Source organism: Lactuca virosa, chromosome 2 (assembly GCF_052849685.1).
Source record: "Lactuca virosa cultivar CGN04683 chromosome 2, Lactuca_virosa_CGN04683_v6, whole genome shotgun sequence".
NCBI classification, from domain to species: Eukaryota; Viridiplantae; Streptophyta; class Magnoliopsida; order Asterales; family Asteraceae; genus Lactuca; species Lactuca virosa.
Window position 1 is genome coordinate 249,980,803 of NC_136427.1, and position 72,089 is coordinate 250,052,891.

A 72,089-nucleotide genomic window follows, 5' to 3' on the forward strand; every position below is an offset into this window, starting at 1 on the left:
TTGAGATCTTGTGTGTGTTCCAAGAAGTTTGCATCAAGTTCTCATCCATAATTGGTAATCTACTCTTACTCAAACAAGTTTAACTTCATGATTATGTTAAAACTTGATGCTCATTTGTTTCAAAACCGTGAATCATACCTCTTTAGGACCATTTGAGTTCAAAAATCATCTCAATAAGCTTACTAGGGCCGAGAATCACATCATTTTCTTCCATTTCTTCTTCAAACCGAGAGCGACAAAGCAAGGTGAGTTCATACCCCCTTGTTTTCGGTTTATCTTGTTTTGGGGGAGGATACAAGTCCTTATGTGTTAGATCTATGTATTTGTGCATGTTATGTGTGTTTTTCTTGGTTTAAGTTGTGATTATTTGATGAAACACTATAGATCTCGAAAATTCTAGCAAAAAGTTGTGATATGTGTAACTAAAACACTTCAAACAACATACTATGAAGTTAGATGGGTTTAACACGTGAAGATCCATAAGAAATTAAACAAAATCTTGAAAAAGGGCCATTTTTGAACAAATAAACAAAAATATGAGATTTTATGACACTTTCGGTTTTACAAGGACTAAAAGAGTCACTTTTACACAAAAATAAGTTCTATGATATTTTTTAGGGTAAAAGGGACCAAAAATGCAAATTTTTAAACATTGGGCCATAAGAATGGGCTTTTCGGTTTTATTGGGCCAAAAATGTAAAAACTCGATTTTAAGGAGTAAATCATCATTTGACTCAAGTTTGAGTCCAAAAATTTAAACCTACGGTTTCTTGGATTAAAAATAAAATTTTTCCAAAGTTTGGGCCAAAAGCGTAAGTTTTATGAAAAGTGAGATAAAAATGTAAATTTTTATAATCATGGGCCAAAAATGTCATATTTATAAAACTTTAGTCAAATATGTCCTTTTATTTAAAAATGGACTAAAAATGCAAATCCTTACAACAATGGGCCGAAAATAACATTTATTATATATTTTGGGTCAAAAGTGTCAATCTTTATAAAAATGGGCAGAAAATAACATTTTATATACATTTGGGCCATACATGTAAATTTCGAAATAATGGGCCTAATATATCCATTACATGTTCATTTGGGCCTTAGTGGCCCATATACATGTTTGTTGGGCCTAATATGTTCATTTCATGTCTATGGGGTCTTAGTGACCCATATACATGCTTTTTGGGCTAAAATTAAGCATTTCATGGTTAATTGGGCCTTAGTGGCCCATATACATGCTAATTAGGCCTGAATTATTCATTATACGTTATTGGGCCTTGGTGGCCCATATACCTGTTACTGGGTCTCGTACATTTGAATACATACTTTGGATTTGAAAACTTAAAACATACACGTAAAACATTATACAGTGTAAGACAATATACTTGTAATACATTGGTCGTGAACAAGTTGAGGATCTAGTGAGACTTGTCGGTTGACACCTCCGATTGTATGATCGTAGCATGTAGTTATAACCAGAGTCTCCTGGAGGGAGAGCGGGAGTTTGTGTATAGATCTATACGGGGTGACACCCCACACCTGAGCTGTTCGCTACAGCTAGACTAGGCCAGTCTAGGGCGACAAACCTTACATTCGACAAACCGGCGTCTGACACGCTATGACAGGCGAACTAGTCATTATTAAGCATGGTTGTAACGGCTCACATAGAGATCAATACCATCAGAATATTACGGAATACAAATACAAATCGCGGCGACACAAAACGTACACACACACTAATACTTGGTCTTAGGGTTTTAAGACTACATTACTTTTATAATCAGAAAATATCGGATTTTCTGGGGGGAAAATATACATTGCGCACTGCCTTCAATTTACAACAAACATGAGTTTTGGGAACTTATTCCTACATAGTTTCTATAATGGAAACCACACATGCATTAATACTTGATTTGATACATCATTTTCAAACTCTTTTGCAGAAAATATCGGATTTTCTGGTGTTGTACTATCTATACAAAACTTTTCATTTAAAATACTCTTATGAACTCACCAACATTGTTATGTTGACCGTTTTCAAAATAACTTGTATTCTCAGGAACTCGGTAAGCGGAGGAACCAACAAGAATATTGATTTTGTTTTGTGTACTGTTAAACATCTTAATTTGAATGTTATGGGCATGTAATTTAAAATGTGTACTTGAGGTGAACAATGACAGTTGTATCATATTATGCATGGTAATGATTATGTTACGTTTCATTTATATTCATTGTAATGATATTTCAAGATGAAGTCACACACAAGTCCCCGGACGTTTCCCCCGTCTGGTTCGGGGGGTGTGACAGATTGGTATTAGAGCATTGTTTATAGTGAACTGACATGTCTAATCATACTTGATATGCAACTATAAATACAATGGGGCTAAAACACTCTGAATAAAGAGCATACATTAAAACAATAACATTAAAAGTCTCTGGGGGAGATGGAACACTGTGATTAAACCCGGGCAGTTATGTAGTCATATTGGGGGTAAATATAGCCTGATCAACTATATTTATTCGAAATATGACCAACATGTGTTAGGGGGTAGTCATAGCGGGAAATTTCCCTAGAAACTTACCTCGTACCCAAAAACTTCTCAGGAATTCAAACACAAATAATTAAAATACTATAGGAGTATTTTGAAAATACTATATGGATACATTTTCTTACAATGTCTTACACCCCTCGTGCAGACTCTATGGCCGACTTTCATTATCCGGGAGATCCCTATTTCCCCAATCAGGGAAATGGTGGATGGTTAGAACCCGAGGAAGAACCCGAAGAAGAACCGGAAGAGGAGCCCGTGGAAGGACCGGCAGAACTGGTAGCCGACTCAAACGAGGATGAGGCAGAGGGCAGCGACACAGATGACTCGGATACGGGGTCCGAAGTCATCGATCCTCCGTACATGGACCGGATGGGCCCCAATGGACCTACGCCCCCATGGGCGCACGACATCTGGAGATGGAGCCGCCAGCAGGGGGTGCGGCCCCCATTTGGTATGAACCGGGACTACTACGATCTGAGTCACGGTGGACCCGCCGATCGAGCCTTGCCAGTGATAGTGAGGAGGACTCGCGACATCGGCGAGCAGACACAGGTGACCGCTGACCAAATGGTGGCCATGAGAGCCGCGATGGAGCGCATGGAGAGGATGACACACGAGGTAGTCAGGGACTACCAGATGCGTCAGGCGGCTTTGGAAGCCCGGCTTCGGGACGCCGAGCGCCACCTGGCTAGACTTCAGGGCGCATGCACCTCATCGTCAGCACCACCAGATCCACCCCGTCGTGATTAGCACCTGTTCATGTACTCCCGTTATGATTTTCCTTTTTATGATTTACTCTATGTACTATCGACCATATGTTTAAGTGATTACACTACTCATAGGGTCGTCATGCTGCCAAATTATATGTTTCCCCATGTACTACATGCCTTTTGGAAAAATTTTATGTATTAAAAACAATTATTATTAATGGAAATGTTCTATGTTTTATCGTGATGTTGTTATCTGCTACGTGTTTTATTTCCTTGTTTATGTTAATACATGGAATCACTTAGATGCACAAATCGATTCGCCGAGTCTGTGGAATTCTAAACTCGGAATACGATATGTACTCAACATCCTTCTGTTCTTTGACAGAAAGATGCCTCAAAGACCCAACCGTGGAAACAACACAACACCGACCCCACCAGAAATAAACTCAGTTGCATTCCAAGCAGCAGTGTCCGCTGCGGACACTACAACACTTGCGCAGATTCGCAACGGAAACAACAGAGAAGGCAACGGACAGGGAACCGGGAGCACAAATCAAGGAACAAACCACGGAACCACACGAACCTGCACCTACAAGGACTTCACCAACGCCAAACCTCAAACTTTCAATGGAACAAGAGGTGTAATAGCCCTGGAGCGATGGATTGAGAAGGTGGAATCAGTTTTTGAAATCTGCGAGTGTCCGGATGGGTGTAAGGTCAAGTTTGCGGCCTGCACATTCATTGATCAAGCTCTCTCCTGGTGGAATGGCCACGTAGAGGCCATGACACTCCCGGTGGCGAACATGATGCCATGGGAAGAGCTTAAGGAAATGATGTTGGCTGAATACTGTCCAAGAGGTGAAATTCAGAAGATGGAACAAGAGTTGTGGAACCTCACGGTTCAAAACTCCGATATCGACGCATACATATCCAGGTTTAGTGAGCTGTCTCTCTTGTGTCCCAGAATGATCACCTCTGAAGGGAAAAAGATTGAGAGGTTTATCTGGGGATTGACCGCGCCTATCCAAGGTAATGTCATTGCGGAAAACCCTGAGACGTATGATAGCGCAAAAAGGCTGGCCAAGAAATTGTATGATCATGGCAACAAAAAGGGTGCCAAAACAGGAGAAGCTGAAGTTAAGAAAGAAGGTGAGAACAAGAAAGGGAAAAACAACAAGCGGAAGGGAAAGCAAAACTCTTAATCATCAAAGAAACAACAAACTGTGATTGTCCATGCTACAACTCAAGCTACCACCACACCACATGCTCCAGTCTCATCCACACCAAATAATCCAAAGCAGTACTCAGGGACCCTTCCTAAGTGCAGCAAATGCAATTATCACCATCAGGGGGAATGTAGAGAGATGCACTGCACAAGCTGTAACCGAAGGCGTCACACTGCAAGGTACTGCAGGCCATATCCGCAACAAAACCAACAGTCAAACAACAACAACAACAACAACCGCAACAACAACAACAACAACAACAGCAATGTTGGGGCCAACTACACTTGCTATGGGTGTGGAGAAACCGGCCATTTCCGGCACAACTGCCCCAAAGCAAACAATCAGGGGGAAGGAACATCAGGAAGAGTAATGACAATGGGTCAAGGTGAAGCAGTGCAGGACCCAGCAGTTGTTACTGGTACGTGTCTACTTAACAACTCGTACGCATGCATCTTATTTGATAGTGGGGCGGAGCGAAGTTTCGTTAGTAATAAATTCAAACATTTACTAAATCAACAACCCCAGAAGCTCAACGAAGACTTCACGGTGGAAATGGCTAATGGGAAAACTGAAACAACCAAAGATATCTATGTAGGGTGCACATTAACACTAAACAATCACTCCTTTCAAATAGGCTTGATGCCAGTAAATATTAGGAGTTTTGATGTGATAATCGGCATGGATTGGTTGAGCCCCCACCATGCTGATATTATGTGTTGCGAGAAGGTCGTTTGCCTTCATCTCCCCGATCACGAAACCTTAATAATCTATGGCGATAAACCTGGCGCCCACCTTCGCCTTATCTCGTGTATCAAGGCACAAAAGTGTCTACACAAGAAGAACTACGCATTCCTTGCTCACGTGGTGGATAAGACCAAAGAAGAAGTGAACATTCAAGACATTCCAGTGGCATGCGATTTCCCGGATGTATTTCCAGAAGACCTTCCGGGAATACCCCCAGAAAGACAAGTCGAATTTCGGATCGACCTTGTACCAGGAGCCACTCCAATTTCCAAATCGCCATATAGGTTGGATCCCGCTGAAATGCAGGAATTATTAAGCCAGCTAAGCGAGTTGTTGGACAAAGGATTCATCCGACCAAGCTTCTCACCCTGGGGAGCTCCGGTCTTGTTTGTCAAGAAAAAGGGCGGATCCTTTAGGATGTGCATCGATTATAGGGAACTAAATAAACTTACCATCAAAAATCGATACCCACTTCCACGAATCGACGATCTATTTGACCAGCTTCAAGGAGCTAGTTATTTCTCAAAAATAGACCTGATATCCGGTTATCATCAACTTCGAGTTCGGGAAGAGGATATTCCCAAAACTGCTTTTCGAACACGATACGGTCATTACGAATTTGTCGTGATGCCCTTCGGTCTGACGAATGCCCCCGCTGCATTTATGGACCTCATGAACCGAGTATGCCGCCCATTTCTTGATAATTTCGTGATTGTCTTCATCGACAATAATCTTATCTGCTCCCGAATCAAGGAAGAGCATGGTCAATACCTCTGACAAATCTTGGAAACTCTAAGAGCTGAAAGATTGTATGCGAAGCTCTCCAAGTGCGAGTTTTGGATCCACAGTGTAAACTTTTTGGGTCATGTAGTCAGCAAGGAAGGGATTCATGTAGATCCTTCCAAGATAAAGGCCATTGAAGGTTGGGCTAACCCGAGAACCCCAATAGAAATCCGTCAATTCTTGGGTCTCGCAGGCTACTACCGGAGGTTTATCCAAAAAATTTCCAAGATCACCAAACTCCTTACATCCTTGACACAAAAGGGTGTGTCTTTTGACTGGACAGAAAAGCAAGAAGCTGCCTTCCAAACCCTGAAGCGAGCCCTTCGTAGTGCACCAGTACTATCCTTACCAGAGGGAACCGAAGATTTCGTGGTCTACTGCGATGCTTCGAACCAAGGGTTAGGCTGTGTCCTCATGCAACGCGGAAAGGTGATAGCTTATGCATCCAGGCAACTAAAGACGCACAAAGTAAATTACACCACTCATGATCTCGAACTGGGAGCGGTGGTATTCGCCCTAAAAATTTGGAGGCACTACCTCTATGGTACAAAGTGCGCCATATTCACAGATCACAAAAGCCTCCGTCACATTCTGAACCAGAAGGAGTTAAACATGAGGCAGCGAAGATGGGTTGAACTGCTAAATGGTTACGAGTGCGAGATCAACTACCACCCGGGTAAGGCTAACGTGGTAGCCAATGCCTTGAGCAGAAAAGAATATTCTGGTCGCCGGGTGAAAACCTTAACAATAACAATCCAATCCCACCTAATCTCTCAAATCAAGGAGGCCCAAACGGATGCATTGAAGCTGGAGAACGTCGCAAATGAAATGCTGCGTGGGATGGACAAGAACTTCGAAGTCAATGAGGACAGAGCTTACTATTTCATGAATAGAATCTGGGTCCCTAAATTTGGGGGATTTAGGGAAATGATCATGAATGAATCTCACAAGACGCGATATTCCATCCATCCGGGTTCAGACAAGATGTACCTGGACATAAGGCAGCGTTATTGGTGGCCAAATATGAAGGCAGAGATAGCCACTTACGTGGGCAAGTGTCTCAATTTCACCAAGGTAAAAGTGAAATATCAAAAGCCCTCGGGACTATTGCAATAACCAGCGATACCCGAGTGGAGATGGGAAAGGATTACTATGGACTTCGTGACCAAATTACCAAAGACAACATACGGATTGGATGCTATCTGGGTAATCGTCGATAGGTTAACAAAATCCGCTCATTTCCTACCAATAAAAGAATCTTACAAGATGGAGAAGTTGACGCGAATCTACATCAAGGAGATCGTAAGACTGCATGGAGTACCAGTGTCTATTATCTCGGATCGAGATAGTAGGTTTACCTCAAGGTTTTGGCAGTCACTTCAGAAGGCAATGGGAACGCAATTAGACATGAGTACTGCCTATCACCCTCAAACAGATGGTCAAAGTGAACGAACCATACAAACACTTGAGGACATGCTGCGAGCCTGTGTGATTGATTTCGGCAAGTCATGGGATGCCCACTTTCCCTTGGTCGAATTCTCATACAACAATAGTTATCACACGAGCATCAAGGTTGCTCCTTTCGAGGCTCTTTATGGTCGTAAATGCAGATCGCCTCTACGTTGGGCTGAGGTAGGTGACACCCAACTAGCAAAAGGACAATCACCAGACATCACTCTCACAGGACCAAAGATCATTCGGGAAACGACCGAAAAGATAGTCCAAATCAAAGCTCGACTTCAAGCGTCGCGAGATCGACAGAAGAGCTACGCTGACGAACGACGGAAGCCTTTGCAATTCCAAGTCGGAGACCGGGTACTATTGAAAGTCTCTCCTCGGAAAGGAATGATTCGCTTTGGGCAACGGGGAAAACTGAACCCGCGATACATCGGACCGTTTGAGATTCTCACCCGAATTGGTCGGTAGCCTATAAGCTGCAGCTACCTTTGGAGCTCAGCAATGTACACCCCGTGTTCCACGTCTCGAATTTGAAAAAGTGCTTATCAGACGAAAACCTTGTCATTCCTTTGGAATAGATCGAAATAAACAAGAATCTCCTGTTCGTCGAAGAACCAGTCGAGATATTGGATAGGGAAGTGAAGCGTACGAAGCAGAGTCGCATTCCGATTGTGAAGGTTCGATGGAATGCTAAGCGTGGACCGAAATTCACATGGGAACGCGAAGACCAGATGAAGCAGAAGTACCCTCACCTATTCTCTCATTCTTAAGTCCATCTTTCAAAAGAATTTTGGGACGAAATTCCCTCTAACGGGGGGATGATGTCACAACTAGCATTTTAGCTAGGAAATTCTATTCTCATGTAAACATTCATCTAGTGTAATGACTTGTACTCTAAATGAATATCATACTCAATGCTCACTCAATATATCTCTTATAGTTAATTATGTGTTGAAAACCCTAGAAATTTCGGTTCAAGTTTATTATGAACTAGGATTCTCTTATTGGACCTAATGGACCAATAAACCTTCAACTTGACTATCTTGGGCCTAGGAACCCTAATTGGGCTCTATTTGGACCCACATTCATAAAACATAACATTTTGGGCCGTATGGGCCTAAAATGGATTGGTTTATCTCTACTGGGCCAAGTTGGGCCACAACAAATTCCAATAGCCCTAATGGGCCATGAACTCCATTTCTTTTATTCAAATGGGCCGTGAACTCTCCTCAGGGCCCAATGGGCCGAAAAATAATTATTTGGGCCTCATGATTTCGAGTTAAGTCAAGTAATGGCCCAAACTATTCCACTCCTTTTCTTCTAGCCCAATTCTCGGCCCATGAGAAAAAAAACAAAGGGAATGATATTATGGTGCCACCTCATAATTGCATGGTGGTTCTCCATGCAAATTACCCTCTAAGCAAACAACAAATCTTATACATCAAGGCATCCATCACATCTTCACCTCTCTCCTCTCATTCTCTCTTCTTCTTCTCTTGGCCGAGACCCTCCCCTAACCTCTCTCATTTTTCACTTGCAAACTCTTTCAAAAACCTCTCAAGAACTTCTTCATCTTCCTCAAAAATTTCGAGATCTTGTGTGTGTTCCAAGAAGTTTGCATCAAGTTCTCATCCATAATTGGTAATCTACTCTTACTCAAACAAGTTTAACTTCATGATTATGTTAAAACTTGATGCTCATTTGTTTCAAAACCATGAATCATACCTCTTTAGGACCATTTAAGTTCAAAAATCATCTCAAGAAGCTTACTAGGGCCGAGAATCACATCATTTTCTTCCATTTCTTCTTCAAACCGTGAACAACAAAGCAATGTGAGTTCATACCCCCTTGTTTTCGGTTTTATCTTGTTTTGGGGTAGGATACAAGTCCTTATGTGTTAGATCTATGTATTTGTGCATGTTATGTGTGTTTTTCTTGGTTTAAGTTGTGATTATTTAATGAAACACTATAGATCTCGAAAATTCTAACCAAAAGTTGTGATATGTGTAACTAAAACACTTCAAACAACATACTATGAAGTTAGATGGGTTTAACATGTGAAGATCCATAAGAAGTTAAACAAAATCTTGAAAAAGGGCCATTTTTGAACAAATAAACAAAAATATGAGATTTTATGACACTTTCGGTTTTACAAGGACTAAAAGAGTCACTTTTATACAAAAATAAGTTCTATGATAGTTTTTAGGGTAAAAGGGACCAAAAATGCAAATTTTTAAACATTGGGCCATAAGAATGGGCTTTTCGGTTTTATTGGGCCAAAAATGTAAAAAACTCGATTTTAAGGAGTAAATCATCATTTGACTCAAGTTTGAGTCCAAAAATTTAAACCTACGGTTTCTTGGATTAAAAATAAAATTTTTCCAAAGTTTGGGCCAAAAGCGTAAGTTTTATGAAAAGTGAGATAAAAATGTAAATTTTTATAATCATGGGCCAAAAATGTCATATTTATAAAACTTTAGTCAAATATGTCCTTTTATTTAAAAATGGACTAAAAATGCCAATCCTTACAACAATGGGCTGAAAATAACATTTATTATATATTTTGGGTCAAAAGTGTCAATCTCTATAAAAATGGGTCGAAAATAACATTTTATATACATTTTGGGCCATAAATGTAAATTTCGAAATAATGGGCCTAATATATCCATTACATGTTCATTTGGGCCTTAGTGGCCCATATACATGTTTGTTGGGCCTAATATGTTCATTTCATGTCTATGGGGTCTTAGTGACCCATATACATGCTTTTTGGGCTAAAATTAAGCATTTCATGGTTAATTGGGCCTTAGTGGCCCATATACATGCTAATTAGGCCTGAATTATTCATTATACGTTATTGGGCCTTGGTGGCCCATATACCTGTTACTGGGTCTCGTACATTTGAATACATACTTTGGATTTGAAAACTTAAAACATACACGTAAAACATTATACAGTGTAAGACAATATACTTGTAATACATTGGTCGTGAACAAGTTGAGGATCTAGTGAGACTTGTCGGTTGACACCTCCGATTGTATGATCGTAGCATGTAGTTATAACCAGAGTCTCCTGGAGGGAGAGCGGGAGTTTGTGTATAGATCTATACGGGGTGACACCCCACACCTGAGCTGTTCGCTACAGCTAGACTAGGCCAGTCTAGGGCGACAAACCTTACATTCGACAAACCGGCGTCTGACACGCTATGACAGGCGAACTAGTCATTATTAAGCATGGTTGTAACGGCTCACATAGAGATCAATACCATCAGAATATTACGGAATACAAATACAAATCGCGGCGACACAAAACGTACACACACACTAATACTTGGTCTTAGGGTTTTAAGACTACATTACTTTTATAATCAGAAAATATCGGATTTTCTGGGGGAAAAATATACATTGCGCACTGCCTTCAATTTACAACAAACATGAGTTTTGGGAACTTATTCCTACATATTTTCTATAATGGAAACCACACATGCATTAATACTTGATTTGATACATCATTTTCAAACTCTTTTGCAGAAAATATCGGATTTTCTGGTGTTGTACTATCTATACAAAACTTTTCATTTAAAATACTCTTATGAACTCACCAACATTGTTATGTTGGCCGTTTTCAAAATAACTTGTATTCTCAGGAACTCGGTAAGCGGAGGAACCAACAAGAATATGGATTTTGTTTTGTGTACCGTTAAACATCTTAATTTGAATGTTATGGGCATGTAATTTAAAATGTGTACTTGAGGTGAACAATGACAGCTGTATCATATTAAGCGTGGTGATGATGATGTTACGTTTCATTTATATTCATTGTAATGATATTTCAAGATGAAGTCACACACAAGCCCCAGACGTTTCCGCCGTCTGGTTCGGGGTGTGACATGGCGCAACCATGCCGGCTCACGTTTTTCGTCGAGCATGTCCAGGTCCTGACGTCGCCCTTCTTCGTTGGCTGCTTCCTCGAAACTCTCTGTTCGTAGGGAGTCGGCCAGTATTTCCAATGGGAGGACCGCCTCCATCCCGTATGTTAGGCTAAATGGCGTTTCTCCTGTGCTTGACCTTGTTGTGGTACGATAGGACCACAACACTGTCGGGAGTTCATCCACCAATACGGACTTTGACCTGAGTAGCCTTTTCTTCAAACCATTAACTATGGTTTTGTTTGATATTTCGGTTTTGCCATTGGCCTGAGGGTGCGCCACTGACGTGAACCGACGATGAATTTTTTTGTCTTCGCACCACTCTTTGAAAGGACTTCCTTCGAATTGTGTGTCGTTATCGCTTATGAGGATTCTAGGTGTGCCAAAAGGGGCCAATATGTTCTTGGTCATGAATTTTATCATTTGTTTGCCAGTGACGGTGGCTAGTGGTTCTGCTTCTATCCACTTTGTGAAATAATCCACAACCACTAGCAAAAATTTCACACCCCCTGGCGCTGGTGGGAAAGGTCCCACTATGTCAATCCCCCATTGGTGGAAGGGCCAGGGGCTGGTGATGCTGGTCAACGACATGGCCAGTTGATTTTGGAATGGGGCGAATGCCTGGCATTCCTTGCATTTCTTGGTTAGGTCTGCATCGTCGTTGTACACGTGTAGCCAATATACCCCTAGGCGGAGTATTTTGCCTGTGAGTTCTCGAGCGCCTTCATGTGTCGTCGCATCCCCCGAATGACTTTCTTCTAGGAATGTCTGCCCCTCTTCCTTGGAGATGCACTTTAGCCATGGACTGAGATACCCTCTTCGGTATAGTTGGTTATCCCTGATTGCAAAATGTGACACCCTGATCTTGACTTTTCTTGCCTCCTCAGGGTCATCTGCTAGCACGCCATGGCGCAAGTAATCAACATACGGTTTGGTCCATTCTGGTGCAGTCGATACTGTATCGACCTTTTGTTTATCGATACTTCTCTCCGGGAGCACTTCGACTAACACTTTCTTTGTTAAGTGATCATAGAAAGTTGAAGCTAACTTGCTGAGAGCGTCCGACCTTGCATTATTTTCCCTGGGAGATTTGTTTTATGGAAAAGCTTTTGAACGTGCTGGTTAGACTTCGGACTGCGTCTAGGTATTTCTGTATCCTTGAGTCTTTAGTCTCGTACGTTCCATTTATCTGGTTTGTGATAAGCAGTGAATTGCTGAGGGCTGCTAGTTGCTTTGCGCCAACCTCCTTAGCGAGCCTCATACTTGCTAGGAGTGCTTCGTACTCTGCCTCGTTGTTGGATACTTGAAAGTCGAATCGCAATGCGTAAGTGATCTCTTCGCCTTTGGGGCTTTGAAGGATCGGGCCTGCGCCTGAGCCTTCCTTACATGACGCGCCATCGGTGTACAAATTCCAGAGTTCCTTACCGACTTCGGGCTCGAGTGGATCGGTGGAGATTATCGTTGGTACTCCCTTGATGGTATCTGGGATTTCGACCAGGAAATCTGCAAGAGCCTGGGCTTTGATGCTGGTTCTGGGGTGGTATTGAATGTCGTGTTCACCCAACTCTATGGCCCATTTGGCCAGGCGCCCAAACTTTTCTGGCCTTAGTAGCACTTGCTTTATCGGGTAACTAGTCAGAACTTCCACCTTGTGGGCTTGGAAGTATCTCCGTAGTCGCCTGACTGCGTAAACCAGGGCTAGGACCAACTTTTCCAAGGCCGGGTAATTGACTTCTGGCCCTTGCAGGGCCCTACTAACGAAATGAATGGGGATCTACTTGCCTTCTCTCTCCACTGCTAGCACAGAGGAGATGGCCTCTTCAGATGCTGCTAAGTACATCTGTAGTGTCTCCCATGGGAGTGGGCAGGCGAGAGTCGGGAGTTGTTGTAGGGCGTCTTTCAGTTTTTGCAATGTCGCATCTGCTTCTTCTGTCCATTTAAACTGCTTTTTGTCTAAACATCCTTTGAGTGTCTGGTACAGAGGAAGTGTTTTCTCTGTAGATTTGGCAATGAACCTTCCCAACGCTGTCACCCTACCGCTGATCTCCTGTACCCCTTTGAGTTTGTGGGGGGCTTTTGATTCGAGGAACTCCTGTATTTTAGTGGGATTAGGGAGAACCCTTATTTGGATACCTGATACCCAAGGAATTTCCCTTCCTCGACTCCAAAGGTTCACTTAGCTGGGTTTAACTTCATCTGCGCTTTAACTAGTGTTCTGAAGGTTTCTTCCACATCTTGGAGTAATGTTTCCTCATCGCGGCACTTGATTACCATATCGTCGACGTAGCCTTCGATATTCCTACCAATTTGATCGGCGAATACCTTGTCCATTAGCCTTTGATAAGTAGCGCCCGCATTTTTGAGCCCAAATGGCATTTTCTGGTAGCAGAAGGTGTCCTTTTTTCTATGGAAGGCTGTTTTCGCCTCATCTTCTCGTTTCATCTGTACCTGGTGTAACCCTTGTACGCGTCAAAAAAACATTTGAGCCGAAAACCTTCAAGCGACTGGACTTTCTGATCGATCTCCGGGAGAGGGTAACAATCCTTTGGGCATGCGTTATTAAGATCTGAATAATCAATGCACATTCGCCACGATCCATTGGCTTTCTTCACCATGACATGATTTTTTATCCACGTCAGAAACATGACCTCCCAGAGTATGCCAACATTCACCAGGTCAACCACTTCTGCGTTTATAGCCCTGTTCCGGTCTGCTACCTGGCCCCTTTTCTTTTGTTTAACAAGGTTGCTCCCTGGTGTGATATGAAGGCTATGTTCTATAATTTGTCGATCGATGCCCGTCAGCGGTTTGAAAAACACCGGACCGTTCAAAAGACCAATCCCCAAAAAGACCGGACTGTTCAGAGATCGACACAAGATCGGTCTCAATACCGGTAGCCAAATTTTATAAACATATCATTTTTGTATTAATTACATAATTTTTAATAAAACATTATGTAACTTTTTTTTTCTTTTATTAAAATTTAAGTGTTCCTTTTTTTTAACAAACCTTAATCATATATTTGTTAACGAAAAGCTCAAAACCACCAAAAAACTAAAAATTACTAGAATCGAACCGAAAAAACCCTAAAACCGACTGAAAAAGACGTATGGAAAGAGCACGAGTCCGAACTGAAAAAGGCTGAGACCGGTCTGGAAAAAGACTGGCCCGCAAACGGTCTGAAAAAGAACCGAACCGTTCGAGACCAACCCTAAAAAACCCGATGTGACCTGCGACCAATCCGGGACCAACCAATGTAGGCAAAGCTGTATAGGTAAATGGGCCTAAGTAATTACCAAAATCTTAAAGCCCATGAAGTGTGAAATGAACTTTTCAGGCCAGTCTGCAAAACCCTAAATCTTATGTCCTTCCTGTAATCCTAATTTTCATGCCGAAGTCGCCTCGCTCGCTCTTGCCATAACCCTAGTCTTACTCCGCGAAGATGCCGCCAAAGTTTGATCCGTCACAAGTCGTCGATGTTTACGTCCGCGTCACCGGTGGTGAGGTTGGAGCAGCGAGTTCTCTCGCTCCGAAGATCGGGCCACTCGGTCTCTCTCCGAAGAAGATCGGAGAAGACATAGCCAAGGAAACGGCGAAGGACTGGAAGGGTCTTAGAGTCACAGTCAAGCTCACCGTACAGAACCGTCAGGCTAAGGTCTCCGTGGTTCCTTCCGCCGCCGCTCTGGTAATCAAGGCGCTGAAGGAGCCTGAACGTGACCGTAAAAAGGTGAAAAACATTAAGCACAGCGGGAATATTTCACTCGATGACGTGATCGAGATCGCGAAGGTTATGCGCCCTAGGTCCATGGCTAAGGAATTGCAAGGAACTGTGAAGGAGATCCTCGGAACTTGTGTTTCTGTTGGCTGTACTGTCGATGGAAAAGATCCCAAGGATTTACAGCAGGAAATTGCTGACGGAGATGTTGAGATTCCTCAGGATTGATTTATATATTCAGGTGAGGATTTTTGTTAGTTTTTTGATATAGTTTAAACTTCAGTTGCTTTCTGCTCTTTAATGCTATGAGAATTTTGATTTCATCTTTGCTTCTACTATATCATCAATTTCATCCGCTTGATGCTAAAAGTCAGTATTCTGCAACGCTATGGCTTTTTATATCCTTTTGCATTGCAACTCTAGTAAACTCAACTAGATTCCAAACTTCTTGAGAGTTTGAACTTTTCATACCTCACAAACGATGAATTGATCATCTCTTTTAAACACTCTTGTTCTTTGTGATACAAAATATAACAATCTGAAATTGCATTTCCTATCTCTCTAATGGATCTTCTTAGTTATACTTTTTAACTATTTGTGAATAACCTTCAATCATCAAAGTCGGATATAAATCTCTTCCACGATTACCATTGTATCATCTTCACTTTCATTGGTTCGGTTCAATTATATTATTCGGTCCATATGTTTAGCCCTACGGTAGAGTTTTCAGAAGGTATTGGTACGAATGAGTAAAAAAAACCCATTATATATCATCACTTTGTTCGGAATACCTTGTTTTTTTTTTCTTAGTGGCCATATAGGTAAAATATCAAAAATCTAGTCAAATACATATATTACACAATAAATTACTCATAAACCCGAAGATGAACCCAAATGTTCAAGAACTCAAGAACTCAGATTTCCATATGCATGATTTATTTATTTATTATTATTTTTTTTTGGGTTTTGATTTTCCTTTTTGGGATTTTGAAATTGGTTTATGGACACACACACAATGTGTTCTTCAACCAGGAACCATCGTATCTTTTAAGTTTAAAACACCAAGCCACAAACTTTGTTTCTCGACTATTTCTATCAAAATCGTTGATTTTATATATTATGTTGGCCCTTTTACATTAATATTATTATGAAATGCTTTTAAATGTTCTCATACGTGCTACGTATTACCTAACACACTAACCTATTTTGCTTAATATTTGGAACTTTTTATTTATTTATTTATAAAAGCTCAATGTTCTTTCAGAACTTATTCGGTAAATAATTTCGTCAATCAAGAGTATCTTATTCTTTTTCTTACAAATGCAACCATATAATATTATTAAAAGGTAAAATATATAATTACACATATTCGAAGTTCTATATCAATCTAAAAGAAACACTTTCAACGATGCACATTCAGTGTTTTATATCATTTTTATTTTAAAACAAAGATCAACTAGCCTAAATAGACATAATGAGAAGAATGTTTTTATTCTCATTGACTGTATATCATTCAAAATACTCATAGTGATGTTGCCTTATTAAAAACTTAGCGAGTAATACCTAATGGGACAAAATCAGGTCGTAGGAAAAAAAAAGTGTAACAGATTTTCTCCCCATGACGACTTGGTTAATTTAGATCATTGAGTCGACGCAATCCAATATTGTGACCATATTTCTTAAACGTTGCAGTTGGAAGTTCCTTTGTAAATAAGTACGCCAAATTTTCACTCAAACTAATTTGTTGAACAATTATGTCTATATTTTTCTAAGGGCATGAGTATAAAAAACTTGGTCAATATATGCTTGGTTTGTGATCGACTGTCGTCAATATGATTAAAAGTAACCAATCACACACCTAGGCAGCGAAGGTAAGTTGGGTCGAATATATAGTGAGTTTGTGACGAAAATCTGTGTTGAAATAACAACTAAGAAACTACTAATTACAATTGTGATGAAATAGATCCAAACTAACAATTGAATAAAGAGCTAAGAACTTTATGTTGCATGAATTACTAAAAACAAAAGATTATCAACGAGACAAACAATATTACTTCTAGTTCAGTTGTTGTTTGGATTTTCATGTTTTATCTTCCCTTAAATTCCAACTTAACTACATAGACATAGATAAACTTAATTAACACGCAATATATAATTTTGGGCACATAGTGTGTTGAGCTAACTAATTCTCTTGCTCCATGTCTACTTGGATTAGAAAAAACGAGTGGCGTGACAATATTGCGTCTTAAGAGTTACGATTACCTATTCCAATGTTAAATACTAAGACTACCGGTTTATAATAGTGTATGTTGATTCAACCGGTCGTCTTAATTCCTACACTACTTGAACTCGGAATGACTAGTAAAATGACAATACATTATCTTAGTTTTAGTAGCGAACACATAAGTGAAACACAACTCCGTTTGTTGTTTGCAAATGATTACTGGATGAACAAAACAATAATTGAAATTAGTTGGAATAAAAGTAATAATCAAGATATGTCCATCCTGGCATCCTACAACATCCCAAAAGTAATTTAAATGAGTTTAGCCTTCAATCTCATTAATAAAACACACAAAATTCACAAATCTTATCATATCCAATGTAAAATCAACTAACAAACATGTTTGATAATCTATGAAGCTTGAAACAAACGAACCTTGAAAAGATGAAGTCATGCAATTGTTAAACTTGTGAAAGATAATGATCCAACGAAATGATGATCTTAAATGGTTGAAAGATGTTAAAGTTTATGATTTGAAGCGTTTGATTTGGAAGGTAATGGAAGAAAACGGGTTTGGAAAAACTTTGGAAGTGATTTGGGACCTCAAAAATGAAGAAAATCGCAGGGGAAAGTCTCTTCCTAATTAGAGCAGATTTGTACTTACAGATTCCTACTTACATGGAAGCTAAAAATCGACATCATGGAATTCTTTCTACCGTTGATGATAAGAATTGAATATCCTAAATACAATTCAGACAAGGTATAATAACTTATACCTCGAATAAACAACAATGGAGGCACTTATTATGTTCAAGTCAAGTCTGGAGTAAATCCAATCAAACCTTGGATGATAAACCAAGCCGTATTCAATGCATGATAAGATAAAATAAGAATAAGACTTAGAAAAGTAAATGCAAGAACAATGAAAATGTTTTTGATAAGATGATTTGATAACTTTTCACTGAAAGAAGAGTACATGAAAGGTGTCTAAAAGGTGTTCTTAAACATAAGATTGACTTGCCCTTTTTATAGGTAAAGACAATGTACTAGGAAACAAATGTAATTACAATTGAAAGCAACTAGTCTAATAGTGTAGTACACTGACACAAGATTACATCGATCCTATTTCCTAGCCTCAAAACAACAGATAAAACAAAACTATACTTCTTTAGTGAGTTCTCTGAACTTCGGAAGCATGCACGTTCTGAACACTAACTTCATTAGAAAAGCTTGGATCTTGAAAAGACTTCTTAATCGAAACATCACTTTGTTCGGATACTATTTTGGTGATAGTTGATGATTATACTTAATTTACTTGGGTTTTCTTCCTTCAGTTGAAATCTGACACTACTTCCGAGCTCATCAATTTTATCAAGGGAATTGAAGTACTCACCAAACTGCCTGTCCGAAGAATTCGAAGCGATAATGAAACCGAGTTTATCAACGCAACGATCGAATTTTCTGGTAGACAAATGGATTGACCACAACCTCTTGGCTCCTTACACTCCTCACCCAAATGGTGTCGTCGAAAGAAGGAATCGAACTTTGGTTGAAGCTGCTAGGTTGATGTTAAATTTCGCAAATCTTCCCCTGTATCTCTAGGCCGAAGCTATGAGCAATGCCTGTTTCACTCAGAACCGAAGTATCATCAATCAACGTCTCAACATGACTCTGTATGAAGCCATGAACAGTAGAAAACCTAGTATTTCTTTCTTACATATTTTTGGATGCATGTATTTTATCAAGAACAACCGAGATTAGCTGACCAAATTTTAACCGACGTCAGATGAAGCCATCTTCCTAGGGTATTCCTCCAGGTCAAAGGTTTATCGTGTTCTTGTAACATCCGAAATCTTGAAGATAAATTGTTGAGAATAACCCTATTTCTAGGTCAACCCGTCGAGTTAGAGGGACCAACCCGACGCGTTGAAGATGGAAGAATCGCGGGAATTTAAATGAACCAACTCGACGAGTTGAGGAGCCTCAACTCGACGAGTTGGCAGCTGGGAAGGAAACCCTAATTTTTAGGGTCTTGCACCCTATTTAAAGGCCTTAAGTCCATTTTATGGCCTCCTTATCAGCCTCCATTGTTATCAAAACCCTAAATCGAATTGTAGCCTCCATTGTCAAGTTTTTGAGCCTTGGAAGGAAGTTTGGTGTTCATTTTGTGCATTGTGAAGGAATTAGAAGGTCTTGAAGTTTCTAGCTTGGAGAAGGAAGTCTTGGATCCAGAATCACTCCATTTCTTACAGTCACTTTAAGGTATCAAGTTCATACCTTGATCTGTAGATGATTAGATCTCATCATTTTGGGTTTTGTTGTATTTTGGCCTCTTTTTGGGGATAATGATGGGGGTGAAGTCATTTAAGGGGTTATTCTTTCAGATATGAGTTGGTTTTGGTACCATTGAGCTTAAAGATGCAAACTTTATGAGGATTTTGGTGTCATGCATGCATTAAGTCAATTATTAAGTCCGTTCTAAGCTTAAGAGCTTCAATTAGACATGCGTGAACATAAAGTTGGCAACTTTACGTGGTTTTCCAGCTCAAGGAAGTCAGATCTATGTTTTGGAGTCATGTCCTTATGGATTAAGTGCTTAATGTATTAAGATGTGGGTTTCTGGCGAAATCGGCGAGTTTATGGATAAACTCGGCGAATTGGCTCGGTTTTCCCTGACATTTTCAGATTGATAGAGGAACTCGGCGAGTTTGTTGGTCAACTCGGCGAGTTGGCTTGGTTTTTCCCGATATGTGCAGTTGATGGAGAAACCCGACGAATTAAAGGACAACTCGGCGAGTTGGGTCAACTTGGACCGTTGACTTTGACTTTCGATTTATGTCTTTGAACAAGTTTGTCCCAAGGGGTACTTAAGGTAACCTGAATTGTAATAAGGAAAATTATGGTCTTGGGATAAGGCCCATATGCTGTTGGGCCCAATTTGAAAAAATGGGCCATTAATGGGCCTTTATGAATCTTTTGGTTGTGGGCCTCAGTTTTGGTTCATGTTGGGTCAGGGGTAAAATGGTCATTTTACCCCAAGTAAGAATTTTGGACTATAGCTTAGAACCTAATTGCTAATTGGTTGTGTTGTTGGTATTGATAGCTCAGGAAGCCGGCAGGGCAGCAACTAGGGATTTCTTTCGGGGAGCTTCTGCATTCGAGGTGAGTTTTCCTCACTGTACTTGCGGGTCGAAGGCACCAATTCCGACCTATTGGATTGATATCCTGTTATGCATGTTTTTATGCTGTTATGATATGTTAGATCGGTGTCCTAGTAGATAGGACGATGTTATGCTTAGTGATCTGTTAGATCTGCCTGTTATCTGTTTTGGCTATATGTTTTCCAGTAGCATGTGTTGATGTAGTGTGGTTGGGTTGAGACTGGACTGCTTTGTACTGCCAGTCAACAAACTCGGTAATGTTTATATTGGTACCTTATATGTATGCTTATCTGTTATGTATATGTCGACATGGTTGTGTGTGTGGTTGGGTTGAGGCGGACCTGCTTTGTGCTGAAGGCTAACAGACCCAGGGCGGCCCGGATAGACTGAAAGCCTGTGAGGCGGACCAGTCAGGCCGAAGGCCCGGAGCACGGTTCAGACAGGCTGAAGGCCCGGTGAGGCGGTCCAGACATGCTGAAGGTTCTGTGAGCGGTCCAGACATGCTGAAGGCCCGGTGAGGCAGTCCAGACATGCTGAAGGCTCTGTATGCCTGCTGTTATTTGTATATGTTATCTGGTTGGGTGTTGGTACTTTGGGGGAACTCACTAAGCTTTGTGCTTACAATTTTTGATTATGTTTTAGGTACCTCAGAGGATCGCGGGAACATGCTGAAGGCTCTGTATGCATGTTGTTATTTGTATATGTTATCTGGTTGGGTGTTGGTACTTTGGGGGAACTCACTAAGCTTCGTGCTTACAATTTTTGATTATGTTTCAGGTACCTCAGATGATCGCGGGAACATGTTGAAGGCTCTGTATGCATGTTGTTATTTGTATATGTTATCTGGTTGGGTGTTGGTACTTTGGGGGAACTCACTAAGCTTCGTGCTTACAGTTTTTGATTATGTTTCAGGTACCTCAGATGATCGCAGGAAGGCGAAGGCTTGATCGTGCACCTCCTCGTATTTTGTGTTATGGTTTCTGGGAAAACTCTGATGTGAAACTTATTTTGAAAACAAATTGTAATAAATGATGGTTTGTGGTTATTTAAAAAGTTTAAAATTTTCAAGAAATTTTCGAATGTTACAAGTTGGTATCAGAGCCTTTGTTTGAGTGAATTGGAGGAACACTCGTGTGAATCTAGTAAGTTGACCCCAAAATACCACACAATTATTTGAGATTATGTTATGTTATGATAGAACATCATGCTAGTGATAGGCTAGGGATCTTCAGGAATTGCATGATAGAATTGCCTGATTATGTGATGCCTTAGTTCCTATAGAGTTCCCTTGTTTGGCTGTTGTGTGACATGCTACATGGTTTAAAGAATCTTAGGCTGAGGGGTTTGGTCCTGCGGCGCAGCTCTTGTCCGAGTCCAACCGTTGTGGGATTGAATCTTTTAGCCTAAGATTGTTTAAATCTTGGGGCATGTGATTGTATTCATGCGATAGTCGTCTGGCACCAATGGAGAGTCGCACGACAACTAATGGTATGGTGATTTGTATGGGGTCAATCGGCCAGTCGCGTTATTAGATGAGGAGGCGGTGGTTTACTTAGAAGGGGATCAATTCGTAGCGAGTCAGCGCGAGGAATGATCAGCCACTCTTGATAGGGTGGGAGCAGGGCGAAGGTGCACGGTGGCGTTGAGAGTTTGAGATCAAAGATTTTGCGGGAGGATCCGTCAGATTTTATTGCATTTTGTGCTAGTCGGCTCCTCTGCACGAATACTGCTTGCTTTGTGCTTTGTGGAACTCATGAGTGATGTGAGTTAGCTATTAAGTGAATATGTCAAGTCACATGTGACAAAGGTTGGATAATCTCAGAGTGACAGGTTTGGCCCTGCTGTGCAACTATTGTCTGAGTCCAACCGTTGTAGAGATGAGTCTGTTACTCGAAGGATTATCTGAGCTTTGTTGCATGTGATTGTATTCATGGAATAGCTAATTGACACTGTGAGGAGTTCTTCAGCAGCTGATGGCAGAGAAGTGTGGAACCCTAGGATAGCCTAGGGAGTATTTTAGTGCAGTTGTTTCGATTTCAGGAGTATTTTGTGACTAGGTCTTAAAGAACCCAAGATGATTCTTGAGGAAAGTGTGGATAGGTGTGGAAGGTAGTATTGGGCCCGTACTACTAGAAGCACAAGATCCATACTCGCTTCAAGGAAAATTTTGGGGATTCTAAGGACTGGTCAGAGAAGATAGCATGGTTGGATACCATGGTTCGAGGTAGTGGTTCTGTATCTGTCGGTCTTTTGGCTTGGGTTGCTCAGGCAAGGATGGGTTTTGTGTTTGTTCATGCCCATATGGCGATATTGATGTGGGTTGAGTGGTTCAGACCCGAATGAGTATGTTGGTTGGAGGTTTCGGAGGTTTGGCTAGAGGTCGTGCTTTGGGCCTCGAGGCACAGGGAGGAAGCGGTTGATATGATCGTCTTGGAAATTGCATCTGGGATTTAAGTGGCAGATTGTCGGATTAGATTTTCGTTATCTGTGGCAAGGATCCCGCCCTTCAGATTTCCGAGTGGGCAGGCTTGTGACCTCCCGAATTAGGTTGGATTCTCAGCTTGAGGTCTGTTGGTCGTGGTGGTTGGCGACAGTATGTCAGCGCTGGTGTGCGCAAGTGGTTTGATGTGGCACGCATACCTTAGCTATGCGAGCAAGGGCTGTATCCTTGGGAGATGGGAAAGCTAGGTGTCAGATTGTCGTGTGGGTTGCAAGAAAGGGTTTATGTTTGGATTGTAAATCGGTAGTTGCCTATGCTCTGTAAGTGGTTATCATTGGAAATTCAGAGGTTTTCAGCTGGAATTTAGGTTCCTCTTGGGGTTCGTTCGGTCCGTATCCGGAGGACTATTCTGCGTATGTTTTTCATTACATGGTCAAGTATGGTTGTACCTGGTTGGGCTGTTTGGGTTATGTTTTGGTTTCACCACCAATGGGCGGTAGTTCGAGTTCTAAGTGGGGGAAAATTGGGATTCTCAGGTTGATCGTTAGTTATTGAGGGTTCTGTCAGTTCGCTGTTTGGTTTGCTGCTTCCAGATTTGTTGGGCAGATATTGATCGGTGAACCCTTTCCAGAAGCAGGTATGTTCAACGCCAGGTGGGTTGTGGTTCTCTGGTTTAGGTGTCAGGGTGTGCTCGACCATTGGTCGCTGAGTTCGTCTTTCAGCAGGAATTCTCTGAAGGATTCAAGTGGTGACAGTTTAAGAAAAAGGAATGCGTCACCTACCCTCTTGTGCAGTGTGTTTATGTTCCCTTGGTTCTTGGGTATGTTTACCCTTAATGGTGAAGTGGAATTCTGATTCGTAACAGACTCAGGTTTTGGTACCATGTAGGATGATCTTGGAGGTCTTCTCGAGCTAGTGGTGTAGTGATGGAATCCGTTCAGTCTCAAACAAGTATGGGGTCTTGTTTGACCGATCATGAGGATGTTTTCTGTTTTGATTAAGGTGGCCTTTCGATTATCTCTGGTGTTTCTTTTCTTTTCAGATGAGATTATGGGTTTCTTAAGTATGTGTATGGGGGTGCTCCTTGTGAGCTGGGCAAGTGGGCATTAGGGCTCTTGGTTTGAATGATGTGCATGGTCCTCTTGGGTTTCAGCTTCCGATTTGGATCAAGAGTGCAACCGTTATCCTATCTGTGGATCGTGTGCGAATTTGTTTTCGTAAGGTTTTGCTTCAGGAGAAGCTATGTTGTGCTCAGTTGGCGCGGTTAGAGTGTCGACAATGTCAGTGGGTTATCGGGAGCATTCCAGTCATAGGCTATGGGCCCAGTGATCATGATGGTTCATTTCTTCTGTTTGTAGTGCTTTCGGTGTGGACGCGTTGATGGGGTCGGGCGATTCGTAAATCTGTTGGTTGGATAAGGGAAGCAGTAAGGATTAAGGGAAGTATCAGTCAGGTATCAGAAAGTCTGAGCAGGTTGTATGCGTTATAATTCCAGTTGTTCGCAAGCTGTTGTTAAATTTGTGATTCTCAAGTTGGAAATTTCTTATGCAGTTGTAAGTCATAAAATTCTTGGTGATTGTATCGAGTGGATGCCCAGATGGGGGTGCACCGGAGCCGATAAGGGTTGGATGTATCACAAAATTTCATGGTTTGATCGTCGTTGCTCGTCGAAGTAGTGGTTAGTAATGGCATAGCAAAGAGTCAGGGGTTGTTAAGATTTTGGTTCATCATATGGTTTGGTTTTGGGTTAAGTTCGCGGTCGGTGTGATTTGAGGATCATTCTTCATGGTTCTGGTAGTGCCCCAGTTGGGGACTGAGGGTAGAATCAAATGGATATTCATTAGTTTTAGGGAAGGTTCCGTGAGGAGGTATCAGGGGTAGCCATTTCGAGCATGCTTTTGGTGGAAACTCGTGTTAGGAATCGCGAGTGGGTCCGTGCAAGGTCTGTATCCAAAGGGGAGGGGGTTAAGAAATTTGTATGTCAAAGGCATCAGTTGGTGGGTTCAGAATGTAGTTTATGTGTCTGCGCTCCAGGATGGCTCCATCTTGCGAACGAAGGGCAAATGATGAGGTTTTGGTCTTTTAACAGCAGTGTATCGACCCGACAGTCGAGGAAGTCTGTATTTTGTATCTCTTGGGTGTTTATGGAATTGTTATCATCAAAGGTTGAATACATTGTTTGATGGATAAGTGTCATGGTTTTAGCAATCAGTTCAGTTTGGGAGGTCTGTCAGGGAGTCACACCAATTCGATACCCAAGTTCGGATATATAAGGTTGGGTCTTTACATGGGATCATGGTTTGTTCTTCTCCAGGTTGGCAGTTTCTGTTTGGGTTTGATTGCTTTGGTAAGGTCGTTTTATGTGCATAATTTCCGGGTGCGTTCCTTAAGTGGTTGTTTTTGTTGGATTAATGTCTAAGTCCATAACTATAATTGGTAAGACTTGACCCGACCCGACATGGTCCATTTGGGTTGCATGGCATCATGCATTTGGATAGACTAGAATGAGAGAAATAACACTTAAGGTTGGTTAATATATTATAAGTTCTAATATATATTAATAAGGTTATTTAATTAGTATTGATCAAGAATTAATTTGGAATTAATTAAGTGATCAAAAGGAGACTAATTAAATATATGGGTTGATTGTGTAAATCATTCATTCTTATATATGTGGGCTTGTGATCCAAGATTCCTTATGTTGGACTAAGTCCATGAGGTGACCCATGGATACTCCATGGAGGTTAAAATCCATGGAGCATAAGGAATGGGTAAAGTTATGAGTTACATGGTGTAACCCTAATAGCCACCATATAAAAGAATCCCATGGCTCAAGAAATCGGGCACTAATGTGTGAGTGTGAGGGCTAGACGATTTCAAGGAGTGTTCAAGTTTCTCTCAAGTTATTCCAAGTGTATTTGGTGTTGTGTGAACCATTTGAGGTGTCACACTTGGGGCACTAGGCACTCAAGCTTCATGAAGACATTCTACATCAAAGAGGTATGTATTCTATCTTGTTATATTTATTATTTTGTATGCTAGATTAGGATAATACCTTGGATGTTCATAATTGTATGTATAATAGAGAAAACATAGATCCAAGGTATTTAGGGTTGCATGTACACTTAGGAGTGTTAGAATGCTCAAAACCCATCAGTGGTATCAGAGTCTGGTTTGTTTTCTTGTTATACTTGCAAAAGTAGCTGAAAAATCGAGTTGGATGCATATATTCGGTTGTTTTGGCTGGAATTGGACTAGGAACATTACCCTAAGATGTTTTTGTAAACTTGTTTTTGATGTGGTAATGTTCATGCTAATCCAATTTCTAAGATAATTGTCATAATTTCAAGATTTGTATTAGTTTGTATGTTCATGCTAATTTCTTGAAGATTGATGATTTGAATTATCTTGTTCTTATGAGGTTCTTAGATTAATAGAAAAGTTGTGTGAAATAGTTGTTTTCAATCCATTTTAATCTAAGAGTTGATTCCAAAGTGTGTTTTTGTAACTTGTCCTCAAGTTATATGAAAAGTCACATTTAAGAATCATAAAACTCATAAAAGTTGACAAAGGTTACAAAATGAAGAGTCTAGTTCTAATTAAATGGTTTTATGACTCCATAACTTGTCCTCAAGTTATGGAGGTTCAAGAGTCTCTTCATTAAATTAAAAAAAAAGTGTAACCTTAATTAGTTCCATAAGTTACAATAAAAAAAGTTATTTTTTTTTATTAATTAGTTTAAAGTCTTCCATAATTTGTCCTCAAGTTATGGAACTTGAAGAGTTTTTTTTTTAATTAAAACTACTTTAAACTCATAAGTTATGGAATTAATTAGTTTTGAATAGTTTCAAAACTTGCCCTCAAGTTTTGGAATTTGAAAAGTTTTCACTTATGAATACTTTAATTCCAAGTTAGCCCTTAGAATTTTAAAAGTTAAAATTCAACCCTTATACTTTATAATATTATAAGTTAATAATATTTATATATATGTATAAGAGTAAAGTCAGTCTTACCGTTAGTAGGCCTCATTCACGAAGCCGGTCTATAAGGGGGGTATAAGGTTACTGCCTATAAAATGGCAGTTTAATGGGTGTCCACTCTCACCCACCGCTTCCTTGACTGGTGGAGGGTCGTTAGCCGAACGGGTAGGACAAGGACTATAATTCTCCTTTCATTAAAAGTATTAATGATAAATACTAAGTAACTAAACTCTTATTAATACCCAATCTTAGTTACTTAGGAAAATGTGAATTTGGTGCTAACCCATGAAATTACACTTTGCACTTTGCTTAAGTCGTTAGTGGAGCGTGTGTGGTTAACCGGCACACTAACCTGGACTTAACAAGGTAGGCAAAGGGTAACTTAATATTTATCATAGTATCGGTGGAGCGTGTGTGGTTAACCGGCACACTGATTAAGGGGTAAATATTAAGGGTACCAAGTATATTTGCATGGTTATTCACACCTTGTTTTGTGATCCTCGGCATCCCAGTCACAAAACCTGAAGGGCACACTCGAGATTGAAACATGCCTTTGAACAGTTCAATGAATCTCAAAGATCTAGGACTTTCAAATCCAATTAAAACCTAATAAATTATTTCGTTTTTCATGGTGAAAATTGGTGAATCGTCATTCACCTACCTTCAAATATTTTATAGCTTGGATTACGGCATCCCTCTTCTAAGTTATAAAATAGTTTGTTGGGTCCTAGCCTTAATATTTCATATTGGGTGTCATATTAAGGACTTTAAATCAACTATCTTGAATATCTCCCAAAAAGATGTCTGGTCTAGACATTTATGATCTTCCCAAATCTCTTGAAACAAGCTTTCCTAAATGAAGATGATGTCCCATGGATATCATACTTCTTTCACCTCCTCCAATTATTCTCCCTAACCCACAAGTTCCTAAAAAGTTTAAGGTCACTCAAGCCCTATTGGCAAGGCAAGGTCTAGGTGTGATCACATCTTGGAGATGTAGTCACATATTGACAAGCCGAGAGAGTTGGGTGTCAAAGTCTTGAGAAAGTTGGTGGCTCAACTACTTTCTAAGTCACATAGTGAGTTCTTTTGGGAATCCTATGAAACAGACTAAGACAAGACCCTTAATGATCTTATCTATTTGCTAAGATCAACTTCCTAAAACGCTATGGACATTGACAATGATGACATTGGATATCCAGTAAAGCTCTCTCTTCCCAATGGAAAGGGATCGGCCATAGCCAACTCGGTTGACCCAATGGTAAAGAGAGAGGCGAAGTCTGAGATAGTCCCATTATCAAGGGTCCATAGGTAACTATTGCCAAAGGAAGGGGCATTGGTTACGAAGCTGCCAAATTTACCTAAGGATGTTAAAGTCAATAAGTTTGGCTCTACTTCAGGTAAAGTACATTGTCTAACTCTATTAAGTACATGCTGATTCTGATCGCGAAGATGGATTTCAATCGCATGGTTCGGTGATCAGAATTTTGGGCTATTACTTAAGAGTTATGATATTTATATTGCTTAGGAATAGATAACAACAAGGTTTTCATATGGATTGTAAGGATAAGTTTTTCCGCAAAGTTTTAAAATAAAAGAAAAAGGTTTTGATTTTATTTATTTTAAGTATCCTTACAATGGCATTTGTGAAAAGTTGTTGCTTATAAGATTCCATTGATAGCAATATTGGAAAAATGGATTTGATTCTTTCGGTTGTGGTAGTGTCTAATATTACCAAATAAGGAAAGATTCTCATCACCCAAGGTTCAATTGGACCGAAACTTGGAATCATGCAAGTTGTATAGTATGATGAATGAGAACTTTCAGCTTGGAAAATTAAGACTAATTCCTTATGTGAATAAGGAAAGGACTAAGGGATCGAGTACACATTCTTGTGCACTGGTCAAGTCCACCACAAAAGATCAAGAAGACTATTCGTCATGATTTACTTAAGTTCAGTAAATATGGTTATACTTATAAGTTTAAGTATAAGTCTGTAGCATTGGAGAAGTTTCAATGTGAGACAGAACGAATAAGAAGAATCAAAGTATGGCAGAAAGATAAAAGTTTCTCAAATCTGAAAAGATGGGAGAGTACTTTAGTATCATGTTTATGATCATCTTAATGATTAAGATACCATATCACAATTGGTCCTCTAAAGTCATCTTAGTGCATTCTTATGACTAAGAAGAGGAGTCATGAATTGTTGAAATGGTTAAATCAAAAAGATGAGTCATACTTCGTTCCAAAACAATTCTTAGAGTCATACTCCAAGATTGTAACTTGAGTGACATATCTTAAAGAGGGTTTGTTAACACTAGTCAAATGTAAGAGTAAAAGGTTATCTACTCTTGTACATTTGAAATTGGTAAGTTGTGATGTTTTGGATAAAACAGAGACCAACTTAGGCCAATTGTGTAAAGTGTTAGTCTTGATAAAGAATCCGCACTATCTCTTGAATATTTGACCAAGGGAGTCTTATATGTCAAGAGGACAGTGGGAGTCTTAAAGCTCTTGAAAGTTTCAAGACTTAATCAAGAATAAAACCTAAAGTCCTTCACTAGCACACGACTTGAGGTTTATAACCTATCGTGTTGAAATTTTTGTGCCTATTCAAGTTGGCTTTGCATAGGAGTTCTGAGAGTTCTCAATTGGTTGCACAACTACTTGGAAGCAATGACAGGCACCTGAGCTGCCAAATGGCAAGAATTTAAGATTGCACAAGTTTAATCAATATGAGTTTGGATTTGTCACTAACCTTGTCTTGTGATTATGGTTTTGACAAATTCACATGGATAAGAACACATACACTATTAAATCTAAGTGTCATAAGGTTTCTCTCCGATTCATGAAAATGATGGTGAGGAAACACTTTCACTAAGTAGATTTTAGCTAGATAGCAATTGTGATATTTGCATTCTCAAAGTCGTTAGTGGAGCGTGTGTGGTTTACCGGCACACTAACATGGACTTGTGAGAAGTGGAAAAGGTCTAAACAATTGAGACTATGATTACGACATCCCTTTTCATAGTTCTAAAATTGTTTAGACACACATGTGAGCTATCTAAGAGAGGTGTATGATTTTGATAAAGTTTTATCAAAACAATCTAGTATCAGAAATCTGAACTTTGGTAAGAAAGTCAGCTGATTTCTGAGTACATGTCAAAGCTAGTGGGAGCATAAGTGTTATGCTAATAATCATCATGTTAGTGGGAGCATGATAATTATGACAAAGGTTGCAAGTTAGCAATGTTAATTATAGAAAACAAAAGTTTCAATCCGTGAGGTTGCAGGGGTTGAAAAAGTTGTTTTGCTATAATTAAGGGAGAGGAAATTATACTTCATTTCAATTCTAAAAGCTTAGATTGAGATTTTAATCGTATTTAATGAAGGATATATATATGAATTTCATGTTGGAATGGCTCAACATAAGGAAATTCTATATATGGGTCAATTATTTGCGTTCTAAAATTCGATTATGATTACGACATCCCTTTTCATAATCTGAATTTTGAGAACTTGGCAAATTGAAATGGAAATATTATAGCAAAAGACTGGTTTAGTCTTTATGTGAGACATCATGAATCGTGTCCCATATGCTTCGGATATATGATCGATTACATGTGCTATATTCATCCTTTCTAAAATTTTCCAAATGCCTGGAGCATTATGAAGGGAAAAGGTCTAGAATTGGATATGACTAAAATGATTAAGCAATTGTCGAGGACAATCTAAGGTTTACCAAAGATTGGTTGCTCAAGGACAGTTGGAAGTATAATGTTAATTCTGGAAGGACCATATTGACATAATCTGTAAGGAGGCAACTCTTGTTCAGAAGTGATAGTCAAAATGGAATATGGAAATGTTTCAAAGTTAGAAATTATTCAATCTGTGTAAGATTAGGAAACTTAATGAAAGAAGGATGTTTCCAAGGAGCTGATCTCCTTTGGAATGCTCTGTAATGATTGTTGTCAAGTCTTTCTGACTTTGTGCATAATCATTAAGAGGATCAATGCATATAAGTTTAGAATCTAACAGATTTCAGTAAATGGCATGAATTTGGAATTCTTGCATTTGCAGTAAGGATTTGGGACTGTGAAAAGAGGATCATTGGAGTGATGTTCAATTGATGTATTTTACAAAGTAAAGATCATAGACAAACATAGTATGCATACTTGGTGTATGGCATGACTAGTGTTTAGAAAACATAGTGTACATGCTTGGAGCATGGGACAACTATTGTTTTAAATTCAAGTATAAAGTTGATAAAACCGAAACAATGAATAATGAGTAATCAGTATGGTGATAAATAAAAGTGTTTATTTATATTCATAGGGTTTGATACCATATTTGATTCATTTATTCTTGTGTTTCACTTTGCATGTTTTGACTTCCAGAATAACTAAGTCGCTCTTCCTGAATGATTAAGTTATTCAAACCATCCACAGTCGGTCATATGTTGGAAGTAGATATGAATCAAGACTGTCATGGGTTGATTTGTAGAGGTCCAAGTTGGTGGACAAAGTGGTGCTACAACACTCATGAGTGCTCATAAGTTCTGAGTATTGGATTCAACCCGCGCTCATTTTAATCACTTCATGGATTTTATCACGAGTGATCATGAGACGATAATATCTTATATTCTTCAAACCTAGAGATATGAGTTGTTACTATGAGTTGGTTGTACATTGATTGCACGAAAACGCATTCGGTAACTCGATGTTATAAAACGTGCCTTTGTTTATGATTCAACAAGTAGTAGAACAAGCCATATGAGTCGAAGTTTATCCATTCCTTTTACCTTCGGGATAAAAGCGATATCTGTGGGCCCCTCGATGATTTAAAGATGATACATGTGAGTGCTTGGCCAAGCCAGTACTGATTTGATTTGTTCAATCAGTCAGTCATCATGAATCGGAAATCGGGAAACAACAAATGGACAGAGAGAATGATTGATAATCCATATCTCAGTCCATATGATATCTAGAATGGAGGAATATATGATCCCTTATCTAATGGACAAGTCATTGACAAAGGTTAGAGTTCATCGACAAGGTCAGAGTTCGACAGAAGCTTTTGAGAGCTACGATTGCTGATCGGTTCCTAAAGTCATACGCAATAATAGTTTTAGACTTATCCAAGTGGGAGACTGTTGGATTAATGTCTAAGTCCATAACTATAATTGGTAAGACTTGACCCGACCCGGCATGGTCCATTTGGGTTGCATGGCATCATGCATTTGGATAGACTATAATGAGAGAAATAACACTTAAGGTTTGTTAATATATTATAAGTTCTAATATATATTAATAAGGTTATTTAATTAGTATTGATCAAGAATTAATTTGGAATTAATTAAGTGATCAAAAGGAGACTAATTAAATATATGGGTTGATTGTGTAAATCATTCATTCTTATATATGTGGGCTTGTGATCCAAGATTCCTTATGTTGGACTAAGTCCATGAGGTGACCCATGGATACTCCATGGAGGTTAAAATCCATGGAGCATAAGGAATGGGTAAAGTTATGAGTTACATGGTGTAACCCTAATAGCCACTATATAAAAGAATCCCATGGCTCAAGAAATCGGGCACTAATGTGTGAGTGTGAGGGCTAGACGATTTCAAGGAGTGTTCAAGTTTCTCTCAAGTTATTCCAAGTGTATTTGGTGTTGTGTGAACCATTTGAGGTGTCACACTTGGGGCACTAGGCACTCAAGCTTCATGAAGACATTCTACATCAAAGAGGTATGTATTCTATCTTGTTATATTTATTATTTTGTATGCTAGATTAGGATAATACCTTGGATGTTCATAATTGTATGTATAATAGAGAAAACATAGATCCAAGGTATTTAGGGTTGCATGTACACTTAGGAGTGTTAGAATGCTCATAACCCAACAGTTTTGTTATGAGTGTTAGTAAGGTGCGATTTTAGTGACAAAATCTAATTTACGTGTAACTGATATGCAGTTGTTATGATCAGTGATTTCGTCCTTTTAAGAGTCAAGATAATCTGGTTTGGAAGTATTTGGTTCAGTCTGAGCTTCTTATGGAATTGGTTTGATAGTGAATCAGAGTGGGTGGTCTGTCAGGAAGTCAGGTCAATTTGAGATTCCGGGTTCCAGGAGAGGTTGAGGTGGTTATGCGAGGGTTTAAGGTCCGTTCTTCTTCAGGATGGTGAGCTTTACTAGGACTGGTTCCAGTTGCCTTAGGGAGACGATTGTTTTTCTCGGGTTGTGGTAGCGTGATTCAGATTGTTTGGCGTGATGAGAAAAGTAAGGACGGATTTCGAGGACGAAATCTAATTTAAGTGGGGAGAGTTGTAACATCCGAAATATTGAAGAGAAATTGTTGAGAATAACCCTATTTCTAGGTTAACTCGTCGAGTTGGAGGGACCAACTCGACGTGTTGAAGATGGAAGAATCGCGAGAATTTAAATGAACCAACTCGACGAGTTAAGGAGCCTCAACTCAGTTTATCAGCATTACTTTGGTTCAAAATTATGATTCTTCATCAATGGTTTATCAGACTTATATTCAGTGTCTGTTCAGTTCAGCAAAATATCACCAAGTATACTCATGACCCGAAAATAACATCCTCGTTTTTACGGGCATATGCTCACATCAAGGGGGAGCGTGTGATGCTCCATTAGATCCGACATAATCTCATACCCGATTTCATGATTATTTTTTATCTTTATTGCATCTTCGATCAAAAATAGAGGGGGGGGGGATCCTGAGCATCCACATTTGATTTTATCACTTGAATTTGGATTTTAGAGACATTTGAAGACGAATGTTTATTTAGTAATGCGATGTGCCACTGATATTTGGTCTTTACAAATCAAATTTTCGGCATTGCTAGATGTTATTCAAATCATGATTATTTATCTTTAGACTCTATTTTTCGAGATGTCTCATTTGTGTTAGCATCCTGATCGGATTTTGGCGATGTGACGTGACACTGATTTTTGATCAAAATTTTGGCATTGTTAGACCCTTTTCGGATCCATATTATTTATTATCTAGGCTTTACTTCATGATGTTTCATAGTTTCAGTAGAGATGTTTTGGTGCATTATGATTTGAGATCGGAATGTTGAAGCCTTTGTGTGATCTGATACTGATATTGAGATCTTCAATTCAATAGTCGTGGGGGAGACTGTGAATCTGATCGGTTTTTGGGGACTGATCATAGTGAAGATTGGGATTTCATATTTATGCTTAGAGTTAGTTCCTCTGAATGTTCTTTGATGTTAGAGATTCCATTTCCAAATTCTGAGATCACATCATCTTTAGTTCTTGTGAGATATCTCAGCACCAGACCTACATGTCGGATGTTCCGCCTTTTATCACTGCTTATTACCCTCATCATTTCCGAGCATTTAGGGGGAGATTGTTGGAGCATGAAATGCTCTACAATACTGAGTGATTTATTAGGTTGAAATATTCCCTTGTATGAAAAACATATTCCTTCCACTAGTATATAAAGTGAAGGTGTGGTCATTTGTTTTGTGTGCACCATGTAGACATTAGATTAGAGAGAGTTTGGCTGAGATATTCTCCCTAACCATGAGAGTTGTTCATGTAACATTTTATCTCTCTCTATCTATACATTATCAATTTACTCACTTGTTTATGATGTTCATACAATTATCTTTTTGATTATTATTATTCTGCACCAAACCAATCGTTAATGGGTTCTACGTTTGACATTTTAGTTAGCGTTTGAGACGTTAATTTGAGATGATGAGGCATTTCTGTTGTTTATCTGGAGTAATAGAAGGTGGATGGCACTCTGAGGCGTGTTAGTCTGACATATGGGACACTGAAGAGGTTTTTAGCTCTTGTTTGCCAGTTTTGTATGCAATTTCCACCAATTCCTTTGTATTCTATTCCATGCACATTTGTTTAACAATCTATCAAAGTAGGGCTTTCTTGATATTTCTTTCATCTATTACTTGTAATACATCAAAGTCTACAGTTAGTACATTCATTATACCCGAATCAAAATTTAACCTATAATACTCCAGCCACGTATCCTTCAAATGGCAACCTTGCTTTCGGCCACTCTTTCTATCCACAAAGTTCATGAAAGAAGTTTTGTATTTCTTTCATTTGATCGAAATAAGGGCTAACGTGAAAAAATGACAATATTCTTGTACTTAATGATGAGTATTGCAAAACACGGCCATTTATTATATTTAGAATTCTTATTTTCTTTTCTTAATACATTTTAATTTCTGAATACATTTCAATAACTATTTAGAATGTAATTTTGTCCCATTCACCATAAGTCCTTTTGTTTAATCCATAAAAGCAACAAATATCATTCTTAACTTGAGTAACAGGACTGATGGAATAACCCCTGAAAGAATAGAGATGTGATTAAAGTGCTATTATGGAAAAGGTATGGTTCATGAAAGAAAACAATAGGCGAAATATGATAAGAGAAAGAAATTTATTGTGTAAACGATAATAATAGAAAGAAATTTAATGTGTAAACAATAATAACAACAAATAAATAGAAACAACAACTGCCTAGTTAATCTGGAAACAATGATATTAAAAAGAAATTTAAAAACAATAAAAATATAAAAACATGTAATGTTTTAAACATGTTTAAATTTAAATATTGATGTTAATAAAAAATCAATAGAATCATACCTTGAATATATTTAGTTATCACAGGTCCACAACCCCATGTGATTAGCTAAGTTCAGTCTAACGTAACATTGTACAACTCCATGAATAACATTTGAAAATAATATGTCAAAAATAAGATGGAAATTGTAATTTTTAATTTCTTTCGAAGGGTAATAATATTCTTAAGTAACTTACTATTATTGGTATCATTTATGAACACTTGGTCAGATGATCTGATTAGGATGAGCAACTTGACAGGATGATCAACTTGACTTGTATAACCCTGAAACAATTTATCTGAAATCACATCAGGCCATGAAGGCCACCTTAGTTCTGCACAACTTGAGATATTGATATTTACCTCAAACTTGACATCAGGGTCAGAAAAGTCACCTGAAAAAATCTTAAGATATTGGTATTTACCTCGAAAACAGGGCAAAAAAATTAACCTGCTCCACATTTGAAAATAATATTGAAGTGTTAAAAAAACTAATAAGTGTTAAAAACATAAAATTATTTTGGATATGTTGGTGCCCTTCAATGTTTTGATTCAAACCCAAAACCACATACTTGATTTTTTTCACCCATAATAACATACATGTGATTTGCTTACGTTAAAACTAATTGTCTTATTTGCTTTCACTCAATATTATAAATTCCAAACCCGAAATACATGTGCAGATAAAACATTCATCATCTATGAGTTTGTATTTATTGCCTAACTTTGACTCACCATGTGCAGATAAAGCATTGTACCTTATACAGTCAATGACAAAAGGATCAAAACAACTCAAAACATAATAAATAATTCACATTTTGGAAAGCATTATACCTGGCTAACTTTGACTAACCATGTCAGATAAAACATTACACATCTTAACATCAACTTAAGCTAAAGTTTTAGTCAAAACCCAAGTTAGCTTTGACCCACCATACAACCGACCATAATAACTAATAGGCTTACAGTGAACAAGCATAGTGGGGATTACCTCACTTCAACCAAATCACAAAAGGATTAAAGATCGGTTATATTTAGCTTCTAAAAAGTAGTAAAAAATATCCCCCTATTCAACAAAGTAAAACTAAACAAAAAAACATCAGTTAATCAAATTTTGATGAAACCCAATCAGATTCAACATCAAAAATATTAAATTTACAGAATTTAAACATCATACTGTAACAATCGATTCAAAGTACTTTTCAGTTTAGACCCTTGGTGTGTTAATGTTTTGCAGAATTGGTCCCTAGGGGGCAGAATTGCCAACTTCAGAAAAGTTGGAGTATGTTGAGCGTACTTGTAACACTCATAAAATATGGTCCCAAAAATTTCATTTTTACTTATTAAATAAAACCATAGTTATAAAAACATTGTATCAAAACATAAGTCAAAGTATCTCAAAACATTATCATCAGAGTTTCCAAATCAAAAACATCAGAGTAAACATGCCAAGCTAATCATCATGGTGTGTGCAATGCAGTCATCCCGAGCTCTTCCCTTTGCTACCAGAAGTACCTGAAAGCAAAACTGAAAACTGTAAGCACGAAGCTTAGCGAGTTTCCCCAAGCTACCACATACCATACACACAATCACATAATCACATATAAACATATCCTGAGCCTCACCCCTTCATCGGGCCCCGCCCGACATCAGACCATGTCTGACATCGGGCCTCACCCGACATCGAGCTGAGCTTGGCATGCATATAAACATATCAACAATACACATATAACAAACACATAATTATAAGCATATAAACATTCATCGGTCACCGCCCGACATCAGACCTTAGTCCGGAAAGCATATAGACACAGACACATGCAAGAATCACGAAGACATCAAGCATAAAAACATTCATCGGGCATTGCTCGACATCGAAATGTAGTCCAGAAAGTATATAAACATTCCTCGGGCACCGCCCGACATCAGACCGAAATTCGAAACATACAATCATACATACGGGCCGACATTAGTGCCTTCGACCCGTTCCTACAGGAGGAAAACTCACCTCAAATGTCGGATGCTAGCTGAAATGTCTCTGCTCTGGAACCAGCTCTACTCAAACCCCTAAATAGAACAACCCCTTAGATACCAATTCATACTCATAACCCCTTAGGGTCAACTATGGTCATAGTCAAAGTCAAACTTGAAGTCAATGCTCCGAATTGACTCAACTCGTCGAGTTAACCTTCAACTCATCGAGTTTCTATGAATCACAGAATTGGGATTTCGCGATCCAACTAGTCGAGTTCTTCCTTATTAACAGAATCGTGACTTTTCAATTCAACTCGTCGAGTCCATCCTTGAACTCGTCGAGTTCCTCTGTCTGTTAGCCCCTTCTTAACTTATTAAGCCATTATTCTTCAGATCTAAACTCTATATTTTAGATCTCGACTGGAAATGCCTCTAGAAGGGTAAAGTTTCCAACTTTACCCACTAATATCCTTCCTAAAGAGATTAAGCTCAAACCCTAACCCAAAAGGCCAAAGTCTTAATCCAAAAGCCACCAAAACTACAAGATAGACCTTGAGGTCATAGATCTGGACTCTAGGGACTAAAAGATCTTGTAAAGTTCCAGATTTCTCTACATGCATGGTCCTTAGAAGCTCCTAAAGGCCAAAATGATGGTCTAAAGGTTGCATGGGACTTCCATGGCCATAAAGTTGGCACCTTTATGCCATGAAAATCCCTCAAGACCCTAGATGTGAAGTATTCTTCAGTTGGGACGTCCAAATCCCAAGAACCATGTCATTTGGACCAAAAACAAGCAAAATAACCCTAAAAGAAGATCTAATCAACTACAAGGCAAGGTTCAAGCTTTATAACAGAAAAGTGACGTGGATGAGGCAAGGATTCTGGATCTATATGCTCCTTCTTGTGTCTCCAAGCTCTTTCTTCTTCCAATAGCTTCAAGTACACACCAAAAACACTCAAAATGGCTCACAAACTCTCAAAATATCATTAGGGTTTCGAGATCTAGGGTTAGGACAGTGGAGGCTGGAAATGAGGCCAACACCTTGGGGTTAAGGTGTTTCAATAGGGTGCAAAACCTCGAAAATTAGGGTTTTATATTTGCCAGCCTACTCGTCGAGTTGAGGCCTCCCAACTCGTCGAGTAGGTTTATCAGCCCGCGGTCCTAATAATCTCTACTCGATGAGTCTGGGGCTTCCAACTCGTCGAGTTGCTCTGTAATCATGAATAAATTATAAGTTTAAATGCATACCAGGAACCAGGCGTTACATTACTCCTTGTACGTTGGGCGTACTGACTCACTTCTTGATCGTGGGTCTTTACCACGTATGCGGGGCGTACGTGGAGTACGCAGGACGTACATGGGCATGAGGCGAACCCTAATTTTTAGGGTTTGCACCCTATTTAAAGCTCATTATAGCCTCATTTCGACATGTTGAACTAGCCTCCACCTCACCTTGTCCCAGAAAATGAAACCCTTGAGTGGTTTGGTGAGTTTTGAGCTTGAAGAGTTTTGTTGGTGGTTTGTGAAAGAGAAGAAGAAGAGGATCACTTGATGGGAATTTCTTGAGCTCGTGGATCCAGGATCATCTCCACATTTGCAAGATTTTTGAGGTAAAAAGCTTACATCTTTATGCTCTTATATGTTAGATCTAGTTTGTGGAGCATTTTGTGCACTTTTTGAGCCCTTTGTGATAAAGGTGAGCTTTTGATCTACTTCAGAGGAAATGGATGCTAGATCTTATGTCCAATCAGTCTCCATGTTCATAAAAATGTCAAATTTATGGAGTAATTGGACCCATGCATGTATTAAGTCATTTGTTAAGCATTTTTGAGCTATTGAGCCCCATTAAGCCATGCATGTATGTAAAGTTGCCAACTTTACGTGATAAGTCACCTTTAGGGATTATATCTGTGAGTTTGGAGGAAAGGCTTTACTAATTAAGTGCTTAATGGAGTAGGATGGTACACTGGGGAGTACACTGGGCGTACCCAGCTGGTACGCTGCGTGTACTAGCCCCAGAAGGAGTACGCGAAGCGTACATACTGAGTACGCCCCGCGTACTCAACAGATGGGCCTTGGGCTTGATGTTTTTGGTATTGGGCAAATGTTTGGGTTTGTAAGTTTGGGCCTGATTGGGTCGTTAGACTTCTGTTTTGGGCTTTGGTCTAGCATGTTGGGTTTCCTTAGATTTTAGGCCATGATGGGTTGGGCCCAATTTGGAAGATTGGGCCATATTTGGGCCTTGGGTTGTCATTTAGGTTTTGGGCCTTTTGAATAATTGAGCTGGGCTTTGGTTTTGGGCTAAGTTAGATGAAGGGAAAAATGGTCTTTTACCTTGATTATGGGCTAAGTAGCTTAGACTCTGGTTACGAGTTGAGACCCAATTTATAATTGGATGTTGTTGATATTGATAGCGCGAGGATGTTCCAGACCAGCGGCCAAAGATTCATTCGAGCGATTCAACAGCTCGAGGTGAGTTTCCTCATTATGTTTAGCGGGTCGAAGGCACCAATGCTGGCCCATGGTTTATTATGTTAGGATGCTATATGTCTGCATGACTCTTGCATGTGTTATGTGTTGGTATGCTTACCGGGAAAGGCCCGATGACGGGCGGGGCCCGATGACAGTATTGTATGCTATTTTCTTTGTGATTATCGCACGTGTTCGTATGATTATAGGTTTATATGTTTATATGTATGCTGGGTGGGGCCCGATGCCAGGCGGGGCCTGATGACTGACAGATCTCTATACCAAGCGGGGCTCGATGCTGGGCGGGGCCCGATGAAGGGCGAGGGCCCATTATGTGTTTTCTATGTATGGTAGTGGTAGGGGTGAAATAGACCCGATATCCGGTTAAAATAGACCGAAGTGGACTGTAAGCACCCATATATGTTTGGCCGTTCGTTTGTATGGTATGTGGTATTTTGGGGAACTCACTAAGCATTGTGCTTACAGTTTTATGGTTACGTTTTCAGGTACTTTCAGTTCGAAAGGAAAGTGCCCGGTGTCACACCCCAAAACCGGAACAGCGGAAACGTTCTGGGGTGGAGGACGTCATGTTTAGTATCACAAGACATGCATCATAGTAATCAAAGTAATAAACAACCATTTCATTAGAAAGAAAGTGTTTACAAAGTGTGTGTTCACAAAACATAGAATACATAAGCAAATAACAAACAAGACTTAAAGCTATACTACTCCATCTTCTGAATTCCCAGCACGAGTACCTGTCTACTAGGCTCCTAAGAATACAAGTTATTTTGAAAGAGTTGATCAGCAATTAAGCTGGTGAGTTCATAAGATTTTAGTGATGTAAGTAACTTGTAAAATGTTGTGGTAAAATGCTGTTGAAAATGTAGTTGAAAAATGTAGTGAGTTGTAAGTTCTGTTTAGAAAAGTTCGCCTGTTCCTCTTAGGAAATCCTATATTTCCTACTTTGATGAAAGATACGTAAAAATGATCCTACAATCCTTTCTATGAGTACTAAATTGATACAAGTGATATAAAACTCACAGTAAACAAGCAATCGACTGTGCGCATCTGCCCTAAGCTCACAACCAAATAAGGAACAGGGAGTAAGGCGGATAGCACACATCCCATTGTTTGTTAGATCATTGTTGTATATAACTCTGGCGTGTTCACTTGTTACTCATCGAGTTAATTGTAATGGTTTCTTTATATTCAATGAAAAGATTCTTTAAGAAAAACCCTTATTTCTTATAATAAAATGGTGACCACAGTGATTACTTCTATAATCACTTAGTTTATACTGGCTATATATGATCTAATATCGGATAGAGAGTTAATTGGGTGAATCTGCCCTAAGCCCACAACCAAACAAGGAACAGGAAGTAAGGCGGAAAACACACATCCAACTACCTATTGGGTATTAATGATATATACCCATGATGTATAAACTAAAGTATTATAGAGTTAATCACCTAAGGTCCTTTAAGTTTATACTAGTTTAATAAAATGGATTAAACCCTTAACTGGTAAGTTTCTAGTGTTGTGTACCAAAAGTTCTGATTTGGAAAGTATGTTCTGTACTAGAAAAATGTGCATTGACTCTGTGTCCTATGACTTGACCCATACCTGGTACCCTTATGATGACTCAATGTATACTGGACATATATATCTAGAATCGAATAGATAATAGACTGGGTGAATCTGTTCCAAGCCCACAACCAAACAAGGAACATGAAATGAAGCGGAGAGCACACATCCTATTACCTGTCGGATCCTATTGATATATATATGTATCCTTTGATGTATACATTAAGGAATCATAAGGTTAGCATTATGGCCCTTTCTACTAAACGTAGCCTTCTACCAAGGCGTCAAATGTTATGTATGTTTGTTTCTTGTATTAGTGTGTATTTTCCCGAGTGAGACTATCATTAACTAAATATAGTTTATACATTAATGATTATGTGAGAAGATCACAAAGTAAATGTAATAGGGAAAATAATATTTTACCTCAGCAGTGACACTGCTGGCTATAAAGTAATAAAATACAAACTCCAGGTAGTATTAAATGTACAATACACCTCGGGGAGTCTAAAGTAGCCTTTAATCCCAAGTTGGTTAATTAAAGGTTTAAATGTGAACCCGTATGTAACCATGCTGATCGACGACTGAATAAAAGATGACCCTCCGGTGTCATATGTAGTGAGGTGACATTTGTCACCCCTTGGCCTTATCGGCTGGGACTGTAGCTAGCAGTCAGGGTGTGGGAGTGTCTGTCCCGTATAGATCTATACACAAGATGCCCGCTCTCCCTCCAGGAGACTCTGGTTACAATATGATACAACACTGTATTGTTGTATCCTTAAATAGTGTGTCACATTAATTTATCGTATAACAGTTTTTGTATAGTAATTCATAGTGTAGTAATGTTCTTTCTGTACTAGTGTATAGTATACTCTCTTGTGTAGTGTATAGTGTGAAATGTTTCTCAAAATAGTGTGTTCTGACTCATGTATTAGAAGAAATGAATAGTGTCTTCCTAAACTATACCTATTATAGTTTACTAATGTTTTCCTTGAACTGTTATTGGAAAGACTCTTTTATCTACTAAGTTATGCCTGTACTTTAAAAACAGAGTTTTGTGAAACTATAAAGTAACATAACTTTAAAAGAGTTTTTGAAATGTTTTGATCACGTATAAAAGACATAAGCAATCTTTTGAAAGATGTTTATAGAAAACATTTACACAATTGTCATTGTGTTCAACTTGTATTCCCCCCCCCCCTAAAAGCATGTAAAAACAGTCAAAAGATTCATTACGGGGTATGAACTCACCTGATGTGGGTGATTCAACGAATACGCGTGTAAGGATGAGAAGTTCCACGAATGAAGTACCGAGACTTAACAAGTCCTAAATGACATATAATGACATATATTGGCATGAATATAGTGTTTAGAAGCAACCAAATGCAAGGAAACACCTCACGGGACTAGGAAACACTTTGACCAAGTGTTGGAATCACATGTGATTCATCTAAAGGGTGTTTAAGGCCATAGTTTGGTGTTTACGGCCATGTGTTTACGCCCAAGGGAGTTTACGGCCGTAAACTCATGGTCAAAGATGCATATGAGGGTGTTTGAAGGCTAGGGAAGCTTGAGGGACTTTTGCTTTACACAATGATGATAAAGACCAACTCAATGGAGAGGGTTGAGGTGTTTACGGCCAAGGGAGTTTACTCCTTGCCGTAAACTCTCTAAATGGTCACATTTAGGGTCTTAAAGGTAGGGAGTCTCAAGGGTTCAAGTGTTCTAAGGTTTAGCAAGAGCCTAGATGTGTTTAAGGTCATGACTTGACCTTAATTGGAGTTTACGGCCAAGGGTGTTTACTCTTGGGCCTTAAACTCTCTAAATGATGAGTTTGGTGATGGTTCAAGGTCTTACAAAGCACATGGGAGTGTTCTAGCCTCAAATCCAAGCCTTAGGAAGAGTTTAGGGCTCAAATGGAACCTTTATAGGGGTTTACGACTATGGGAGATGGCTTGGCCGTAAAATCCTTTTGGTCCTTCATTCTTGATGATTTTAAGGCTCTAAGCATGAGTCTTAACTAGATATCAAGTATAGGGAAGAGTACTTACGATATAGAGGCTTGAAATGGTTGATTTTGGCCAAGAACACTAGTGTGTGTTCTTGGTGAAACTTGAAGATTTGAAGATCTAGTTAAAATGAATGTTTTCATGGATGAAATCAAAGAGTGTAACTAGGAGATGAAGTGTAACAACAAATCAAGGAAAGAACACTTACGTTTTTGATGATCTAAGATGATGAACTCGATGATACTTGAGAGGATTTGGAAGTGTTCTTGAGTTGGAAATGAAATAATGAAAGAAAATGAAGGGATGAAGTCTTATAGGGGAGTTTCCGGCCAGGGTTGAGTTTACGGCCGTAAACTCCATGTTTACGGCCGTAAACTCCACATGTTGGAGTTTTAGGGCTTTAGTGTTGTACAGTGAAGCTAACAGGTATTTCCTAACACTCATAACTTGAATGTATTAGGCTCAGAACACTCAAACAGACTCTAAATTGTGCTAAACGATAGCAGGAGTGAGTCTGACACTGAGTTGAGTTGACTGACTGAGCTTTCAAAGCAAAAAAATTTCGGGTTGTCACACCCGGCTTGATCGTAACGCATCCACCCATGTTTCTGCATTATGATGATTTTGGGATTGTACTCTGATAATTGTTTTCTCATGAAATACTTTTGGATAATTAGAAAAAGGATAATGAATGTTTGACTAAAATATAAGTAGTGTTTTGATCGATTTAAAAACGAAATTTTTACCTCGTAATTTTGGGACGTTACAAGTACCCTCGATTTTATGAAGATATAACAAAATCAAGAAAATAAGTACGTATAATCTCGAGAATGAAGATCGATACAACATATACCATGTAATACAACCATATTATCGATCATTCTATAATATAAAAGCGTTCCCAAATAGAAAGATTAAGGGGTACCTTGGTGAATCCAAGTAAACTGAACATACCAAGAAGAAAAGCAAGTCGATTGCAATGCAGAACGCAAAAGAGATAACGATGGCGATGTGACTTACCTGAAAAACAATCGATCTAGGATGATGTATGATAATGTAGATGGTGACAGTGGGGATGGTGAACCCTATCAAACATATAACGGTGGGGAAGGGCAAACAAATGGTGATGACGGAATATGGTCACAAGAGATGCCTATAGGGATGTCAAAGGGGGAAAACGAGACAAACATTGCATCCCCCACCCCCACCCCCGAAATTTCTAGCCTCCCCACCCCTGCCCCCGCGCCCAAATTCCTGGATTACCCCCGCCCCCGCCCCCGTTTCTCCGCCCCCGATTGATTTTGGAACTTTTTTAATGGACTAAAAGAAGTTGTTTTTTGGTCTTAAAGAAGCTATTTTTTGGGTTAAAAATAGTTATTTATAGCATAATTTTACATGTTAAAAACAAAAATGTTGTCACATCTCAAAAACGTTATACTAACAAATTAAAAACATGATTTTTTTGTTGACTTTTAGAAGCTCAAAATCATTTCTATTATTTATTATATTTATATAATTATTATTATATATAAATATATATAATATATTAACGGGGTCCCTATGGGGGTTCCGGACAGAACTGCCTATCCCTGTCCTCGTCCCGAAATTAAAATAAGGGTTAACCTTGCCCCCGCCCCCGCCCTCGTCTCCGATTATTTTAACAAATATCCCCCATATGGGATCGAGGCCCCACAGGTTCGGGGTCCCACGAGACTTTTTGAAACGTGAGTGTGGGTGCTAACATTTTTAAAGTGATTATTGAAAAGATTCAATTCAAATTTTGAATCAAATGAGGGGTGAACGGAGTGGTGGTTTGTCGTGGCTGTCGGATTTTGTAGTGAGGGTTTCCAGGAAATAATTTTGGGTGCGAGATTGCAAAAGAATATGAGAGACAGAGAAAATGTGGCGGGGTCGAATTTTGTGGTTAGATTTACAGATAAAGAACCCACTTTTATGTTCTTCCGGTGGGGAAGAAGGCGAGATTCAAGAGATAAGGTTCCGAAATCGGGGTGGTGGTTCTTGACGGAGAGTAAAAGCAGCGGTTGCTGCATTCTTGGTGGAGAGGAAAAGCAGCAACGCACATGAGTGTTGGTGGAGGTCACCAGTTAGGGAAGAGAGGAGAAGGAAAGTGGCGATGGTGATAACGTTAACATATAATGGAGATGACCGAGACAACAACATTCATTTTTGAAAAAGAAAATATGAGAGAGAGAGAGCGTGTGTTCTAAAGGAATTTAAGGAGATTGGGGCCGAAACAACTGAGATTCAAATTTAAATGTAACTATAATTCCTTAAATTATGCTATTAATCAACCATCACCAAGTATAACTGAACGAGCCTTCTAATTTGAATCAGTCTTCCGATTTCAATGATTGCTTGTTTTTTGGATTGAATTTTGACTTTCTATTGTCCGGATAAGAATTAGTTTCTTCTATGCATAAAACATTTGTACTTTTTTCTTTAAATTTTATACTACTAATAACTAAATGCTTTTTAAGGTATATATATATATATATATATATATATATATATATATATATATATATATATATATATATATAGGGTTAGGTTAATGTGAGAAGGTCTAATTTTGTGAGATCGTGAGACGCAATCCTAGCCACTCATTTAGTAGATAAAACAAAAACATTTTTAAAATGCAAAATAATTGAAAATTTTCGAATTTTTTTTTCAAATATTATTTTCAGAATTTATATTTTCCAAAAAAAAATATCAAAAAAAATAAAAAATAAATAAAAATAAATACATTTTTTTACATATTCTAGTAGAATATTCTATTAGAATATTTCACGTATTTTTTTAAATATTCTGAAAAATCTAATACAATATTCTAACATTCTAAAAATCACATTACAATATTTACAGTGTAATATTCTATTAGAATATTTCATGTATTTTTCAAAAAAAACGGTAATTTTTTTTATTTTATTTTTATTTTTTTTAGGTAATTAAAGTTCCGAAAACAATAATTAAATTTTTTATTTTTGGATTTTTTCTTTTATTTTGTATTTTAAAATTGTTTTTAGATTTGGTCTCACGGTCTCACAAAATTAACATTGTCTCAAATGAACCTATATATATATATATATATATATATATATATATATATATATGACGTGGAAGAAGGAAGGAGTGTTTTGTCCATATATATATATATATATATATATATATATATATATATATATATATATATATATATGACGTGGAAGAAGGAAGGAGTGTTTTGTCCTTTTATAATTCTAGAAAGATCGAATGTATAGATCAATGGACTTTACCAAAATTTTTGTGGTGGTGTATGGTGATGGGCACACCACGCCAAAGCAAGGAACTCAATTATTGTATCACGCTATATGTTTAATTTATAAGCTATGTTTGGTTAATTTATCATAGCATTGTATAAATTATTCTAGAGATATGTCAAATACCTCAAAAGGACTGTTGTGACAATAAGAAAGTTGTAGACTATTCCTTATGTACCAACGGAATATGAAATTTAAGTTACTATCTTTTATCATTGCGAGAAAATATACCTTTAAGACCATGTTTACCGGTAGTAAAATTACAAACTATCGTCCATATAATGGGAGAGGTCGCCTATATAATGGGAGAGGTCGCCTGAACAATAAAATATCACAACCTAAATCAGACACGTCGGACACTTGTTATGTTTTGAATGGATATGTTTTATTTATCTATTTTTTTACTTTAATAACTATTTTATAGATAATATATTTATTAAAAAAGTATAAAAAATATATCAAAATTTAGTGTTTTTAATTTCCTACAAATAAAATATAATATTGATATATTTTTTTCTAGATCGGACACGTCGGACACTTATTATGTTTTGAATGGATATGTTTTATTTATCTATTTTTTACTTTAATAACTATTTTATAGATAATATATTTATTAAAAAAGTATAAAAAATATATCAAAATTTAGTGTTTTTAATTTCCCACAAATAAAATATAATATTGATATATTTTTTTCTAGAACTTTCATATACATTATAATTTTGGTTGGTTTAGGTTACATTATAATTTTGGTTGGTTTAGGTTGTTGATAAATGGTAAAAGAATTGAGATTGGTCGGTAGTATTAATTGTGTGAGTGGATGTGTAAAAAATTAATATTTTAGTATAAGATTGGGTTGTGACCTATTGTTCACAAACATGGTCTAAAGGCCTACGAACTATGACACACATGAACTTTATCACATACAAAAATATATGTTATAAAAAATGTCATATTATTTAAAATATATTGGATTTGTGACTGACATTTTTGTACGTCATGTCGTCTTCGAGTGTTATTTTTTATTTTATTATCCTCTTTCTATTTCTCCCAAATAACATAATCCTCGATGAAAAAACCGACTATGTATAAGGTTTTATTGCTCCCAAAATCGCATCTTATGCATCTTAGGGCACCGATCTTTCTCCACCGTAACAATCGTCATAAACATCCACTCCCGGCCTCACCTTCTGTGACATCCCCAATTTTCAGAACCATTTTTTTCTTTACGCTTTGGATATCATAATATCTGATATTGCAGAAATTCCCATTACATTAAAACAATTTGAGTACAAAAGATACACACCATATGTTACAACGTAAAGACCTAACAGTGTTAAAGTCTATTGCAAGTTTTCTCTTTAATCACTCAGCATCCTACTCAAGTCTTCAGCAGTCTTAGCACCGCTACCTGTGAATATATATAAACTGAGTGGGTTAGGTTGGAAAACCTGGTGAGATACATAGGGTTGTAAATTCCCACAATGTGATAATATATATATATATATACACACACATATATATATATATATATATATATATATATATATATATATATATATATATATATATATATATATCAAACTTGCAACACCAACATTTATCATCGATATAGGTAATATCATGTCACTAAGACATTCTACCCTATCCTGTTGATCATCACATACCGAATCCTATACAAAGACCTTACGAGTTTCTAACCTAACAGATCAATGTGAACAACAAGTTGACTATATGTAACAACCCGAAACTTCTATCTTGTATACTTAGTCAATACAATCAATAATCAACTTGTTTTCTTGATTTCTGGTGCTATTCAAGGGTTCATTTAAGTGTTCTAAGCTTAAATTTGACCAATGTTGAGTTTAGGAATGAGTCAGCACGTCCCATAGTGAGAAAAATGGGCCATACACCCTCTTGGAGGAGTGTACGGCCGTACATATGGGTGTGCGGCCGCACACCCACTCCCTTGGCAGCACACTCACTCTTGGGCAGCACACCCACCCTATATAAAGGGTAGACCCCTTCCTTTCATTCCTTTAACACCTTGGCATCACACAACACCTTTTCTTTCAAGACTCTTCAACCGCAAACCCTCCCAAGGCTTCAAAAACGTGAGTAATCCATGCCTTAGCTTGTTGTACTTGAAGAACCACTTCATCTAAGCCTTGATTCATCAAGTTCTTCATCTCTTGAAGGAGTGCGGCCGCACACCTTCATAAGGTTGGCCGCACACTCTTAAAACACCCTCCAAAGTGAGGGTTTGACTTCCATACTCGAGATAGACATAACCCTAGCCTTGTTGCATCTTGGAAATGGCATTTGGACATTTTTGTGTGGGGTGTACGACCGCACACACCCTTGTGCGGCAGCACACCCTAGTGTGCGACCACACACCCTAGTGTGCGACCACACACTCATTCTAGGGCCACAAACCCACTTCTAGGACCCCTAACTTGCACTATAATTGAGTATAGGCCTAGAACACTTCATGGATTGCAAGTATGGACCTTGAAACACCCCAAGAACACCTTCCATCATGAGTGTACGGCCGCACACTCCTTGGGCCGCACACCCATGGCCGCACACGCCATTAAGGTGGCCATACACTCCCCTCATGCAATCCTTTAAGGTTCTAACACTTAGTGCAAGTAGTCCCAAGTTCCTAGAGCGGTTCTCCATCACATTTACTGATGAAATACCTTCATTTGACTCCTTTATGTTCCCTTACATGTTATCTAGGATCAAGTCGTATTCAAGGCTTCACTTGAACACCCAACATTTCGTGTCGACCTTTCATTCAAATCACCCGAGGTGAGTTAATACCCCTATATTTTCCGTGTTTTTAATGTTTTCAGGGGGGAATACAAGCCAAATTCAAAGTATTTTATTAAGTTTTAAACTTATTAATGCAGTGCAACGATTTCCACATTTAATAACATATTCGGATATTTTATCTCTTTTTGTAATATGTTGAGCATAAGGGAAACTACTATTTTGGAAATCTAACTTCATAGCTTTCAGAAAGGTTTTTACAAAGCAATTTCCGTATAAATTCTAATAAACTATAATGGGTATAGTTTGGGATAACCCTCTAGGCAGTCTCTACTTAATCAGATTTCATAAATGAATATATATAAACTATGGCAGATTTAGTTTATGTTATATATTTTCTCAGGAGTATAAAGTACTATTATTCAAGGATAATCAATGTTTTATACTGTTTCTCGCTAGTAAACTAGATTATACAGAATTGTGAGGCTCTACTTCAATACTGTACCCTTAGGTGTATAGTGATAAATCCTATCCCAGTATAACCAGAGTCTCCTGGAGGGAGAGCGTGAGATTTGTGAATAGATCCATTCGGGACTGACAATCCCACACCTGAACTGCTAGCTACAGTTAGGCGGGCACGCCTGTAGTGAACAAATGTCATTTAGCTTAACGCCTGAAGAACGTTATAAAGGTCTCTCGGTCATATCAAGTATGGTTATACGACTCACAAAACAAGTATAAACTATTTTTGGTCTACAGACTCTAATCTTCATCTGTTTTATTTTGATTAATAAAACTACTTTTATATATACTAATAGTAATCAGGGATCTCTAGACTGGCATCTCTACCTCTAGTACAGATAACTTGTTTTTAGGGAAAATATAGGATTTTCCCAGAATAACACTAGCATTTCTAAAACTGATAGGTTTACTTTCTACCGCTAGATACTCTTTTAACACTGCTTTTCATAAGAAAATATAGGATTTTCCAGAGGAACACTTTTCAAAAGGATCAAAGAACATTTTTCCACCAAAACTAAATGCTTATGAACTCACCAGCTTTATGCTGATATTCTTCAAAACTGCTTGTATTCTCAGGGAATTAGTAGACAGGTACTTCCAGGAGTTCGGAGAAGTCGGAGCGTTAGAGTCACGACTTTCTAGTCTACTTTTGATATGAACAAAACTATGTATTAAACAATGTAAAATTTTTCATATATGTATTCAATGTTTGGTTGTGTTTACTATGCTTGCTATGATACAATTGTTGTGATACTACGCATGATGTCCTCCACCCCGGAACGATTCCGCCATCACGGTTTCGGGGTGTGACAGATTGGTATCAGAGCCCTTGTTTATAGCGAACTAAGTATACCGAACCTTACATGGTATACAACTATAAATACTAAGGGGCCTAAGTGCTCTAAACTAAAAGTATACTTTCAAAAATACAAGTATTTTTATAAAAGTATATAAGTGTACCCGAGTATCAGAATCCGTGTCGTAAGTAGACGAAACAAAAGTATTTGGATGTTGGACACTGCGGTTAAACCTGGGCAGTTATGTAATGATGTCTAGGATCAATATAGCCTGATCAACTATATTCATTCGAGACATGACCAACATGTGCTTGGGAGTGACTATGGTGTTACAGCAAGTCTAAAACTTACCTAGATACTAGAGGAGTTCTAGAGCCAAACATAAGGATTAAAATACTATAGGAGTATTTTAGGATGCTATAACGACTAAGCCGAAAACTTACCCAGGGATCCATCTTTCAAGAATCAAGCATGTAGCCATGATACATTGGAAGTATTATTAGATTCGATGCCTATTAACTATTCCTTTACCATCACCGCGCGTAGATAGCATGGCTGGATTCCATCTCCCTGGCGACCCGTACTTTCCCAACCAAGGAGATGGTGGATGGATCGAACCAGAGCCAGAAGGAAACCATGAAATCCCTTTTTGCGATGGCATTGCCGAACCATTTCCTGAAGAGACTGACTCGGAACCAGAAGTCGAGAACTTACCCCCAGTGGCCCCAATACCAAATCCCAACCCTCAGCTTGTACTCGAAGGCCCAACGCCTATGTGGGTCGGAAGCCTGGATAGGTGGAGTCACGAACAAGGCCAACCCCACCCGTATAATGGGGATCGCCACTTCTACAATGTGGACGGAGGAGGCTCCGCAGATAGAGCCCTTCCAACTATAGTCCGCCGAGTGGCCCGCAATGTCGAAATGAATGTGGCGGCCATTCAACGAACTGTGGAACTCGAGGCAGACTTGGATGCCAACACAAACCGTATTCGCAGTCTCGAGGTTGCTAATGGGAGGATTTTGAGAGACAACGAAGACCAGCAGCGAGAGCTAGCTGCAACTCGAGCTGAGGTCGTAGAGCTCCGAGCACGCCAATCAGTATACGAGAGCCGCCTGCTTGACATGGAGCGCCAGCTGGCTAACATAAGGTTCCGCCCGAGGAGTGCCCGTCGCCAGTAGGAAATATTCTACTTGTCCGTCCTCTTGGTTTAAAGAATAGATTTCCTATTTATGTTCTAAGTAGCTCCTTTCTCTGTAGACATCCTTGTCTTGCAAGTACCGATTCACTAGTTCTTTATGTTGTCAAATTGTTCCTCTGTTGGTATGTTGTAGACCTACTCCTAGGTCAAATTTTCCAAACTCTGTGTAATCTTAATATCGACAATGGTGGCAACTATTATATTTCAGTCAAAGATTATCATTGTCAAAAGTATACCTTGGAACGGTAGCATTCAAATTGAGCAACTTTATCAAGGTCCCATCACTGTTTTATCCTCAAAACATGAATCATAAGATGTGCTTAGACGATTATTCCTTTTCCCCATCAATTTCATATCAGTCTCCATGAAAAGCTTCAATGTCCTAATCGGCATAGGACGAATGAGTCTCCCATCGTGCCGATGTCCTTTGCTTCGAGAAAGCGATTCGTCTCAATCTTCCTTCTGACGGAGTCCTCACTGGTTTCAGTGATAAGTCTGTTCGAACCTTAGTATCATTTCATGCGTCGAAGCCTAGGAGCATCTACGGAAGGAATGCTATGCATTTCTGGTTCATGTTGTCAATGAGACGCAAGAAGTTAAAGACCTCAAGAGCATCTTCGAAGTCTGCAACTTTCCCGATGTCTTCCTCAAAGACATTCCAGGGATTTCTTCCGAGTGCCAAGTTGAATCCCGTATCGACTTGATCCTCGGAACTAACCTTATAGCCAAATCTCCATATCTTCAAGAGCCGACGAAAATGTGAGAGTTACTCAGCCAGCCCGATGAGCTGAGCAACCAGGAGTTCGTAAACTTATTGTATGTGAACTTTGTGTGCTCAAATCGTTTCTATCCTTGCTAAGACCATATCATGGGGATGTGGGTCGAATCAATGAGAGTCAGATAAGCAAAACGGGAAACCTTAAGGCATAGATAAACATTTAGGATACATCCAGAGGCAACCATTATTGCTCACAAGCTTCTTTTCTTGACATGTAGCAGATCATGCCTCCAAAGAAACGTAACCAACCCACCGGTAAGACCCCAATCCTTCAGATGGATTCAGCTACGTTCCAAGCTACTGTCACAGCAGCCGTAGCAGCCGCCCTAGCTGTTCTTAACGCTAACAACACAAATGTGGGTGGATGTGTTAATGACAGTCCAAACCTTGGTGTTAACCAACTTCAACAACAAGTGCCTACTGGGAAGGACACCCTTGATCCCCAACCTAACATCCCGAAGCGAAAGTTCGAAGGAAGTTGTTCAACCCAAGGACCTACTGAAAGGCAACGAATTGGGACAGTCAATACCCCAGTCAGCCCCGTTGTTCCAACCCCAACCGTATCTTACTTCGGAAACCTCCCGCACTGCAGCAAATGCAACTACCATCATTATGGAGTCTGTCGAGTGCTGCATTGCACCAGATGCAACAGGAAGGGACACACCTCCAGCAGATGTAGGACCCTAGTCGAGTTCGTCACTCTGAATACCAATGTTGGGGCTTGCCCAACCTGGTACCTCTGTGGTAGTGTAGGACATTTCAAAAGAAATTGTCCAAGGGCTAAGAATGGCAAGGAAGCTCGCTTCGCGAAGACCCCGACTCAACACATTTCTCCTATTACCGATGCTAACACAATTCAAGTGTGTTGTGCATGTGGTGAAATGGGACATTTCAAAAGGGACTGCCCAACAGAGAAGAACGATGGGGAGACCGGAGGAGTCTGACCTCAGAAGATGGGAAGCGTCAAAGAACCCTACAATGTTCTGGGTACGTTCTCAAAAACCTCAATAATTATTCATAATCGTGATTTCTTTCCCGTCCAAATTAAATCACAACTTACTTTTAAAAGTTGACGCCCTAATGGGTAAATTACGACAGCCTAGTGTATACATTGGAGTCAGTTGTGTTTATACATGGCTTGTGTACACCAAACGATCATAGAGGGATCTAGTAAGAACCAATCCATCAAGAGTTCATAGTTTCAAAACTTCCGGACCCTCGTATTAGTAGTACCCACCAAGTTCAAATCAAACACAGGAAACACCCGAGACATTCATCTAGGACACCAATGTGTTAGCAAAACGATCCTCCCGGATTAACTTAACGCACGATTCTACGACGTTATTCTGTTTAGTTCCACTGGGTCTATGTCATATCAAACCCTTTTGTCTTAAATCGTTCGATCGCAAAACTCCCGTCGCTCGTGACGACAAACCAGATACGAACTTCGAAAAATTCATCTCTCTTCGAAACCCGAAAGTATTCATACGAAGAGTATCATCCACAAAGAGAAGGACAAAATAAGGGAACCATCCGGACAATTGAAGATGCGTTGTGGGACACACATCTACCCTTAATTGAACTTTCTTGCAACAACGGTGACCTTCCCAGTATCGAAGTTGCACCGTTCGAAGCCCTATACAGCCATAAGTACAGACCCCATCTGTGCTGGGCTGAGGTGGGCGACACGCAACTAGACAAGAGTCGAATCCCCGACAGCACTCTCACGAGTCCTGAAATCATCCGAGAGACGGCAGAAAAGATCGTACAAATCCGAGAACGACTGAAAGCCTCACGAGATAGACAAAAGAGCTACGCCGATAAGAGACGAAAACCCTTGGAATTCCAGGTCGGTGACCGCGTCCTTCTGAAGGTCTCGCCCTGGAAAGGCATGATACGTTTCGGAAAACGTGGAAAGTTAAACCCAAGGTACATTGGACCATTTGAGATCCTTGCTAGGATCGGTCCCGTAGCATACAAACTCCAGTTACCACGAGAGCTCAGCAACATCCATCCCGTCTTCCACGTGTCGAACCTAAAGAAGTGTCTGTCCGATGAAACACTTGTGATCCCTCTCGACGAGATCGAATTGGACGAGGGTCTACAATTTGTGGAAGAACCTGTTGAAATCATGGACCGAGAAGTCAAGCGTACGAAGCAGAGCCGCATCCTGATAGTGAAGGTTCGCTGGAATGCCAAGCGAGGCCCTGAATTCACTTGGGAGCGCGAGGATTCAATGAAGCAGAAGTACCCTCACCTCTTTCCAAGTTCATGATTGGTACTCTATTCTTGAATTTCAGGACGAAATTCCCTCTAACGGAGGGATGATGTAACAACCCGGAACTTCAATCTTGTACACTTAGTCAATACAATCAATAATCAACTTGTTTTCTTGATTTCTGGTGCTATTCAAGGGTTCATTTAAGTGTTCTAAGCTTAAATTTGACCAAGGTTGAGTTTAGGAATGAGTCAGCACGTCCCATAGTGAGAAAAACGGGCCATACACCCTCTTGGAGGAGTGTACGGCTGTACACATGGGTGTGCGGCCGCACACCCACTCCCTTGGCAGCACACTCACTCTTGGGCAGCACACCCACCCTATATAAAGGGTAGACCCCTTCCTTTCATTCCTTTAACACCTTGGCAGCACACAACACCTTTTCTCTCAAGACTCTTCAACCGCAAACCCTCCCAAGGCTTAAAAAACGTGAGTAATACATCCCTTAGCTTGTTGTACTTGAAGAACCACTTCATCTAAGCCTTGATTCATCAAGTTCTTCATCCCTTGAAGGAGTGCGGCCGCACACCTTCATAAGGTTGGCCGCACACTCTTAAAAAACCCTCCAAAGTGATGGTTTGACTTCCATACTCGAGATAGACATGACCCTAGCCTTGTTGCACCTTGGAAATGGCATTTGGACATTTTTGTGTGGGGTGTACGACCGCACACACCAGTGTACGGCCACACACACCCTTGTGCGGCAGCACACTCCAAGTGTGCGGCAGCACACCCTAGTGTGCGACCACACACCCTAGTGTGCGACCACACACTCATTCTAGGGCCACAAACCCACTTCTAGGACCCCTAACTTGCACTACAATTGAGTATAGGCCTAGAACACTTCATGGATTGCAAGTATGGACCTTGAAACACCCCAAGAACACCTTCCATCATGAGTGTATGGCCGCACACTCCTTGGGCCGCACACCCATGGTCGCACACGCCATTAAGGTGGCCATACACTCCCCTCATGCAATCCTTTAAGGTTCTAACACTTAGTGCAAGTATTCCCAAGTTCCTAGAGCGGTTCTCCATCACATTTTACTGATGAAATACCTTCATTTGACTCCTTTATGTGCCCTTACATGTTATCTAGGATCAAGTCGTATTCAAGGCTTCACTTGAACACTAAACATTTCGTGTCGACCCTTCATTCAAATCACCCGATGTGAGTTCATACCCCTACATTTTCCTTGTTTTTAATGTTTTCAGGGGGGAATACAAGCCAAAGTCAAAGTATTTTATTAAGTTTTAAACTTATTAATGCAACCCAACGATTTCCACGTTTAATAACATATTCAGATATTTTATCTCTTTTTGTAATATGTTGAGCATAAGGGAAACTACTATTTTGGAAATCTAACTTCATAACTTTCAGAAAGGTTTTTACAAAGCAATTTCCGTACAAATTCTAATAAACTATAATGGGTATAGTTTGGGATAACCCTCTAGGCAGTCTCTACTTAATCAGATTTCATAAATGAATATATATAAACTATGGCAGATTTAGTTTATGTTATATATTTTCTCAGGAGTATAAAGTACTATTATTCAAGGATAATCAATGTTTTTATACTGTTTCTCGCTTGTAAACTAGATTATACAGAATTATGAGGCTCTACTTCAATACTGTACCCTTAGATGTATAGTGATAAATCCTATCCCAATATAACCAGAGTCTCCTGGAGGGAGAGCGTGAGATTTGTGAATAGATCTATTCGGGACTGACAATCCCACACCTGAACTGCGAGCTACAGTTAGGCGGGCACGCCTGTGGTGAACAAATGTCATTTAGCTTAACGCCTGAAGAACGTTATAAAGGTCTCTCGGTCATATCAAGTATGGTTATACGACTCACAAAACAAGTATAAACTATTTTTGGTCTACGGACTCTAATCTTCATCTGTTTTATTTTGAGTAATAAAACTACTTTTATATATACTAATAGTAATCAGGGATCTCTAGACTGTGTGAGAACAAGATCTTTGCGTAGGGACAACGTTTGAGAACTCAAAACCTGAGTGAATGCTTGAGATCAATGTCTGCTTAATAATGGATGTTCAAGTCGAGACTGGAAAGACCAGTCAAGTCTTAGATAATTGATTCAACAAAATGATCAAGACATTAAATGAGAACAAGTAAATAGTGATCAAGGTAAAGTTAATAAATGAGGAACAAGAAGAATGTTTTTAATGTGATAAGTGTAAATGCCAAAAGTGAGAGAAAGATCCGTTGTTGACTTGTATTGAATGCTCCTATATAAAGGAGAGAATGTTACAGTGAATTGACCCAAGTGTTTACATATGACCGAACAAAAGATACAAGTCTGACATTCTGATTGTCCTAAATCAACTTTAGACTAAGTCCTATGAAACGTTACATCAAAATACAAGACAAAAGTAATAAATGCATAAGAGACAAAATAACTTCATTCCGGACAAGTAATGTTCCGGAGATGAAAGTTTGGTTTCGGATCAGCATGCATTCCGGACTTCAGGATCAGCTCCGGAATGCGTTCCTCTTCAAAATACTTAACTGCTTTTCTTCAGCTCCGGACAGGTTCCAGATCACATCTTCCTTCGGAACCAACAGTCTTCGGAATATGTACTTAGGATTGCTAGAGGTTCACTTTCAGGTTCCAACAATCTCCTCCTAAGTGAACTTAGCAATCCATCGAGCTTAGTTCATTTCTTCCTTGATGAAGGTGTATGCTCGGAACAGCCACTCTCGTACTGCAATGTACCAAGTCAGTTGACTTACAAACTTTGCCTTAACCTGTTCCGGACCATCAGACTTGGACGCCCGAGATATGAACTTCTGCAGAGCTTTGGTAGGGACCAGGTGTTTGTCAAGGACTCGGAAGAAGTCCTTCTTGTTTGTTCTTATGGTGGTGTAGACAAACCCTAGAACCGGTTCTTCGATAGGACCATCTGCAAGAATTTCAGCTTCCGGAAGAACAAAGTCGATCTTTGCCACGAATTGTTCGGTTCCGTAGAGGTGAGCAAGTTCGTAATCACATCTGCAAAACTCAGCAACATAGTCTTTGAGAAAGCTGAGAGCTGCGTGATAGGCACTCATACTGATGTCATCCTTTTGATTTTCTCTGAAGTATGCAGCAAGAGTAAGGATGTCGTTCGGATTCATAGAAGGAAAATCCGCATCAGTAACAGTCTTTGGAGTTGGTTTGTTCCGGAGAAGATGGAAACGGAACAGAGGACAGTTCAGCTCAAATTTTACCAAGATTTTTCTTCCGAAGCCATGAACCTTAGTGATCCTCTTTCTTGTCCATACTTCCTTGAAAGGTAGAGCAATCTTGTCGTAAAAGGTTTTGAGCCTTTCACGTTCGATCCGGATGATCATTTCCGGATCATCGGTTGGGTGGAGCGGAGCAAACTTCATGTAGAATTTGCTAAAAGGAGAGAGAGGAAGATCCAGTTGATCAGCGTCATTTGAGGGAAGTTCATAGAAGAAAGTTGGGATGATTTCCTTTGCTTGAAATATGCCTTCACGGCAAAGAGGAGAAATACCACGCATCGGATCAGGATGATCTTTTAAGGCTTGAATCTGGATGCTGTCCTCTAGTGCCTTTTGAATTTCTTCCTCAGACCATCCAAATTTTTGTTTGAGGCGAGGTCCGGAGTGAAAGGCTTGAGATTCGGAAGTTATCAGTTTCTTCCCTTTGTCTCTCTGAAGAGCATCAATAACCATCTTCATGCTCTCGTCAATGACGAATTCCGGAGTAGGAGTTGGAAGTGGTTCTTCTGGAATTTCATCTGGAGAATGGATAGGAGAGCCTTGATCGATTGGGGCTATTTTTGGTTCCGGAATGGGAGTAGGAGGCAGCATGGAGGGAGTGGCTCGGAAAGCTTGAGCGGTGAGGAAGGATTTTGCCTTAGCCATTTTAACGGCCATTTCAAAAGCATCCGGAAGAGAGGATGGCCATGAGACAGCAGACCATATCCTCTTTTGTTCTTCTGATAACACTTTCGGAGTAGTCATCTTTGGGGCTTGAAGGCCAAGAATCCCTTTGGGAGCTTCATCCGGAATGTAAACATCATAGTCTTCATCTTCTTCATTTCCTTCAGTAATACCTAGGACTCCGGAGACAAATTGGACATCTTCTTCGGAATCAAGGTCCTCATCCCGGAGTGAGAATTCCGAGGCTGGCTTCCATCTTCTGCTTGGGGCTTCTCCCCCTCTTGCATCGGTGACCCTTGAAACCGGTGCAAGCGATAAGTCTTCCTTGATATCATCAAGTTTGGAGAACACCTTCTGAAGACCGGTGGTGAGTTGAAGAGTAAGGGTGTCATAGGCTTCAGAAGTGGGAGCCTGTGCGGATAGATGCTTGAAGGTGCTGCTAAGGATTTCAATCATCTCATCAAACTTCCTGTTCGGAACATCAACAATGTTCCAAGTCGAGCACATGAGTTTGATGAGGACTTGTTGGATGATCAGATTCATTTCATCCTTCTTCCGGATCTCCTTCTCCAATCGTTGAATTTGTTTCTCATGACGAAAATGAGTCTGCTTGATTAGTCCGTTGGTAGCAGACACAAGATCATCATGAACCTTGAGCATGGAAGAGATGGTGTTGAGGTAGTTGTCGACAAGAGTATCGTATTTGGAATCAATCTGCTCAACGGTTTGTTTCAGCCGGACGGAGATCAGCTGGTCAAGATGGGCTTCTCTCTCTGCTATGGATGGTCCGGACTGTTGAGAGAGAGATTTGAGGATGGCATCAAGTTTTGAATCAAGTCCGGAGACTTTTTGATCCAGCTTCGAATTTAGCTCTGTTACGGAAGTCTCTACAGATGACACTTTAGCCATAGTGTCAGAGACATTGGTTCGGATCTCCAGTAGGGCGAATGGGTCAACATGGTCACCAGCGGTGGATTCGGAATCGGAGTGTTGCGGAGGAGGTTGGTGAGCATCTGGATTGGAGGAAGGACCTGGTTTGGCAGCATCATCGTCTTCTTGAGGATTTGAGTGTGAGCCGTCTTCCGGAGTGATAGTGGAGGAAGATCCGAAGTCAAAGGCTGACTTGGATACGGATGCTTTGGACTGATAATGAATGGATGTCATGAGATGAGAATCCGGAACTGCTGTTGCTTCTTCCTTCAACATAACCTCTTCGGAAATCTCTTCTTCCGGATCAGTATGGAAGACGCTTTGATGAGTGACTATTGGGGGCAGTTCCGAAGTGAGTTCCTTGATGGCGTCATCGTCCGAGGGAAGGACATAGGGCATGTTGCTTTGGATAGCCCGGTTCCTCATGGAGATGAGAGTGGATTCAACTTGAGCACGAGTCAGGTCCGGACGCCTTGATGCAGCCCTGTTTACATAATCTTCCCATAAAGGATCATTAGAACCTGGTCGTCCTGTACGCCTTCCGGGTATCAGACCAGTTGGGGCATCAGAAGTTGGAGAGACTGCTCCTCCTTCCGGATGCTTGGGTTCCGGAACAACGGTTTCGGAGTGTGTGCGTGTGGAAGAAATAATGGGATTATCAAAGGTGACACGTGGGTATGTTACAGGGGGCTGCAAGGAACTTTGTTCAACACCAACATCACCCTTTTGGGAAGGTGAGGGTGGAATATGTGTAGACTCCCCGTGAGTGTGTGCTTATGTTGATGAAACATTGAGGGGTACCTCAAATGAATGGACAGGAGGGGTGTGCGGACGGCCAGAATCAACCAGAATGTCATGGGTGCCCTCCTGTTGAGAGGGGGCACTGGCTTTGGTTTTGTTTTTGGCTTTAGGCTTGGTGGGGGAGGCCTTTCGTTTGGCCGGTTGCTTAACCTTGGGTCCGGACTTAGTGTGAGTGGCCTCTTCCGGAATGGGCTCAACTGAAACCGGGGCAGGTTGTGTTGGGTCGAACACAACCGAGGTCTCAAGATGGTGTTTCAAAAAGGGAGATCCGGAAGGAATGAGGGCCAACATATTGTCCGGAAGTCGTCTGACCGGACCAAAAGTTGATTGGTCCGGAATTCTGTAAGTCTTAACAAGTTTGAAAGATACACATACCTCCGGAGGAATGGTGCTCACCGGAATGGGGATGTTAAGTTCCTTGAAGATCTGTTCTATCGTCAGGGCCCAAAATCTAGGGCTCGAAATATCGTTTGGTTTCCTCTTGATGGCAAACTTGCAAAAGTCTTGCCACAATACTTCCGGAAGGTCAACAACATTGTTTCGTCCAGAATAGATGCTGAATACCACATTCAGCCAGTCCTTGCTTAGAGTCTCAGTGCCGCCGTGCTTGCCCGATAATCCACGGATGATGAAGTGCATAAGAACGGTCCAGAGCCCTGAAACTGCAGTCTTCTTAAAATCCTTTGCCCTATAATCTTGATTGTATCCGATGAAGTTAAGAAACGTCTGGAACTCTTCAGCAGTTGGTTCCACCACTTTGAAACCAGCAGGGTTTGGTGAAATTCCAATGGCCTTGAGAAAGGTTGCTTTGTAGACAGGAATGGGGCGATCATCGATGATGGTGGCTAACAGAACATCATTTTCAAGTTTGATGCTAGTGAATGCACGATGAAGATGAGAAAGAGGGAGTGGAGGATCTGGGATTTTGGTAAGTGGAATGGAGAGAGGATGATGAGCAAGGAACTCAATCATGATCCTGATTGATTCGTCGTAGTCAAGAGGGTTTAAGGAAAACCATTGGGTAGTGTCCCTAAGAAAGGGTTCTTGATCTGCCGACGATGATGATCCTTTCGATCCTTTTGATGATTTCTTCCTGGCGATGGATTTCGTGGGAGTTTGAGCAGTTGAAGCTTGGATCTTGGAGGACTCCATTGATGAAGATGATGAAGGCTTGAAGAACACGAAGAACTATGAGGGTTTTAGAAAGGTTTGAGAATAGAGAGATCGTAAAGAGGTAAAGGTAAATGTGAAAAGGTATTTATAGGTAGAAAAAGTTGGGTCGGGTCGAAAAAAGGTAATGATGAGGATCCGAGATCCATCGGGTTGCATTTAATGTTGGGAAAATGAGATTAGACACTTGAGGCGAAAGGGCAAGGTAATTGGTCTAAAAGATGGGAATGTAACCGTTAATTCGTTTTCCATTTTAAAGGGCGTGCAATCGTGTCACACAAATCGAGGAAGATCAGATAAGGATCTCCCTAAAAAGTAACCGTTGAGAAAAACCGTTTCACCTTATTACCTCTTGGTATTCCGGATGAATTGTTCCGGACAGGGTATGATCCAGAAGATAAAAGAGATGTTCCGGAAGATAAAAAGGGTTTCCGGAACAATTTTGAAAATTCCGAAGCACATTTGAAAATCCGGAGCAAATTTTGAAAATTCCGGAGCATTTTGAAATTTCCGGAGCAAATTTGAAAAATTCCAGAGCATTTTGAAATTTCCGGAGCAAGTTGAAATTCAAGAGCAGATTTTAAAAATTCCGGAGCACTTTGAAATTTCCGGAGCAAGTTGAAATTCCGGAGCAGATTTTAAAAATTCCGAAACACTTTGAAATTTCCGGAGCAAGTTGAAATTCCGGAGCAGATTTTAAAAATTCCGGAGCAGATTGCTTTTCCGGAGAGGATTTGCGGAATGAATTCTGAAATGGTGGTCCGGATGATGGTTGATCTTGATAGTCGTGAAGAAGAGAACAAACTGTACAGCTTAAAAACTCGAGGGATAATTAGAAAAAAAAGGTAAATGATCCTATGTATTTAGAGGAAAAATAGTTCTGAAGCAAAAATAAATGAGTTCGGAGCATATTTTTCTTCTGAATGCTTCTATCAAAGAGAACATGTCTCCTGAAAGAATTGAGGATCAGGCATCATCATACCCATTTTTTTTTTCAGAAAATCATTAAATTTGGTTTCGTCTAATGCCTTAGTAAAGACATCAACAATTTCATCGTCAGATGGAACAAAAATAAGTTCGATGTTACCATTTAGAACATGATCTTTAATAAAGTGGTACCGAATGTCAGTCTGCTTCGTCATGGAGTGCTGAATTGGATTGTGTGAGATTGCAATGGCACTTTGAGAATCACAGTAGATAGGTATACGTTGAAAACGGTAACCATAATCCAAGAGTTGAGATTTCATCCAGAGAACTTGAGAGGTACAGCTGGCAGCAGCAATGTATTCAGCTTCGGCTGTAGAGAGAGCAATGCAGTTCTGTTTCTTGGATGACCAGCTGACTAAACGACCACCTAGGAATTGACATCCTCCTGATGTACTCTTCCTATCGAGTTGAAGACCACCATAGTTTGAATCAGAGTAAGCTTTCAGAAGGAAACTTTCATTTGCTGGATACCAGATTCCGAGGTTCTTGGTACCTTTGAGGTAGCGGAATATTTGTTTCACAGCCAACAGATGAGACATCTTTGGATTGACTTGAAATCTGGCACATAAGCATGTTGAGAACATTATGTCCGGACGACTTGCAGTGAGACAGAGTAAGGATCCAATCATTCCACGGTACTTCTTTTCATCTACTGAAGCACCCGAAGGGTCGGCAAAGATTTTGTGACCGAAGCCCATAGGTACCTTGGCTGAGGCACAGGTGTCCATAGAGTATTTCTTGAGAAGCTCAGAAATGTACTTCTCTTGGTGAATGAAAATACCTTTGTTAGTCTGTTTGACTTGAAGACCAAGAAAGAAACTTAATTCTCGATTCATGCTCATTTGGAAACGACTGACCATAAGTTTGGCAAAATCAGCAACCATAGATGAATCCGTGGATCCAAAAATGATGTCGTCCACATAAATTTGTACTAGCATGAGATGCTTTCCATTTGATCTTCGAAATAGAGTGGGATCAAGTATACCTCTTTGAAAACCTAAGCGCTTGAGAAAATCGGTGAGTGTCTCGTACCAAGCCCGAGGAGCTTGCTTGAGTCCGTAGACAGCCTTTCGGAGTTTATAACAGTAGTTCGGAAAGGAAAGATTAATAAATCCGGGGGGCTGTTGAAGGTATACTTTAGTGTCAAGTTCACCATTGAGAAAAGCACTCTTAACATCCATTTGATAGACCTTGAAGCCTTTATGGGCAACATAAGCAAGAAAGATTCTGATAGCTTCAAGTCGTGCAACAGGAGCAAATGTCTCGTCGTAGTCAAGACCTTCAATTTGAGTGAAACCTTTAGCTACCAATCTTGCCTTATTTCAGATGATAACTCCTGCATCGTCTAGCTTGTTGCGAAATACCCATCTTGTACCAACAATAGGGTGATGTTGAGGAGGAGGTACGATAGTCCAAACTTTATTTCGGTCAAATTCTGCCAGTTCGTCTTGCATGGCTGTAATCCAATCAGCATGCTCTAATGCTTCCTTGATGGATTTGGGTTCAACCATGGATATGAATGCTGAAAAATGGCATTCATTTTGGATGTTGGTAGACGAGCGAGTTTGTACACCAACATTTGGGTTGCCTATCACTTGATTTGGAGGATGATCCTTCGTCCAAACATGCAATCGAGGGAGTTCTTGTGCAGCCGAAGATCCTACATCAACAATAGAATTGATTTGATCCCCCTGAATGATTTGAATATTGGGATGATGCTCCCCATGAACTTCTGAACCAGAGAGGTTTACATCATCATCAGAAGGAAACTCAAAGAAATTTTCGTTTTCATCAATGTTGAGAGGATTTGAGTCATCGAAATCAGCAGCTGCATCTTGGAATCCATCCACATTTGATTCAAGAGAGGGATTTGCATTATTCTCCCCCTCAACCTGAGAAGGTTGAAACGGTTCAAAATCAAATGGAGGTAGGCTCGGAAGTGGACCGGAGAGGTTGTGAGAAACTGGGGCTTCCGAAGGAGGAATTGGAATCAGAGATGGTCGTGCTCGAGATTCGGAATCAAGAGCAGTTTCGGAAGGACCAAAGAGGGTTTCAAAGTCAACCTCGAGAATGGTTTGAGGGTTCTGACATCCTGGCGGAGGAGCATCAGACTCCATAATGTGAGTTGTAACGTGAGTGGGGCCAGAATTCCGAACAAAGTTTTCATCAAAGGTAATATCGAAGCTTTCTTCCAGAACACGAGTTCTTCGGTTGAGAACTCTGTAAGCCTTGGATTTGAAAGAGTACCCTAGAAAGATAGCTTCATCAGCTTTCGGTTGGAACTTTGTAAGCTGATCACGGTTGTTTTTGATGAAGCACCTGCATCCGAAAACATGTAGGAATGAGATCGTTGGCTTTCGACCGTTCATTGCTTCGTATGTTGTCATGTTGAGCCGTCGATTGATAATACTTCGGTTTTGAGTGAAGCAAGCAGTGGATACAGCTTCAGCCCAGAGATAGAGTGGAAGGTTTGCATAGTTCATCATGGATCGAGCAGCTTCAACGAGTGTTCTATTGCGTCTTTCAACTACAACATTTTGTTGTGGAGTGTAGGGAGCAGAGAAGTTGTGATCGATTCCTTTTTCTGTGAGGAACTTCTCAATGGTGGAATTAACAAATTCCGAACCATTATCACTTTGGATTCTTCTGACCGGGAGTTTGATAAGAACTTCTATTCCTTTGATAAAATTGATGAGCTCAGAGGCTGTTTCGGATTTCAGCCTTAGGAAGAAGACCCAGGTGAACCTTATAAAGTCGTCAACAATCACAAGAATGTATTTCTTATGATGAAGACTTTCTACAGTGGATGGTCCAAAAAGATCAATGTGTAGAAGTTCTAAGGGATCCGAAATGGATTTTTCGATGATAACAGGATGACCCTTCTTTGATTGCTTAACACACTCGCATGCAGCACATAAATGATCATTTTCGAATTTGAGAAGAGGTAAACCTCTTACCATTTCTCCTGATACAAGATCATTCATGTACCGAAAGTTCAGATGTGCGAGCCTTCGGTGCCATAACCAACTAACGTCAGGAACAACTTTGGAGAGAAGGCAGAGTTGCGGTTTGCCAATGATCATATTGATGTCAAGTGGGTATATGTTTTTGTTGCGAAGAGACTTTATCAAACATTCTTTTCGGTCTTCAGTCATCACATAGCTATATTTTTTGCAAAATTCCACACGTCGGCTTGAGTCAGTGAGCTGAGCAACACTTATCAAGTTATGTTTCAAGTCAGCTACATAAGAAACATGTGAAATAGAGAAGTTTCCATTGGTGAGAGTTCCATAACCACGAATTTGTGAATTGGAGTTGTTGTCATACGTCACGTAACCAGCATTTGGAGAGAGCTTTAAATCTCGCAGAAAATCCTTCTGCCCCGTCATGTGCATGGAGCAAGCACTATCAATATACCATATTGTATCTTGCTCCGAAGCACAAAGTGCCTGCAAAATTAGTGAGCAATGGAGCTTTTAGGCTCCGAGTTAGACTTTGGGACATAGGCATGGACTTTGGACTTTGTTCGTGACTTTGGGAAAACTACGTGGTTCTTGGTGAGATTACTTGAGTTCTTTGGAAACAGACAGAATGCTAAAGTCTTTTCATCTATCCAGTAGTCATATTCAACTATTTGTGGGTTAGAAGCTGACTTCTTCGGAACCGTGGTATCCGAAGGATTGACACTTTTTGTTGTTTCCGAGACAGTTGTTTTGTTAACAGATGTTTTAATTTTCCACACAAGATTTTTGTTTGAAGATTTTGAAACAGTGGTTTTTGAACTTGTGGATTTGTTTGATGACACATTGTTCTTAGAAATTTTTGGTTTAAAAATTGTGCCATCAGATTTTGCAATAAAGACAGATGAAACATTTCGAGACGCTGGTGAAGTGTTTCGGATTGTTTTGACATTAGCATGAGCTTGAGGTGATTTGGAGCTAAGGACTTCCTTTGGTTCCGAACGAACAGGAGGTTCAGAAGATCTTTTTAGGATTCTTGTGGGAACAAACGAATTTTGACTATGGTTTTCACACAAGGACTTCCTTGTGTTGTTCCGAGATGAGTTAGCAAGGAACCTGGAATTTTGTCTTTCCTTAACTTCCTTTTTACAAGCATTTCTAGCTTCTACCTTGGGATCTACAACATCTTTTCTATTCAACATTGGTTTTTTCTTGGGATGAGAAGAGGATCCAGAGGATTGTCCTTTGGATGGATTTGAAAACTTGGGAGTAATGGGAACCAATTTGGTTTTTGAAAGAACTACGGAGTCCGATTCACATGAATCAGAGGACACATTGCTTGAGACTTCAACTTTATCATCTAGAGATGCCCATACAAATTCCGAGGCATTAACTTCAGTTGTTTCCGGAATAATTTCCTCAATCACACAGTTGTTGACGTGATTGCATATAGGAACATGGTCTACACAATTTGGAAGACTATAATGATATTCCGTGGTCCGATTCAGGTCCAGGTTTATCAGAGGCGGAAGAGGCGTGGAATCAGGACATTTTACAACTATTGGTTGGAACTCAGGAATTAGGGACTCAAAAGATCTTTTATCCTCAGGAAGAGGTGACAATGGAGAAACAGGAGTGTCAGAATGTTTGGTGTTCGGAACATCTCCAATGAATGTCAGATTTTGCAATTCCTTCAGGGAACTGACAATTGGTTTCGGATACTCGCTTCCGAGACCAGGAGCTTTAGACCATGGATGACGAAAATTATGAGTCATTCGAATGTCAGCTTCAAGCATGTCAACAGAGTTATGCAAAGCATCTATTTTGACATTGAGACGTTTGTTATCAGAAATCAAAATATTTCGTTCGGAATAAGTGATTTCACAAAATGATACATTCATCTTTTGACATTACAAGTTCATGCTCTAATGACTCGATTTTCAATTTATTATCCTCAAAACGTAATCTAAGATGACTTAGTTCACAGTCTTTCTTCTCACTGGATTCTATGGCAGACTCATAGGCTTTATAGATGGTGTTCCTATCTGTTTGGATCTGGGTCAGATAAGGTTCACATAAAGTCAAATCAAAATTATTATCAGAGATCATGGATTTTACCTGCTGAACAATGCTTCGACTTGGTGGATCGTTAGTGGCCATGTAGCAGTAGTGAGGTTCAGCAACATCATCTTCATCTTCGGATCCAGAAGACCAGTAACCTTCATCACATTCAACCGTTTGTTTTGCCATCAAACACATGTTTCTTCCAGTCACTAAATCATCATCATCTCCGGATGACCAATATCCTTCGACATCTCTTGAAACGGTGGTAACAAATGCTTTCTCACTTTCAGCCATTTCTTGTGCTCTTCGGACATAATAAGCTGAGTCCTTGACTTTTGGTTTTTGTGGAGCATCAGCTAGACAATCTTTAGCAAAGTGATTTGCATGACTACATTTATGACACAAGATCTTGGGTTTGTCTGATTTGGAATTTTGAGAAGATTCCGGAGCTGAGTTTGGTTTAGTGAGGTTAGGCTTGTATGCAGGAGGATTTTCGGAAGTGTGTTTAGGTCCCGAAGCAGTATATGGTTGAGGATGGTTTTGGTAAGGAGCGTTGAATCTGTTTTGGTATGGTTTGAAAGAGGGATTGAAAGGACGTTTGTATTTCATTGAGAGTAAGGCAAACTCTTGTTGAAAACAGAGTTCAGAATCTAAGGTTTCGGAGTCATCGTCAGGATAGATGTGTGTGGGTAAGGAAGTTGAAGACAACTGAGTTAATGGAACAATGGGTTTGTAAGGTTCCGGAGCGGGTGGATTCAGAATGGTTGATTCAAAATAATTGATTAGAGCAAGTGGTCCTCCGGAAAGTTCTCTTATGGTTTGAGCAACGTTTGATTCATGTCCTTGAAGCTCATCAAAAAGTTGATAGAGTTTCAATTTTTTTAAGGAACCATTGCTTTGAAGACAGGACTTTACATTTCCCCATCCCTTACCGAGACTGTTAATAAACTTGAGATTGTACTCTAGAGGAGTTCGGACAATCCCATGAGCAGTCATGTTGTTGACAACGATTCGATATCGGTTGGAGGCTGAGGCTACAGATTCACCTGGAGTAGCGGTGAAGGTGTCAAAGTCATTCACAACCGAGGTGAGGCGTTTGTCTTTCATGTTTTCGGAACCTTCAATCAGATCCTGAAGAGTGTCCCAAATTTCTTTGGCGGATTTGCATAACTTGATGTGCTCAAAGAGTGATGGAGGAACACCAAACACCATTTCTGAGAAGGCGACTTGATCAGCATGCAGCTTTTCAATATCATCAGCAGTTAGAGGGGCTAGACGAGCTTCATCCTCGCGCATGAGCTGAGCAACTGCATATCTTACAACTGTTCTTGCAGGAACATGAGGGCCTTCTTTGACAGATCTCTAGATTTTTTCACCTTTCTCTTTGGCTAGTAAAAACCTTTCCATTCTAACTTTCCAATGATCATATTCTTCCACAACTAGCAATGGGGCACGTGTAGGGCCACCCACGCTATTTGCGATTTGCATTGAAATCATTTGTTGAGGATTTGAAGCAGCCATTGAAGTCAAGATATCTTCAAGCTTAAGTGGTATATAGAAGAACTTTTATCCTTAACACAGAAATGGTTGAAATACCAAGGTAAGTTCAAACCAACTATAATCTGATCTTATGGATTCAAAGGACAACTACTCGAGCTCTGATACCAATTGTGAGAACAAGATCTTTGCGCAGGGACAAGGTTTGAGAACTCAAACCCTGAGTGAATGCTTGAGATCAATGTCTGCTTAATAATGGATGTTCAAGTCGAGACTGGAAAGACCAGTCAAGTCTTAGATAATCGATTCAACAAAATGATCAAGACATTAAATGAGAACAAGTAAATAGTGATCAAGTTAAAGTTAATAAATGAGGATTAAGAAGAATGTTTTTAATGTGATAAGTGTAAATGCCAAAAGTGAGAGAAAGATCCGTTGATGACTTGTATCGAATGCTCCTATATAAAGGAGAGAATGTTACAGTGAATTGACCCAAGTGTTTACATAGGACCGGACAAAAGATACAAGTCTGACATTCTGATTGTCCTAAATCAACTTTAGACTAAGTCCTATGAAACGTTACATCAAAATACAAGACAAAAGTAATAAATGATGGGTTTTGAGCATTCTAACACTCCTAAGTGTACATGCAACCCTAAATACCTTGGATCTATGTTTTCTCTATTATACATGCAAATATGATTATCCAAGGTATTATCCTAACTAGCATACCAAAACATTGATACTAGGATACTAAAATAGATAGAATACATACCTTGTTGTTGTTGCTTGACTCCATGAAGCTTGAGAGCCTAGTGCCCCAAGTGTGACACCTCAAATGGTTCACACAACATCATGAACTCTTGGAATAACCATGAGAAGAAGACATACATGTTCAAATCGGCCAGCCCTCAAAATATGTATCACTAGTGCCAATTTCTTGAACTAAAGGGGTTCTTATATAGTGTGGCTATTAGGGTTACACCATGTAACTCATGACTTTACCCATTCCTTATGCTCCATGGGTTTTAACCTCCATGGAGTATCCATGGATCACCACATGGGTTAAACCCAACATAAAGGAATCTTGGATCATAAGCCCACATATATAAGAATGAATGATTTACACAATCAATCCCCATATATTTAATTAGTCTCTTTTTGATCACTAAATTAAGTCCAAATTAATTCTTGATCAATACTAATTAAATAACATGATTTCATATTAATATATTAGAACTTATAATATATTAATATGTCACAAAATGTCTTTTCCTCATAAACGGTCTCTCCAAATGTTCCGATGCCATGCAACCCAAATGGACCATGCCGAGTCGGGTCAAGTACATACCAATTATAGTTATGGACTTAGACACTAATCCAACAGTCTCCCACTTGGATAAGTCTAAAACTATTATTGCGTATGACTTCAGGAACCAACTGGCAATCGTAGCTCTCAAAAGCCGCTGTCGAACTCTGACCTTGTAGATGAACTCTGACCTTTGTCAATGACTTGTCCATTAGATAAGGGATCATATATTCCTCCATTCTAGATATCATATGGACTGAGACATGGATTATAATCATTCTCTCTGTCCATTTGTTGTTTCCCGATTTCCGATTTATGACGATTGACTAATTGAACAAATCAAATCAGTCCAGGCCCGACCGAGCACTTACATTTGTCATCACCAAATCATCGAGGGGCCCACAGATATCGCTTTTATCCCGAAGGTAAAAGGAATGGATAAACTTCAACTCATATGGCTTGTTCTACTACTTGTTGAATCATACACAAAGGCACGTTTTATAACACCGAGTTACCGAATGCGTTTTCGTGCAATCAATGTACAACCAACTCATAGTAACAACTCATATCTCTAGGTTTGAAGAATATAAGATATTATCGTCTCATGATCACTTGTGATAAAATCCATGAAGTGATTCCAATGAGCGCGGGTTGAATCCAATACTCAGAACTTATGAGCACTCATGAGTGTTGTAGCCCCTTGTCCAACATCTTAGACCTCTACAAGCCAACCCATGACAGTCTTGATTCATATCTACTTCCAACATATGACCGACTGTGGATAGTTTGAATAACTTAGTCAATCAGGAAGAACGACCTAGTTATTCTGGAAGTCAAAACATGCAAAATGAAACACAATAATAATAGAATCTAATATGGTATCAAAACCTATGAACATAAATAAAACACCTTTTATTTATCACCATATGATTACACATTATTCATTGTATACTGTTTCAGCTATCAACTTTATTCTTGAATTTAAAACAATAGTTGTCCCATGCTCCAAGCATGTACACTATGTTTTCTAAACACTAGTCATGCCATACACCAAGTATGCATACTATGTTTGTCTATGATCTTGACTTTGTGAATTAGATCAATTGAACATAACTCCAATGATCCTTTTTCACAGTCCCAAATCCTTACTGCAAATGCAAGAATTCCAAATTCATGCCATTT

At 39.6% G+C, this 72,089-nt stretch overlaps 1 protein-coding gene across 1 annotated transcript; it reads left to right on the plus strand.

Moving 5' to 3' along the window:
- Nucleotides 1-14,734: 14,734 nt before the first annotated feature.
- LOC145160747 (Ribosomal protein L11 family protein) lies at nucleotides 14,735-15,436 on the plus strand. Its single transcript, XM_079080057.1, has one exon. The coding sequence runs from the start codon at nucleotides 14,841-14,843 to the stop codon at nucleotides 15,339-15,341; it is 501 nt and encodes a 166-aa protein (XP_078936183.1). The 5' UTR covers nucleotides 14,735-14,840; the 3' UTR covers nucleotides 15,342-15,436.
- The last annotated feature ends 56,653 nt before the right edge of the window (nucleotides 15,437-72,089 follow it).

Excerpts from the sequence above, each read along its gene's own strand:
- LOC145160747 (XM_079080057.1), top strand. The coding sequence starts at position 14,841 with ATGCCGCCAAAGTTTGATCCGTCACAAGTCGTCGATGTTTACGTCCGC.